The sequence below is a fragment of the Mesocricetus auratus genome, unplaced genomic scaffold (genome assembly GCF_017639785.1).
Source record: "Mesocricetus auratus isolate SY011 unplaced genomic scaffold, BCM_Maur_2.0 Super-Scaffold_6730, whole genome shotgun sequence".
Classification (NCBI taxonomy): Eukaryota; Metazoa; Chordata; class Mammalia; order Rodentia; family Cricetidae; genus Mesocricetus; species Mesocricetus auratus.
This window is the reverse complement of record NW_024429184.1, coordinates 5544750-5609937: the sequence shown is the minus strand read 5'-3', so window position 1 is coordinate 5609937 and position 65188 is coordinate 5544750. Positions and strand designations below refer to the sequence as shown.

General features: G+C 41.0%; 1 long non-coding RNA gene across 2 annotated transcripts; it reads right to left on the bottom strand.

Moving 5' to 3' along the window:
* Nucleotides 1-6911: 6911 nt before the first annotated feature.
* On the bottom strand, nt 6912-44794 carry LOC121136841. Of its 2 annotated transcripts, XR_005874000.1 has the most exons (5): nt 44505-44794; nt 16316-16415; nt 9909-10199; nt 9635-9745; nt 6912-8044 (listed from the first exon to the last, which is right to left on the bottom strand). It is a non-coding gene; the product is annotated as an uncharacterized LOC121136841 (long non-coding RNA). The 2 variants fall into 2 exon arrangements; XR_005873999.1 differs by lacking the exon at nt 9635-9745.
* Nucleotides 44795-65188: the final 20394 nt, after the last annotated feature.

The following is a 65188-nucleotide window of genomic DNA, read 5'->3' as shown; positions in this document are numbered from 1 at the left end:
AGATGGACAAGCGCCATAAAGTCTTACAGCACAGGACTCAGAATACAGCTGAGGCTCAACAAACATGAGCTGAAATAAAAACTGAAAGCAAGCCATTGTGGTACTCAGTCTCAACACATCAACTTGATTGACTCTGGGATCAACTAACAGATATTCCTCTGGAATGGTCTGAGACGGTATTTCCTGGAAAGGCTGGCAGAGTCCGTGGCCACGGGAGCATCAAGAGGGCACTCTTCACATCTGGGAAGACCAGGAAGCAGACAGCAGGGTACACTAGTGCTCTTTGGATTCTGTCCAGTACCTAAGCTCCCAGGATGGTGCCAGCAGCATTCAGTAGTACGCAGCATTAATCTCGGCACTGGGGAGGCAGAGACCAGAGGATCCCTGGGTACTGACAGTCAGAGAGTCTAACCCAATCAGTGAGATCCAAGTTCAGTGAGAAAACGTGTCTCCAAAAAGTAAGGCAGAGAGTATTGAGGGGAGATGCCCATGCTCAACCTCACCTGCATGTAGATGTGCCCACACATGAGTGTATGCATGTACACACACACATGCACACACACACATACACTAGAGAGAGAGAGAGAGAGAGAGAGAGAGAGAGAGAGAGAGCAATAATAAATAATTAAAAGAGAAAGAGTCAAAGTTGAGGTATCTGTTTGTATCACTGCTTCTCACAGTAGACCCTTGGGCCTTAAAGGCAGGGATCTCCTCCTACACTTCTAGATTAGAGCTACAGACGCTCCAAATATCACAAATGGACTGACTGCATGATTGTACAATTTAGGTGTAAAAGTTTAAATTTTATTATGACGTTCTGAATAATTTTAGATAAATCTCATGACCTTCAGAGCCTTGGTTTCCTAAGTGAGGAAACTGTTACACTTGTCAATTTGTAATGAAAGTTGGGAATCTATAACCACACACCACGTAGTTTGAACCCAGAGGGTCCCTGCAAGGATTAATTGCGTAGTTACACGTTGTACAGATAAAGGAAATGAAGCTAAGAAACTGCATAAGATATGTGTAAGACAGTCTGAACCATACTCAGGCCTCTGGACTGTCATTTCAGTATAACTATTTGTGTTGTTATTTGGTTTGTTAGTTACGACAGTGTCATGCTATCTTGTTCAAACTAGTCTCTAATTCATGGGGTCCTGAGTGGCTGGAGATGCACACATGAATCAATGTGTTAGGCTCTTTCCGTGTTCTTGATACCATATTTGAAATTCTCAAATAGACTTTACACAGTTACACAGGATGATTGTATAGTCTAGAGTGTGCTACTGTGTTCCAGATAATGGATCTCTTCCTGGAACTAAATAGATGCTGTGGTCAACAGAGAAGAAATTCTCACTCAAGAGTTGTGAATTGGGAACGAACTGTACAATATAGGTCTAAGTGGGCATTAGCTACTCTAAATGAATCCAGCCTGGAGATTAGAAAATGAATTTCTCTCAGCCTCCACCCCTCACTGGAATTAAATAACACTGCTCAGTGAGACCGATTCTTAGGAAAACTAACAAAATCAGGTGGTCTGTAAAAAAAAATACATGGGAATGAGAAGAGGTTGGGAAAGTGGAAGAAACACCCTGAGGGAGATTCCAATCCTAGAACCAACCATCCAGTCATCAGCTAAACTTAGTGCTCTTTCTTATGAATTGCACTCAATGTTACAGACTGTGAGAGATGAGGTAAGATCCCTGTCTCACCACCCTCACTGTAAACATCATCTGGATGAGAAGAAGAAATGTACACAAATGTCTGTTTTTAAATCAAAGAACATATAAATAAATGGAGGAACACACCATGTTTCTGAATAGATGTAAATAGATGCCAGGTTTTCCCAATCAGGAGCAACTCAGATCAAACTCCAAGTGAGTTATTTGGTAGATACAGAAAAGATTAGTCTCAAGTGTGTTTGGAGAGTCAAAGGAACTGAGAAAACTAAAATACTTTTGGACAGTAATAATAAAAGAGGAGGGAACCAATAAAACCATCTACCTGATTTCAAGATTTACTTTATATCTATTGTGACCAAGACTGTGTGGCATTTTAGGAGGGATGGGCAGACAGGTCAACAGAATGACAAAGAACTCAAAAACAGATGCATAATTGGTTTCTTTCCACAAAGGTATTAAAGCAAGTAAATGTAAAAAGAATAACTGTGTGTATGCATGTGTAGTGCAAGTGTGTATATGTGTGCATGTGTTGTATATATGTGTATATGTGCATGTAGTGTATATGTGTGTACATGTTCGTATATGTGCAAGCAGGTAGAATACAGAAGTCAGAACTAGATGTCTTCCTTCCTCTCCTTCCATCGTATTGTTTAAAGCAGAGTCTCTCATTGAATGTCAAGCTTACTGAGTTAGCTATCCTGGCTGGCCAGCAGCCCAGCTCTAGGATTGTAGGCATGGACTTTTCACACAGTTTTTTGCATGAAAGCTAAGGATCTGAACTCAAATACTTAATTTGTATGATAAGCATTTTACTATGGAGCCATCCTACCCAGCCCCTGGCTTTCTTACCAATATGATAGAATAATTTACTTCTAAATTTACTTCAAAAATTAATTAATAAAAATTGACAGATGAAGAATTTCAGCTTCAAAATTATATATTGTATTCTATAAGATGAATTCAACTTTAATAAATGGCTTCCATGTAAGACATTATAAAATTTTGTGGATAAAATATTTGGAACTTATGGTGAGGCAGAGTTCTCTGACATCGCAAGTATGAGCCACAAGAGGAAAAGCAGACTTCCAGAGTCATCATAATTACACTTTTGCTCTGCTCCAAGAAAGTATCTTGTCAAAGTGAGTTTTTAAAGCTGCAGAATGAGGGAAAATGTTTGCAAAGTGCATACCCATCAAAGGACTGCTACTCAGAGCACATAAAGAACTCTGGTGCAATGTCACAAGGCAAATAATGCAGTCACAAATGAGAAAAAGGTGTAGAAAGGGACTTTTCAAAAACAGAATGCTGATGGCTAATAAGTAAGTACATGAGAACATGTTCGGTGTTATCTTCCATTAAAAGGCAAATTAAAATTCTAATAGGTAGCATTATGCACTGATCATCATAGCCAAAATATAAAAAAAAAGAATCAACTGTTGTCAAAGATTCAGAGAGAGTGGCCCATCATACCCTTTTGATGTAAATGCAAAATGAATATCACAGCAACTCTGAGAAAGAACTTTGCAATGTTTTCAAAAATAAATATGCCCGCCAGGTATGATAGTGCACAACCCTAATGCGTGCACTTGGGAAGTAGAGGCTTGGGAATAGGAGTCCAGCGTCATCCTTAGTCAGGTGGTGAGTCCAAAGCAAACTTGGGCTACCTGAGACCGTGCCTTGGAGAAGGAAAACAAACAAGCATGAAAATAAATAAGCAAATGTGTGACTGTCTTACAACTGATGTTTCTGAACCTTATTTTAAAGAAAAGAAAACTCACATTCACACTGGAGCTTATTCAAGAATGTGTGTAGTAGTTTTATTTTGAAGAGTTCCAAACTCTAAACCAACTAGATAGCCTTCAATGGGTAAATGGATTAATTGCAGTACACCACACCATTGAATACTACTACCTCAGCTATAAAAAGGAAAAAGCTACCAGTACATGTATCAATTTAGATGGAACTCTAGAGATTTATATGCAGTGAATACAACCCATTATGAAAGGCTGTGTATTGCAATATTCTATTTGTATTACATTCTTGAAATAAGAAAAGAAATACGGAACAAATAGTTATTTCCAAGATGTAAGGATGAGAGGAAGCTTCTAAATAATGGGGACACGGCTATCAAAGAGAGATGTTGGACCTGTATGGTGAGTGCAACATTCCGTGTTCCAGCTGTAGGGTTTTGCAGTACATTTCCATGAGAAGAAAGTAAATAAAAGATTCACTGGATCTATTACTTATAATTGCATATGAAACTACAGTGATCTCAAAATAGTCTAACTAAAAAACTGTATTAATTTATCTTGGTCCTGAAATGTGTGTGTGTGTGTGTGTGTGTGTGTGTGTGTGTGTGTGTGTGCTGCTTTGAATTTGATATTTCCTAGAGGTCCAAGTGTTTAGGGCTTAAACTGATGGGTTTTGGGAAAGTGACGGGATCCTGAGGACTCTGACCCAATCAACAAACCAATCCTTTCATGAATTTTTAATGTAGTAGCATTATTGGGAGCCAATAGAAACTATGAGATGAGAATCTTTAGAAGATACCTGTCTGTCTGTCCATCCATGCGTCTGTGTGTCTGCCTGTCTGCCTTCCCTCTCTTTTTCTTCTTCTCTCTTTCCTCATTCCTCTCCCCTCTCCCATTCCTGGCTATCATGAGATGAGCATTTCTGCCCATCACACTGCCACCACATGGTATTCTGCCTTGCCTTAGGCCCAAAGCAGTAGAGCTAAATATGAATGGAGACATTTGAATTTGTGATCCAAGGTCTGTCTTTTCTTTCTCATGTTATTTCTCCCAAGAATTTAGTCACGATGAGGAAAAGCAGACTAATGCAGTGAATATGTATATGTTGTACAGACTTTGCAGGTTATTTGTCATAGAAAATAAAGCAACCCCATTGACACATGGAATGGAATAGCAGGGTTTCGAGATTACATTTTTAAAACTTCATTTCTTTTAATTTTGTGATTATCATATATAATTACATCATTTCCTTCTTCTCTTTCTTCTTCCAAATTCTCCCATATACTCCTCCTAGCTCTCTTTCAAATTAATAGCCTCCTTTGTCATTAGTCATTTTACGTACATATAAATTCCTAAATACATAAATGCAAACTTCTTGGTTTGTATAATTCTACTTGTATGTGTGTTTTCAGAGCTGACCATTGGTATTGGACAACAACTTGGTGTGCTGCTCCCTGGGGAAGATACTCCACCACCAGCCCCCACCCTAATGCAGCATTCCTTAGTTGCCTGTAGCTCTTTTATAGTTGTGAGGCCTAATGGGGTCCCCCACCATTCCATGTTAGCATGTACATTGTTGCTCTTTTCGAGCTCATGTTTAGGCAGTCACCTTGAGATTTTTTATGAGATCAAAATACAGAGCTATGGAGCCCAGGCCAAAAGGATACATCTGCAAAACAGTACCTGAATCTAAAGCCCAGAGAACATTGCAGAAGGGGGCATAGAAAGATTGCAAATTCCAGAAGGTCCTGGAGGTTAATGTGAGATGGAGCGTACTTTTAAAGGATTCCTTGTTTGCAATTGGGTCACCCTATCTGGGTATATGATATACTTCTGCATTTGCTTCATTTGAATGTAAGTTGTGAATGCAGAACGTGTTATATGATATTTAACATTGTGTTGATTCAATGATAAATATTGCATTGATTTATTGATTACTTTAACACCACACTATTTCTGGCAGATCAGAAAGATATCAATCTATTGAGGTTTTGCTTTCATCCAGTTCCATTTGCTAAAGTTATCAGTCCTCTTCATTTTTCTGTAGATTGTGTAGTTTTTAAAGAGATGAGAATGTGTTTTCCCATCTCCCCAGTGTCATGATCTCTGGTGTTTACCACAGCATTGAATAGATGAACACGGATAGGAAGTTCCCTTTTCTCAAGCCAGAATTTTCAAGGAGAGCCTGTAATTGCTTGACATTAACTCTGATGTTTGCTGTGGATGAGGAATAAAAGAGAAAATGGTCTTTTATTTATAAATAAGAAAAAAGAATTTTTTCTAAGATCAAATGAAGGAAGAGGAGTTGAAAAATGAGTGGCAAAACACCTTTTCTAAGAAGAAATTATTTAAAGAAAAGCATGACTAATTTTAAAAATTAAATAAAAGTAGTTGAAAACACATGTTCTTAAAGAATAAACACAATCTAAGAGGTTCGTCTTTGGGGCTGGAGATTGGCTCCGTTGGTAGAATGTTGCTTAGCCTCAATTGTGATCCCCAGATTTATATAAGACCAGGCAGCAGTGCCACGTATCTGTAATCCTATCATGTGGAAATTGAAAAGAGGAGAGCAAGGATTTCAGAATCATCTTATGTTAAATAGAGAGTTCCAAGCTAGCCTGGACACATGAGCTCCAGTTTCACAACAGAAGACTTAGATTTCCCGTGCACTGCTCATGGGCAGATTCATGGCACGGTCTGAAGACTTAGATTTCCCGTGTACTGCTGATGGGCAGATTCATGGCACGGTCTGGAGTCTTCTGAACTAGTGTAACAGAAAGCCTGCTTCTGAAGTCTCAAGTCCACAGAGTCTATGTGGTTGTACATAGTCTTCTGCAGAGTTCTTGGAGTTCTTCCACAGAAACAAAATAGGAGGCACATGCTATGGGGTTTGTTGTGTGGAATCAGCATTTACAGCTCTGGATACTGGCTGCGTGAGTTCAAAATCCATAGGGCAGGGAAGTAAGAAGAGCAACCTGGGACTCTTGACCTCAGACAGGAGCTCCACATCCATAGGTAGAGTTCCGTCTTCTGAAAAACCTCAATTTTGCTTCTACAGATTTTCATATGACTTCGTGAGCCCCCAACCCAGAATTTTCTAGGTGATTATTCTCTACATAAAGTCAGTTGACTGTGAATGACAACCACATCTATATGAAACCTTCAAGGTGACAACTAGACCAGCTTCAGGACAGCAGCCTTGTGAAGAGGACACAGAGCAGGCCCCTACAAAAGAGGAACCTACTGGTTGCCACGAAGAGTGCCTTATAGCTTGAAAGAAGAAACTGGAAACCATAACCCGGTACTAAAAATTCTCTTCTTAGGTACTGGCACTGGTTTGTAATTTGAAAGCTATGGACCCCTGGAAAGGAACTCAGAGTTTTGACAACGGCATGTTCAGTAAGAGCAAAAATTAGCTATTGTTGATGCAAAATTGGCAGCATGCAACATGATCCTGAATCAATAAGTAGCTATGGGAGATACTGAATCAATTTTATTTGGATATGATGAATACTCCACCTTCAGTGCTTACAAGACAAAGGGAAATATTATAGTCCCACTGGTGAGGGCAGCATAGTATCACGAGGGAACATAATTAAGCGACAGCATGCAAGGTTGTGAAGGGGTAGCCAGTGTCCACGCTCCTCATGGTTTTTAATGGTACTATAAAGAAATGAGGTTCAATATGATAAGTCACCAAAAAGTCACCCAGCCAGAGCCTTTTCAACATTAATATATCATTAGATCACTTTCCTCCCTCCACCTCCTCTCGCCCTCCCAGCTCCCTTTCAAGTTCATGGACTCTTAACTCTTTAATTATTATCGTTACATATACATACAAGTGAATAAGTATATAAATACATCCTGCTAAGTCTCTGAAGTGTTGCTTTTATATATGTAGTTTTAGGGCTGATCACTTGGCCTTGCATAATCATCCAGAGGGCTCAACCCTACGAAAGACCAATTCTCCCTCTCTCAGCCGTTGTCAGTTGAAGAGCCTGTAGCTCTTCATCCATGGCAGAGGCCCCACGAGATTTCCCCTTCCACTTGATTATGTCAGTTGATGCTGTCATCGTTTGGGTTTTATTCAGCTGAGCATATTGTTGAGATTTCATCACAACACATCCCCCTGCTGGGAACATCTCTGAAGAGGGAGCAGGATGACTGCAAGAGTCAGAGGATCAGGAAGTCTGACGTGAGATCGTATCTTCCAGATGTGACAGAACATCCACAACTAGAGCTCTTTGGGGACTAGAAGTAGCAGTAGCGGTGGTGGTGGTGGTGATGGTGATGGTGGTGATGGTGATGGTGGTGGTGGTGGTGATGGCGTCTGAATACACGTCGTGGGGAGCATGTGTGGAGAAGGGTCAGTACTCTCTTTATACCTCTATGGCAGTTCCGGGGATTGAACTCAGGTCAACAGGCAAGGACTCTTACCTGCAGAGCTACCTCAGTCAGGGTTTGAATTCAGAGGGAGACATCTTCAGACATGGAACAGAGGAAACCTTAGAACGTCTTGAACTGTGACAGTTTCAGTGGTCGTAAAATAATTACCCCTCTCATTTCTTCCTGCTTTCCTCCATCATCAAGGTGAACACAGGTCATTCATTTCTCCAAGGCAAAAAACAAAACACAACAAAAAACACCATTACTGATAAACAACAGAGAAATGCAAAACTAAAGTTGATTATGTTAAACATCTCTAATTCCACAGAAGCAGTGGGGCCCCTGGAGACAGACATGCCAGGTTCCTTTTCTGTGGTCACCCAGCAGTCTGGTGGCCAGAAAACTCAGCTGCTTATTTCTTCCTTGTCTGTGCTTTTATGAAGCAGAATGAGCACTGGGTTTTGACATTAGTAAATGGCTCCGATTCAGGGTTTCCCACTTATTTGCTAGGCAACTTTTGGAAAATATCTACACAACAGTGTCTTCCTCTATAAAATGAGACAAACTAGAGTGCACGCATCATAAGCTTGATCTGCACGTTAAATGCAATAATGAGTTAAAAACTCAGTGACTTGACGACCCGTGGGCAGAAAACACTCAAATGTCTCATCTAAGCAATGAAACTTGCTGGGAAAGTGCAGATGACTAATTGGCCTCCTACAACATGCGTTTCTTCCTTTACATTGAGCTTCTGATAACCAGCTGGTTCTATACATTACATGACTTTTCTTGAAGGTACATGAACAAACACCTATTTATGCCAGTGCAGGCAGTGTCAGCAGAACAAAGAAGTAATTCAACCAAGTCTATTTTGGTGAATCCCTATTTTTTTACTGGGGTCGTTTACAAGAGCATGGGTGAGGGGTTACTTATAGGAGCATGAGTGAATAAAAGGCAACTGAATCAAGCAAGAGCAACAACACAGCTCCCCACCTGAAGCATGGGTGGTGACTAGCAAAATTGCATCCCTGGAGATCCTGTCTAATGTCAGCTCTGTAGAAGAGCTGCTTCTTGTCCAGCAGTTACCTGTTTTTCATATGACCACAGGGAGGGACCTGTGACTCTTGATATTTCTGAGCCCCCTGAGTTTGTGAGTTCCATTCACTTCCCAGGTCATACTGCTCTTCCTCTCTTCTGGGGGGACTGCTTCAATTTGTAAGAAAGTTATGTAGCACCTTGTTACCTGGGGAATCAAGACTGCTTCCTAGAGTCACTTGGAGCTTTTTGTAGCCTTGTGACTAAATTCCCACCCATACTATGTGAACAGAAGTACCAATAATATATAGCAGTGTCCGGGAATCACTTTAGGAGGTATTTGGCCCAGTATGTGCATTTGTGGTCGCTTGGATAAAAATGGCCCCCATAGGATCATAGGGAGTGACACTGTTAGGGGTGTGGCCTTGTTGGAGGAAGTGTGTCACTAGGGGTGGGCTTTGAGGTCCCAGATACTCAAGCCAAGCCCAGTGTGTCCCATTTCCTTCCTGCTGTCTTCAGATCCAGATGTAGAATTCTTGACTACTGCTCCAGCACCATGTCTGCTTGTGTGCCACAATGCCTGCCATGACGACAATGAACTAAACCTCTGAACTGTAAGCCAGCCCAAATTCAATGTTTTCTTTTATAAGAGTGGCCTTGGTCATGGTGTCCCTTCACAGCAACAAAATCCTCATTAAAACACCATTCTTGCCCCAGAAGATAAGACCCACTCCTTGGGGAAGACAAATTTGTAGGCTGCAGGAAGCCTTGGTTCCTTACCATAATGGGACAGTCAAGTAATCCTCAACTGCTACTTCTATTCCTTTAAATGCATGCAAAATGAACTTCTGCTCTCCTTCGGCCATTGGTTAATGCTATTCATAGCTCAACCTAATGCCAAGAGAGCAAAAATCGATCCATGACCATTCAAGGTAATGGGGCTTTGCAGTATATGTGCAGTAGTAAGCAGAACCAGAGCTTATAACAGATTGGTTGACTGAGATAAACACCCTGGGTTGCAATTCAGGGACCTAGATCTGAATCTCTAACTTACCAATTTACTAGTGAGGCGGGTTCTCTTCAAGGCTATGAGCCTCATTCACTCGAAGCAAGAAGGTGGCTCATAGGATCTGCTTTCTTCCAGATCCAACGGCCCACGGTTTTCACACTGTTTGTTTACCATAAGCATCCTCCATTAGCAAGGTCTCCATTTCCCTGGGATCACCACATGACGCAGGTAGACGGATGGTTACATCTCCATGGCTCAGTGACAGCAGTCGGTTCACAGACATTAAAGAAGTCTTCCGGAGGTTCTGGGCTATGAGTTGTAAATTTTACTGAACCTCTTCAATGAGAACAAAAAGAAATTGAAGTTTAGAGAAACTAAAAAACATATAAGAGGAATATATTGAGGGACTGAAAGGCAGAGAAAGAGAGACAGAGAGACAGAGAGACAGAGAGTGAGAGAGGGAGAGACAGTGAGAGAGACAGAGACAGAGGGAGAGACAGAGACAGAGAGAGAGAGACAGAGACAGAGACAGAGACAGAGAGAGACAGAGAGAGACAGAGACAGAGACAGAGGCACCAACTACCAACTAGGAGACCCAGGAAAAAGAGAAACTTTCCCAGTGTGCCACCCATAATGTTAAGTCAATGCTTATAAGTCAGTTCCCTTCTACCACACTTTTTTTTTTGCAAAAGACGTGTTCTTGGTGCTTAGAGACCATCTTGACTGCAAGTAACCTGGTTCTTTCCTCCTTTTCAATAAAGATGGCAATTCATTAAACATGTAGTTAAATGAGATTCCGTTTTTAAAAGCTTGCTAAAGCTTTTTATGTAAAAAATAGTCACAGGGCGCAAGCCTTTAATCCCAGCACTAGGGAGGCGGAGGCAGGCGGATCTCCGTGAGTCTGAGACTTCAAGAGCTAATTCCAGGACAGCCTCCAAAGCCACAGAGAAACCCTGTCTCGAAAAACAGAACAGAACAAAACAAAATAAAAACGAAAGTCACAGACGAAGGGGGAAAAAAACCACCTGTCAGATCACGTGGATGAATTCTTAGTTTACAAACTATGGTCATCTGGGACAGGCTTACAGAGAGGCATTGAGGGCAGCAGAAACGGGGACAGAGACAGTTTCGGGAGCCTGGGCGGTCTCTGCTCTGACTTTGTTTTGTGAGCCTCTCAGGGATTAGATCCCACGTGCTATCAGAATGCAATTTCAAAATCAAAAGACACTTCTTCCTCCTGGAAGGGAAACTGAGGCCTGGATAATGGTGAGCAGTGCTCAGAGTGCAGAGCCACAGAGGCTGGCTGTGCCGTATCAGATGTCCCCACACGCCACCTGGCCTCTGCCACAGCTGACGTTTATTCTAACAAGCGCCTCGAGCTCCACCTGTGAGTGCGACTGTCTCCCAATCCTTCTGAGCAGCCTGCTCCAGGCAGCCACTAGCAATTGACTGGAGACAAATTTTGAGGTGAAAGCTGTTTGCTCTCCCTGGCCTAGAGCTCACTGTGAGTGATGGGGCAAGGTGCTCTGAACTCCACTGAAATAAACGTCAGAGAAATAGACTTAAGACATAGTGCTCTCTACTGAAAACCGAGGGGAAGGCTGGCTATAGGGGACGGCCCGTACCATGGTGGTACAGCAGAGGAGGCAACTGGTGGTGGGGGATGGGATGACACACAGCTGTGATTCAAGAGACTCGGCTAAGACAGGCTTGGGCCCTTGGAAGCACAGCTGAAACCCAGGGACTTCGGTTTAGCCATTATCGCTGGGACACGACCTGGAAGTCTGAGTTGATTTCTGTCGTATACAGGGAACTCGCCACATCTGTAGATTCTGTGTACATGGCTTCAATCAAACACAAACTGAAACTCAACAGAAACAAAGCATGGTCGTTGATCATATAAAGGTATTTTTTTCTTGCCACTATTCCCTAGGTAATGTATTGTAGGTAGTCTGGAGCTGATTTAAAGTCCATAGGAGAATATGCACAAGTTATAAATAATATGCAAATACTACTACGCTTTTTTCACGAGGATCCGAAGCATCTGAAGGTTTTGGTAGCAATCCGCTCTATACACCAATGGGCGGCTGTGCTAGCTTGGGAACTGAGCAAATTATTTAACTCTCTGAGAATCTATTTTCTTAACAGATTAGCAGTTATAATATATTCTCTTTGTTCGTGCAGACATGCAAATCTGGTACAGATAAGTCCTTAGCTTAGCATGCAGTGTTCTCACTGTGTTATGATACTGTAGCATAGCCATGACCAAAAACAAATTATTCCAGGAAAGGACTAGTTTGGCAGGTCCTACTTTGGAGCTACTCTGAAGAGTGCTGTCACAAAAACGTTTATCTGAGTACACACTACAAAACCAAGGTGCTACAGCAATACCATCATATGCTTGATTTCAGTAGATGTAGCCAAAGAGCTATCTCTAAGGTGATTCAAGTCACCTTATTGCCACCAACAGCCTATAAGACTTTCAGTTGTATCAACGTCACAGAAAACACCTGGCATTTTTCATTCCTTTCTTCTGTGTATTTCTGTTTTTCATTTTTCAGCTCTTATAGCCATACAGTCAGGAAAGTGAGATTCCACAAGTGGAATCTGAAATCTGCAGAACAAGCCTTCCCATATCACAAAAGCCTGGTTGCATCACATGTCCTGAAACACATTGCCTGGGTACTTATCCCACCTGCCTCGTCTCTAAGGGCGCCTGAGTGTGTTCTCTTGTTGACTTCTGAGACTAAATTATGCTGCTATTGACATTTTACTAAAGTAAGAGCCGAGTCTTCCGTGTCATATAACAGGAAAGGAGCGAAACCCCATGCCACGGAGGGCTGGACTTGCTTCTGCAAGCCTGACCACTATCTGGAGAGCACAGCAGGAGGAAGGAAGCATGTGTCACTGTCAAAAATGGGTTCTAACCTTGGGCCCCGCTCGTGATCAGTTATAAAAGCTTGAACACGTTAATATACTCTCGTGAGTCCTGTGTACTGAACTTTCAAACGGTGGTTATCAAATATTAAATATCATTAAATAGTTATTTGTTGAATTAAGTCATAGCTCACAAGTCAAAGCGGCTAGCACAGTGCCCAAAAGACAGTGTCAGAGACTGGCTGAAGAAGAGTACTTGAGCACAGTACTCCCAGATGTTCTCTTGGCTCCCATCAGAACAACCAAAGGAGCAGAAAAGTGGGAACGGGTCTTAGGTGGTCTAAAGGAACCGGGAAACTTGTCGGCAGCATTACTTGGGCTTGGAGCTTTTGAACCAGAGCAGTGGGAAACGGTAGCAGGAGGAGGAGAAGGAGGAGGAGAAGCAGGAGGAGGAGGAGGAGGAAGAGGAGGACGGGGCAGGGGGGGTGTGTGCAGGCAGACAACGGAGCGTACTGGTCTTAGTCTCATGTGGGTTTGCAGCAGTGTGCGCATGCACCAAAGGAAATGGTGAGACCTCTCCACGGCCTGCGGGGGACAGCTCAAGGCAAGAGGCGAGGAGGATCCCGGATGCCTGTGTGGCCTAGACACAGAAAGGTGTGGCCAGGCTATGCTGGGTATGCCATGAACGTCAGTGTGGGTAACGCTCCCTGGGCCAGGGTGTTGATGTGGCCGTCGCTGACACTCTTCCTCTTTATCCCCAGGCACAAACAACGCAGCACAGAGCAGTCAGAGGGCCAGCGATGAAGGCATCGGGGAGAAAGGTGACCCAGGGCCCACCTGTTCTTAAAAGGGAAGAGCAATCAGCAGCCTTGAATGAAATGTGTCCTGTTTCAACTTGACGAGACTGAATCAGTGAGCGATGCTATCAAAGAAAGCATCACTCAAGGCTCAAGAGGAGAGACAGATCCGTTTTAGAACTTAAGCAAGCAAGCAAGCAAGCAAGAAAGAAAGAAAGAAAGAAAGAAAGAAAGAAAGAAAGAAAGGAAGGAAGGAAGGAAGGAAGGAAGGAAGAAAGGGTGCCTGCTTGAAATGCTAAGTGTTGACTAGCAAAGCTTTATCGACATAATTTACAAAGAACGGAAAACAAGAAGTAATATGGTAACAAATGGAAAGTACTGAGGGGCTGAGGAAAATTTATCCAGGTTTCAGCACGTGGTACAGACCAGCACTGCTTGTTAAAGGAAAAGGGAGGGGAAAAAAGAGAGAGAGAGAGAGAGAGAGAGAGAGAGAGAGAGAGAGAGAGAGAGAGAGAGAGAGGAGAGGAAGAGGAGGAGAGGAAGAAGGGGGAGAGAAGAGGAAGGAGAGGGGAGAAGGAGAGGGAGAGGAGAAAGGAGGGAGAGAGAGGAGGGGGAGAAGGAGAGAAGGAGAGAGGAGAGGCGGAAGGAGAGGGAGGAGAAAGGAGAGAAATGAGGGAAACCTGTTCCTTCTCTAGGGTGCTGTCTGCAGTAAGAGACTCAGGACTTGGCAAACAGAAGATGGACAGAGCTTTTCCGAGGGACTGGGGAGTAGCTCAGTGGGGAAGAGTATGAAGACCTGAGTCCAAATCCCCAGAACTCATGTGAAAAGACAAGCTTGCTTGAGCGTGCATCCAAGCCTAGAGATCATAGGCAGGCGCAGGAAGATCCCTAGGGCCTGGCTCTGGGTTCAGCTAGAGACCGTGTGTCATGGAAATGAGGCAGAGTCAGAAGACCCTCCTCTGTCTTCTGTGTCCCAACCCAAAATACACACACGGACAGCACCACACGCGTGGACACAAACATAAACGATTGATTGTTTGATTCTTTTTAATTGAGCCACACTCCATTACTTCTGTGCCCACTCATCTCCCCGTCCTGTTCTTTTCTATCCACTCAGGGGATACTGCGCTGGACCAGCACAGAGAGATGGAGAATCAAGGGGGTGTGGTAAAAGTGTTGGACCTGGCAGGCTTGGTCCATACAGCCAAGCAATAAGAGCCTGGGCTGAGAAAGAGAAAAGCCCACAAAGGAAGTGTCACCAGCAGGTCCAGATGTGCCACGGAGAGGGCATTTAGTGTTTCTGTGGGGTAGGACTGCCATGGGGAACCCTGATCCTGCCTGCATCTGTTGAGCTGGGTGTCCTTGAAGGAGTCTCCGTGCCTTTGTTGTCCCACCTACAAAATGAGAATGACGGCAGTGTCCATCCAAGCAGCAGAGTTATTTTAAAAGCTAAAGTAGTAGCTTGTATGAATTCTATTGAGGCAAAGTCTGACATATAGGTCTATTCTTTTTAAAGCAGAAGGTGGTTGGGTGGAGGAAAAACCCATAATACTAGAAAATAAGAGTGCACAACACCTAAAGTCAGGATTCCCATGCATCAGGAGAATTTCAAATGAAATTTTGGGATGTGAGAATGGATGGTCATTTGTTCTCTTTTTATAAACAAAAACATTTAATAAATAAAGGGGAATTTACAACATGGAACATTTGTCTCAAACGAGTTTTCATTTGAACCCAAATTATTTTTTTACTACATTGCCTGTATATTATTCTCAACTTCGCGCATTGTGTGTTGATCTAAAGTCCAGCGTTTGTATACTCTTACAAATGCTAGTAAAACTAGCAACAGTGAAAAAGCAGCCTGAGAGTTACACTCTTCAATCAGCCCACCGATTGCAGATCTGAGCAAGGGTCGGTCACCATGAAGAGGTAGAAAGAGAATCAAGGTCAAGACATTTTCCCCAAGTCAACAAGGCCTGCCTGTGTCAAGAGCAACTGACAGCAGAGAGAAGTCAAGGTGCCTTTAAGGAAGAAATGGGCCCAACCAAAGCATGGGGATCACAAAGGGAAGAGCACATGAAGACGGAGAAGAGCAGCACGACGTACTGGGGACCGAGGGACGGGAAGAGGAAGGTATGACCCACACTTCTGCAAACACAGCTTCAGAAGCAGCCAGGAAGTATCTCTCTTATTAAACCACGTTTTACTTATTCTTTCAAATTTTCATACATGTGTACGATGTTTTTTATTTTATTCACCGTGCAATAAAAGGACTTAATTTAACTATGCTAGATACGCACAATCATGTATATACTATACATACATACATGTATGTCCATGTACATACGTACAGACACATAAGCACATATGTATATACACATGCGCAAATACACACATTTTAATATGTATTCATATGTACAATATACACACACATTTATAAGCTCACATAATATACACATACACACAAATATAAACACATATAAACATACACATACAAATATTTTATATATACGTTTATGGGTAGACACATGTATGTAGTATATATACATGCATACTATGCACGGTCACATATATATATGCACACACATATAAAACATACATAATACATGCACAAACACGTGTGTAAGTATACATATGTGTGTATCCTCATTATCCTTTAATTCTGATGTAGTGGCTGTACCATGAAGATCAGTCCTTGTTGGAACACCCACAGTTGTCTGCTGGTGCATGGCAAATCTTTAACTGACGGCCCACATCTTGTTGACTGAGGTCACATACCACGTTGTCCCTCGGTCTTCTTGGTCTACTTCTCAACTGCTCTTTTCAGAGTATGTTCTGTGCTGTTTTTCCCATTTTCTGTGCTCTTCTCTGTGAATTTCTGTTTAAGATGATATCAAACACAGGGTTAAAGTGCTGTTTATTGTTCCTAAGTGTGGGAGGCTGTGCCAAGTTTTATAAAGAAACTCACAGTTAAGAGAAGAACTACTGGCCTTGAATTCAAATACATAGAATCATGTGTATAGTTCACTGTCACGAAATACACAAAACATGTACTTACACATATATGGGTATATTGAGAGAGGTATTTACAGAGAAACACATGTAAAATAGGATTATTGCTCATTGATGAAGGTGCCAAGTGGATTTCAAGAAACTAACTAACCCTTTATTTCCTAATTCAGATTTCCTGATGGGTTTACAGAATACAAATACCTCAGTAATAAGAAGCTGCTGTCATTTTATGTGTGAATAGGAAAATAGCTACCTTTAGGGGCCTACAGTTCAGTGGTTAAAACTTTTCTACTCTTGCAGAGAACATAGTTTCAATTCTCAGCAGCTATGCCTCAGCTCACAACTATTTGAAACTCAAACTCCAGGGTATCTCAACACTCTTTTACCTCCATAGGTATTTCATGTCCATAGTGTACATAAACTGAAACAGGTACACACACACACACACACACACACACACACACACACACACACACACACACGATAATAATAAATAAGTAAGTATTTCAAAAGAAAGATAAATACATAAAGCATGTTGCTCTGGAAGAATCAATACACAACAAAATAAATAAATAAACCTAAGTATGGTCAACTTGGAATAGGCTGGTATTATTTGCTTTAATATAGGGGGTATAGTATAATATATCAGCTCATTATGTTATTAATATTCTATACTGCACAATACTATAATTTATGAACATTTAGGTACAGAAAATACATGTGAGAATAATACATAAAAAACATTGGGGGTTGGGGTGAATATGATTTGTGATAGTTTGAAGGTAAATGCCTCCCATAAGCTTACATGGAATGGCACTATTGGAAAGTGTAGATTTGTTGGAGTAGCTATGGCCTTTTTAGTTTAAGTGTGTCACTGTGGAGGCGGGCTTAAAGGTCTCATATATGCTCAAGCCACACCCAGTGTTTCAGTTCACTCCGTTACCTGCCAATCAAGATGTAGGACTCTCATCTCTAGCACCATGTCTGCCTCTGTGCCACCATGTCCCAACCGACTAAACCTCTGAAACTGCAAGCCATTCCATTAAGTGTTTTCCTTTATAAGAGTTGTCACGGTCATGGTGTCTCTAAGACATAATCTAAACTACAAGCATTATAGAAAATTCTCTGAGAACGCAGAACAATAAAAATTAAAAATAAGACTCTTGCTACTATTATTTGGGACACAAGGTTAATGAGAAACAAATCCTGACCTAGAAGACTCACCCATCTGTTGTTGAAGGGAGGCCTATGCAAGATAATTTAAAACTACACAGATGGCAGGCCATGGTAGCACATGCCTGTAATCCGGGAAACCTGAGATGAGGGTGTGGAGTTCAAAGTCATCCTTGGCTATACATTGCACTCAAGGCAAAGGCAATCTGTCAGAGGCCCTGCCTCAAAATATATAAACGGACAGAAAAAAATTTACAGAAGAATACTGAAAGAATAAAAATAAAACTTCATTGAGAAAAGCAAGATTGTGTAATCAATTTAAGCTAGACAAAGAGTCGGCTTTGGGTTATTAACTGTGGAATTGATGAATAGGATAGATAGAGAGAGCCTTGAGTATAATCTACAAGGCAGATAAGATCCCTGTTATAAGTGGACCCAAGAAAATAGCCAGATAAGCAAACACACTGCAATATAAGGAAAAGGTTCTGAAAAGTAGTCAAGAGCTGTATAACTAGGGAACGTTTATTAATACAATAATAAATGTATTTATTATCAAATGACATCAAAGTAAAGGAATGAAAAGATGTTGACATAAATCATTGGTTGATACAGAACACTTTAGTAATGGGATGAAGAGTAATGGGTTCTAAATTGTGCACAGACACACACACACGCACACACACACACACACACACACACACCGCATACAGAACATATTAGTTCTGCTTTTCCCTGATTACTTAGGGATACACTGTAAAAATTATGAATTACTGGAGATAAGTAAATTTAATATCTTCTACAGATGCACATAGAATAGCAAGATAAATTATTAAAATATGAAATATGAATCAAAATATCAAAACAAAAATAAAGAAATTATGTGTGGGATATATCACTTGTCAAGTGATAAAACTCTTTGACATGGACAACAAAACTATATCCATAAAGAAATACTTTTTTTACAAATCAAAATTTAAAGGCCAGAAATCCAATACCAGGAAGCATGAACAACATCACTAAGCATAGAGTTTTGAAGTCACGAATCAAAACTAAAAAGAGGAAAAATTTTAAATGAAGTATATAAATAAAATAAATTAAAAAATATAGATCTGATTAATTCAATATTAACATATTAGTATATGTGAAACACAGATACTTGTAAATTAAGAACAAATTAATATAAGTTTAGTAGTAGGAGAAGAAATATATAATTTAGAAGATTACAGTTTTCCTTATAGCTACATGCTGATGCCCAAATTCTACAAAAAAGCTTGTAATATATTATAGGCTTATGAAACATTTACTAAAACTCATTTTTCCCTCATGAAGAATTTATTAAATTTTAAGATTTTTCCAAGCCAATTCTATCTTGAGTGCCATAAAACAGAATCAAAGAAAGGAAATACCATTAAAAGCCCAATCACATGGCAAGGTAAAAAGACTCTTGTAAAAAAAAGTTTAATGGAAGAGGAAAAAAAACTTTTAAAGTTTAAATAAAACAAAACCCTGATTTTTAAACAACCAAAATAAAAGTGTTGCATATAAAAGTTCACAGGGTCTGGCCAAAGATCTACCAACAAAAACGTAGGACTTTCTTGATTTTTAACACCACATATGAAACAATAGAAATAAACTGACTATTTTGCTCAATAAGATAGAAAAAAACTCATAGTCATAAGGAAGTATAAAAGCATGATAATGATAGAGGCAAACTCAATAAAATGAAAAAGTATATGAACAAAAACATTTGAAAATTGTCTCAAGGAATAAAATATAAAAAATAAAATTCTTATAAAGAATAACAAAAAAATAAAATCAAAGTAGAGACAAGGAAGATCTCATAATCAAAAATATGAGAGAAGTTTATGCAGCAAATTAAAATGTCCTAATAACAAAATTGTGATTATTAACTAAAATATATTATTCAAACAGTCTATCTATCTATAGGGCAACTTACTCCAAATGACAAAGCCAAACTGTCTAATAAAATAGGAGAATGGGAAACAATTCTTACAGCTAAACAAAAACTGTGGGAACACCAGACCTTGAGCAGAGACCCACTTCCCCTTCTGCCTGGGAGTAGGCAGCTGTAAGACAATGTTTAGTAAAAACATGTTTACTAAAAACGATACAATAAGTTCCTGGCCACTTCCCCTTCTGCCTGGGAGTAGGCAGCTGTAAGACAATGTTTAGTAAAAACATGTTTACTAAAAATGATACAATAAGTTCCTGGGAAAGGCCTTCCCACGGGAACCGCCCTGACCTCGACCTTGTCCAGAGACTAACCGCACCTTCAAAAACCCACACACATCCACCTCTGGTGTCAGAGCAGAACCAGCGAGGGTAGAGGAGAGAGCAGAAGCTTCTCTGGTGGGAGCTTTTCTTAGGAGGTTTTCTTGAACCTTTTTGGAGCCTGTTTAAAGTTTTCTTTATATCATTGAACGAGTCTCTGTGTTGTCAATCCCTGACACCCTCCGCACGTTCTCGGACACAGGCCACGCAGCAGACGTGACAAAAAACAAAACATTTTGTTACTTTGTAAAAACCCAGGGTTTTGAAACAAATAATGAGGCTTTCCCACTTACTGTATAAGAGGAACATGTTTCTGACACTAAATGTAAAATGCACACACACACACACACACCATTTTAAAAATAGCACCTAAATTTGGTCAACTAATGTACACTAAACACCCTCAGATGAAACAAATGAAAATCACTTTTAGATTTTAGGAGTTCTAGCTTTGAGTTTGGGAAGCTATTTTTCAGAGACCAGATGTCTCAACAAGAGCGATCAGGTGAGGGTTAGACTGTGTAGATATCTGTTTGAAGACATCAGAAAGTTCATTAAATTCTATAGTCGGGACCTGAAAGGTCAAGGCCGTGGATAAAACAAGACTATCAAGAGTAGACTAGAATTCTGGTTTCCTTTCACCTTAACACAGCTCTCAATATCTGGCACGAGAAAAACTAAAATAGAATCCACTGAGAAAATTATCCAGTTTGGTGGAGTACAGGTTTTAAAAGTGTGTCTAGATTTCCTTGGTGTCAGTTGTTATGTCCCCCCTTTGTCTCTAATTTTGTTAATTTGGATATTATCTCTGACTTTTAGTTAATTTGGATAAGGGTTTGTTGATCTTAATGATTTTTCTCAAAGAACCAACTCGCTGTTTCATTGATTCTTTGTATTGTTCTATTTGTTTCTACTTTATTGATTTCAGTCCTGACTTTCATTATTTCTTGCCATCTACCTCTTTTAGATTAAATTTCCTCCTTTTGTTCTAGAATATATAGGTGTGATGTTAAATTGCTCACAATAGATCTCTCCATCACTTTTTTTTAATATAGGCACTTAGTTCTATGATCTTTCCTTTTAGAACTACTTTCATTGTGTCCCATACATTTTGGATATGACCTGCATTCATTTCATTCAAACTCTAGAGTCTTCAATTTCTTTCTTAATTTCTATCTTGACCTGTGATTCATTCAGTAGAGAGCTGTTCAGTTTCCAAGGGTTTGCAGTTTCTGTTGATATTCAGCTTCAATCTATGGTGTTCTGATAAAATGCAGGGGGCTAGTTCAATTCTCTTTTATCTGTTAAGGCTTACTTTGTGTATGAGTATGTGGTCAATGTTGGAGAAAGTTCCTGGAGGTACAGAGAAGAATCTACAGTCTTTGTGTTGGGTGAAATGTTCTATACATATCTGTTAAGTGCATTTGGCTCATAATGCCTGCCTGGCTCTAGCATTTCTCTGTCAACTTTTGCTTGGATCTATTGGTGAAGGTAGATATTAGCCACTAGTCATTAAATAAATGATAACCAAGTTTCAATCCATAGATCCAGAAAGGTTAGGCATAGAGGAATTGGGAACAGGAAGCACATGGATCTTTCTGGAAGGGGGAAATAGAATATATTTTATGGGTGGACTGGAGGGGAGATGAGAATGAAAGGGTCAGTGGGAAAGCAGGGAGGTGGGACTGAGGGAGGGGATGAAGGAATGAGGGGAGAGACATCTAGGACTGAAGGGCATTTGACAGTGGTATGAAATCCTAGAGCAGTGGAAACTTCCCATAATATATGAAGGCAGTCCTAATGAAGTCTCCAAATGATGAGAGAGATGGAGTCCCAACTGGCCATGTCTTGTAACCAAATGAAGCTTCTAGTACAGGGACGGTTTTCATCCAATTAAGTTGTTGGCCAAAAGGGTCCCATGGCAATCCCCAAACAACCCAGGCTTCTGTGAAGACAATAGGTTTCTGTCCACAAACTGACAGCAAGGCCCCATTGCTGAAGACAATGCCCACATATTTCATTGCACAAGGAACAGTAAAGCAATGGTACATAGAAATTTTATCCTTACATTCTAGTATCTTTGGTATGGGAATGTATTCTTCAAAATAACAAAGAGAAACATAATCACCAACTCAACCACCAAACCTTTGATCTACAACCTGCCCTGACTTCAAAATATGCGAAGGCTATGGTGGCACAAATTTTGTGGGGGTAACTAATGTTGATCTGACTTAAGACCCATTCCATGAGATGTAACCATACCTGACAGTGCTTGACTGACCAAGAACAAGAGACTAGCTAGCCCAGAGACACAGGGTGAAACCAAATACTGCTGGGGAAAGAAAACACTACAATAAAATGCTCATAGATTAATGCTTTATTGAGGCATCATTAGAGAGACTCCTCCTGCAGCACATGGAAATAGATACAGGGACCCACAGCCAGACATTACACAGAGAGACTTGGAACACACAACTCTATGTGACATTTCTTCATCAAATCCCTTGATAGATCAGGGAGCCCCATGGAAGATGAGTCAGGAGTTGGAAAGACAAAGGGAACAGAGAACACCACAAGAACAAGACCCTCTGAGTCAACTGAGCAAAGCGTGTGTGAACTCACAGACAAAGGGATTCGGTTCAGATGGGAGAGAAGGTGGTGAGGAACCGGGAGAAGTATAGAGAAAGGAAACTGTATTCAGATTATATTATATGAAAAATAATCTGTTTAATAAAAGGTAAAAAACCAAGAATACCAAAATAACAGTATCAGTAAAAATAAATTATTTTTTTTTAAAAAGTACATAGGCAACAGCTCAAGCAAGGAGTCTTAGCTGAAAGATAAATATAAAAATGTAGTTTGGGTCTTCCAATTTAATTACAGGAGACTCTACTGAATCGTGATGCCAATTTTTGCATCAAAATACCTGCTAATTCCTTAAGCTAAGTAGAAAATCTCCCTTTAAAAGAATTAAAGTTTTAAAAATAGTGAGAGAAAAAAAAGGAATGTGGGATAGATATGTCAAGATAGTTTAGACTTTGCACTGATAACCCTGGAAAACTACATACTGGGCTAGGGACAATCAAGAGATGGAATGGAATTTGCCAACTGGTGGTCCAGTTTCATGAAGCATCATTTTTGATGGAATTAGGGTGTCTTGCTCAAGAAGACTGCTGCTCAGTATAAAGTCATCCAGAGCCTGTACTGTTTTTCTGTAAAGTAAGTAAAATTCAGTTTTCAAGAATCTCTCTCTCTCTCTCTCTCTCTCTCTCTCTCTCTCTCTCTCTGTCTCTCTTTCTGCATATGTGTGTGGGCAGTGAGAGAGAGGGGGAGAGAGGGGGGAGAATGAGAGGGTGGAGAGAGGGGGGGGAGGGAGAGAGGGAGGGGAGAGAGGGTGGAGGGAGAGAGAGAGTGCATTTATATAAGTGTGGGCATGGGAATTGCCATGGGACATGTGTGGAACTCAGAGAACAACCTTGGCTGTCAATCAAATATCTTCCCCCCATGTTTGAAACCTGATCTCTTTGTTGCTCACTGCTGCATTTACAAGGATAGATGGTCCATTTTAGGGCATTCATTTGTCTCTGCTTCCCATCTTCCTATGGGAACACTGGCATCATTGCCAGTGTGTGCAACCTCGGTCAGCTTTACATATATGCCTGTAGGGGCTTAGCACGATTGCCTTAACTGAGATGGGAAGACCTGCCTACTGTGGGTGGTACCATTCCCTGAGCAGAGGATCCTGGACTGTGTAAGAGAGAAGAGAGAAAGCTGAGCAGCAGGATGCATGCAGTCACTGCTCTCTTTTTCTGACTGAGGACATAATGTGACTAGTGACTTCAACCTCCTGTTGTCTTGACTTCCCTGATGTGATCCGGTATGCACCAAACCATGAGCTGAAATAAACTCTTTCTCTCTCAAGTTGCCTCCATCAGAGGGTTTTATCACAGCAAGAGGAAAAGAAGCTAAGACATCCTGAATGTGTGAGACTGGAAATTGTATCTCCAGAGTCCACATAAAGCTGGATGCAGCAGAGAGTATCAGTAATCGCCATATGCCTAAAACATCATGGGAAACAGAAATTGGAGACTCTCTGAAAACTAACAAAGCAGACAGCCTGATGTATGCAACACTGAACTGCAAGAGATCCCACAACAAACAAACAAGAGGTCAAGAATGGGCACCTGAAGTCTCCATCTGACTGCTACATGTGAAGTATGGCATGTTTCATTCCCAGCCACACATACACACATATACACATATATACATATGCACATACACACACACACATAGAGACACAGACACACATATATACATTTACACATATATACATATACACATACATACATGGCCCTTTATTAATTTCCTGATATCTATGAGGATTCCAAATAAAATACACGTTGTGGTGGCTTGATAGAAAATGTCCCCCAAAGGGGGTGGTGATATTAGGAGGTGTGGCCTTGTCGGAGTGGGTGTGGTCTCATTGGAGGAAACGTGTCACTGTGGAGGCAGGCTTTGAAGTCTCATATATGCTCAAGATACTGCCCAGTGTCACAGTCTACTTCCTGTTGCCTGTGGGTCAACATGTAGCAGCTCCTTCTCCAGCACCATGTCTGTCTGCACACCGCCATGCTCCCCACCATGATGATAATGGACTAAACCTCTGAAACTGTCATCTGCCACCCCAATTAAATAAGAGTTGCTGTGTTCGGTGTCTCTTCACAGCAATAGAAACTCTAAGACACATATCATATCTGAAGATTCAAAGCTAACGTCCACAAACGAGAGGAAACATGTGACATTTATCTTTCTATATTTGTGTCACCTCACTGAGAATGGTTGTTTCCAGCTCTATCCATGAATTTCATAATTATATTTTTAACATCTGAATAACACTCCATGTACAAATAATACCATTTTTCATTATCTGTTCATCAGTTGATGAACATCTAGGTTGTTTTCATTTCCTGACTATTGTTAATATGGCATCAGTGAACACTTATGAGTCTATATCTCTACAGAGACCCTAACACAAATACATCAAGAGTGGTGCAGCTGGATCTCTGTGGTAGATATGTTTGTTCTAGATACCACAGACTAACGCATAAAAAAGTCTCAGAACCAGGAACTGTTTACTTCTTTTGGAGTTCTCAGCCCTTAAACATTGCAGGGTACTGCCACTCTTCTTGGCTACCACTCAGTACTTGAGAGTGAGATCCTATTCACACACTTGAGTCACAGAACATGGAGAATCCAGTCTGGTGCTGACCTGGAAGCTTCAGCCTTACTGACTAGCTTCCATGGTGCTAGAAGATGCCATTGTGACACGGAATGAGAAAAGCAACCATCCATCTTACTCAGCTGTGAATTTTCAAAGTTACAATGGCCGCTTTAGCATAACATTCCCAGGAGTGTAATAATGGTAAAAATGGAGTAACCATTTGCTTTCTAATTGGACTTAAGGTTTATTTCATAGAATGAAATCAACACCTGACACGATTACAAGAACTAAGGCTATATAGCTCTACAGATCACATGCTCTCTGGGCTTAGTATTAAACTGAATCTTAAATGATTTATGTTACATCATAGATTAATTTATCTCTCATCAATGAAACTGCTTTTTATAGTAGATGGCCATGAACACAGATACTCAAAAATGATCAATGTGTAGGAATGAGAGACCTTAGGAATGCTCAATCCTAAATGTGACATCTGCATCAAATGCTCTCCTACCAAGGGATCATTGCAGAAAAATTTTAAGAGTCACAAATGGCAAATGACCACATAAACACAGTGGTTTCTGGAAGTAGCAATGTAAATCTGCACATATAAACATATTGTTGTTATGAAAGAATGCACAAGATCCATACAAGATCAGGCCAGACTTAATCCCATCACAAAGAGGAGAGATGGGTGCCAATTCCCGCCACTAGCAGGAAAGCTATTGACATTTGATATCTCCCGGGAGAGAAGGAGACAATTTTCTTTATGGGTATGCCCCTGGGAGATCATCACATTCCATTGGAAGGCCACACATCCAGCAGTATATATATAAAACAAATGGGACTTGATGGATTAAAAGCAGACAAAAACCAGGGACTTAAATTAGACTGGGTTTAGGAGGGAGAATGGATCTGGGAGCAGTTGGGTGAGGGGGCAAATACAATTATAATACATTTATGAAATTCTCAAAGAACTAATAAAAAGGAGGGAAAACACAAAGTGAAAATCTTTCAAGGTATTAAAATGAAGAGGAATTTGTTAATTTAAAAGTCAACATACGATTTATGTTTTCTGCAAGCACCTACACCTATGCACACACACATACACACACACACTTAATGATACACAAATCCTAAAAAATGCAGTAGAATATCATCATGCATCATAAAATGATAAAATTTAAGAAGGAAAACCTGACTTCAAGGGGTGGAGAGTGAGTGACACGTTCATGTGTAGTATGTAGGAAAGCAAAATGACAGGATAGCTTGTAAAGGCCACTGAAACCATGCACGACAATATCTGAATTCATTTAAATAGTCATTACAACAGTTCCAAAATGTTCAGGAGCATGGCAGAATAGCTATAGCTGACAATAATTAATTAAATGTTTGAAAAGAGCCATTAGCATTTTGAGTGTCCCTTACACAAAGAAACAATAAACGTCTGAGGTGACAGATGTGCCAACTGATCTGACCTGGTCATTGCATACACTGAAATGTCACAGTATATTCCATAAGCATGTAAAAGTGCCATGTGGCAATTAAAAAGATGAAAGTGCATTTTCGAAAATCTGTAGGCAAAATTATACTTACATACACAGCTGCATTAAATGGAATTAGCTTAAATTCCAATGCACAGAAAGATGGACTGTATGGTACTTATTAATGTAAGAGCTCGAAATAGCTAAAGGTCAAAAGTAGAGAGCTGATACACAAACGCAAACCATGTAAATATTAACCTAACGATACTCGCTTTATTAGTGGTAACAAAGAAAAATTTTAAACCAACATCTTTAACAGAAATTCAGGATTTTACTTTAGAGTGTTCTAACATTGTTTTTTGTGACTAGTTAAGCAAATGGGGGAAATGTCAATAAGACTTCTAACGAATAATAAATGAAACAAGTTTAACTCATACACAGAAAAATATAGTGCCACTAACTTAGAGTGCACATTATTTTCAAAGACTGTGAAATATTTGGCCTAATTAACCATATAATGAACCAGAAGGAGAGTCTCAATAAGTGTCAAATAATTAAAATAATTTGGAAGATTATGTCTTTAGAATGGAAATATACTAGAAGTGTCAAGATGTAATCAGAAATTTCCCAATGCTTATACTTCAAATAATGCCTTTCTAACTAATGTAAATATGTGTAAAAATTGTTTTCAAGGTATATGGAAATGAAAACAATGAGAGTAGAAGTTAAGAGAGGTAGATGAAGGTGTAGGGAGGGAAGTTATTGTCTTAAATGTGTGTAATAGAAGAGAAGAAAGTGAAAATTATTACAGTGTCCCACTCGAGAAATCAGAGAATGAAAACAATTAAAACAAGATCAGAAATAAACAGACTAGATGCTAAACAAGCAACAGAGAAACGAGAACACATTTCTTTGTGAAATGTTACTAAGTCTGAGAAAGCCATGGCAAGACTGGAAAGACAAGCTGTGTATAGTAGCTCATGTCTGTATTCCCAGTACTTCAGAGACAGAGGCAGGAGAGTGGAATTTGAAACCCGGGCTACATGATAAGTTCTCAATCACCCCAAGATAGAGAGTAAGACCAATAACATACACAAAAAGCAAATATTAATAAAGATATTACCAACTAGAAATAAAGGAGGACAAGATTACATATTTATAGACATTAAAAGTATATTTATATGAAGGAGGTTTTAATACTTAATTATCTAGTAAGACTGACAAATACCAGTAACAATCCAAGTTGTCAAAATTGGCTGAAGGAAAATTATTAAAAACTTGAATAACCGATCCACCACCTGTTACCCTGCTCAGAGCCTCCTGAATCCTAGGGACTGCACACTCGGGGAACCCATTCTGGTGGTCTAGCCCACCCAGAGACTGTCAGCATCCTGGTCCCCCATCCACCCATGGGAGGAAGTAGGCATGGGGCTGTTTCTGGCCTGCCTTTCAGTGCCCTACTTGGAGCCTCCTGAGGCCTCAGGAATGTGCACAGGGGAACCTGACCCAGTGGAACAGCCCATCCAGGGTCTGCTAACATCCTGTTATGAGTCCCGCCTCTACCCACAGAAAGAGGAGGGCCATCAGAGTATAAGAACTGCTTGCACCCACCTACTGGAAGGGAATCTTGGACCCACACCAACCAGGAGAAGAAACTCCACCTGCAACTGCTGTAAGAATGGATGGAAAGTATAAAAACACATTCAACAACAGAAAAAACAGTATGAAATACCAGAGTCTAAGGACTCTACACCATCAAAGAACATTCCAACACAGATGAAGCAGAAGAGAATGACCTTAAAAGAAACTCCATGAAAATGATAGAGGCCATCAAAGAGGGTATGAGAAAATTCCTTAAAGAAAAGAAAGAGAAAAATATACAAGAAATCAGCAAATCTCTGAAAGAATGTCAAGAAAAAACAATCAAACAGATGAAGGAAACAATCCAAACAGTTCAAGACCTGAAAACTGAGAGAGAGACAATAAAGAAAATGCAAACTGAGGGAATTCTGGAAATAGAAAATCTGGGAAAATGATCAGGAACTACAGATGCAAGTATAACCAACAGAATATAGGAGATGGTAGAGAGAATCTCAGGTGTTGAAGATGCACTAGAAAAAAAAGATTCATCGACCAAAGAAAATCAAGTCCAACAAATCACTAACAGAAAATATCCAGGAAATATGAGACACTGTGAAAGGGTCAAACCTAAGAATAGGTTTAGAAAAAGATGAAAAAATTCACCTCAAAGGTTCAGAAAACATATTCAACAAAATCACAGAAGAAAACTTTCCCAACCTAAGGAAAGAAATACCAATGAAGTAAAAGAAGCCTACAGAACACCAAATAAAGTGGATCACAAAAATCCCCCTTACCACAAAATAATCAAAACAACAAACATGCAAAATGAAGAAAGAATATTAAGAGCATCTAGGTAAAAAGGCCAAGTAACATACAAAAGCAAACTTATCAGAATTACACTTGACTTCTCCATGGAAACTCTGAAAGTCAAAGGTACTGGATAAATATTCTACCACTGCTAAGAGACCATGGATGCAGTCAAGACTAAAATAACAACAAAGCTTTCAATCACTGTAGATGGATAAAACTAGATATTCTATGACAATATAAGATTTAACCAACCCTACAGAAAGTTCTGGAAGGAAAATTCCAACCCAGGGAAATTAACTACACCCACAAAAACACAGGCAATATATAATCCCACTTTACCAAACACCAAAAGAAAAAAAGGGGTGGAAATCCACACACAATACCAACAACAACAAATTCAAAACAAACAAGAATGAACAATCAATGTTCATTAATATCCCTCAATATTAATAGTCAACTCACCTATAAAAAGACACAGGCTAACAGAATGGATACGAAAACAGAGTCCATCCTTCTGCTGCATTCAAGAAACACATCTCAGCTTCAAAAACAGACAGTAACTCAGAGTTAAGGATTGGGAAAAGATTTTCCAATCAAATCCTAATATATAATAAATTAAAAACAATCAAAAGAGATGAAGGAGATCATTTCATACTCATCACAGGAGAAATCCATCAGGATGAAGTCTCAATTCTGAACATCTACGGCCCAAATACAAAGGCATTCACTTCATAAAAGAAACATTACTAAAACTCAAATCAAATATAAAACCTCACAAACTTTTAGTGGGAGACTTCAACACCCTACTCTCACTACTAGACAGGACCACTAGACAGAAATTTAAGAAGAAATAAAGGAAGTAATAAAAGTTATCATCCAAATGTTATTAACAGAAATCTATAGAACATTCCATCCAAAAGACTATAACTTCTTTTCTGTGTCACATGTAACCCTCTCCAAAATCTACTACATACTTGACAACATAGCAAACTTCAACAGGTACAAAAAAATTGGACGCTTTAAATTTGGAATTCAGCAACAACACAAATTGCAGAAAATCTGCAGACTCATGGAAATTGAACAATAAGCAACTGAACACTTTCTGGGTCAAAGAAGAAATAAAAAGAAGAAATTGAAGACTTCCTGGAATTTAACAAGAATGAAGACACAACATACCCAAAAACTTTGAGAGCAGTGCTAAGAGGAAAGTGCATAGCACTAAGTGCCCACATGAAGAAACTGGAGAATAGTCACACTAGAGAATTGGCAGCAAAACTGAAAGCTCTAGAAAAAAAGAAGCAAACTCCAGAGGAGTAGATGTCAGGAAATGATCAAACTGATGGCTGAAATCAGTAAAGTAGAAATTAGGAAAAAAATAAAAAGAATCAATGGAACAAAGAGTTTTCTTCACGAAATGAACAAGATAGACAAACCTTTATCTAAACTTACCAAAAGGCAGAAAGTGAACATGGAAATTAACAAAATAGGAAAGGAAAAGGGAGACATAACAACAACCACTAAGGAAATCCAGAGACTCATCAGGTCATATTTTGAAAACCTGTACTCCTCAAAATTCAAAAATCTAAAGGAAATGGATAATTTTCTGGATAGATAAACTTACCGAAATTAAATCAAGAACAGATACATTTACAACCCCTAATGAAATAGACGCAGTCATCTAAAGTTTCCCAACCAAAAAACCCCAAGACCAGCTGGTTTCAGTACAGAATTCTACCAAAAGTCAAAGAAGAGCTAATACCAATTCTCCTCAAAGTATTTCACACAATAGAAGCAGAAGGGTCACTGCCAAACTCTTTCTATGGAGCTTCAATAACATTGGTACCCAAACCACACAAAGACACAGCTAAGAAAGAAAACTAAAGAACAATATTGCTAGTGAACATTGATGCAAAAATACTCAATAAAATACTGGCAAATCGAATCCAAGAACACATCAGAAAAATCATCCATCATGATAAAGTAGGCTTCATCACAGGGATGCAGGAATGATTCGATCCTTCAATGTAATCCACCATACAAATAACTGAAAAAGAAAAATCACATGATTACCACACTAGATGCTAAAAAAGTCTTCAATACAATCCAACACTCCTTTATTATAAACATCTTTAAAAGATCAAGGATAACAGAACATACCTAAACATAATAAAAGTAATATACAGTAATCCAACAGCCAACATCAAACTAAATGGAGAGAAACTCAATGCAATTCCTCTAAAATCAGGAACAAGACAAGGATATCCACTATCACCATACCTTTTCAATATTGTACTTGAAGTTCTAGCTAGAGCAATATGACAACAAAAGAAGATCAAGGGGATACAAATTGGAAAAGAAGTCAAACTTTCACTATTTGCAGATGACATGATTGTTTATATAAGTGACCCAGAAAATTCTACCATGGAACTGTTACAGCTGATAAATACCTTCATCAAAGTGGCGGGATACAAGATTAACTAAAAAAAATCAGAAGCCCTACTATATACAAAAGATAATTGGTCTGGGAAAAAAACAGAGAAATGTCACCCTTATAATTGCTACCAATAGCATAAAATACCTTGGGAGTAATGCTAACCAAACAAGTGAAAGACCTGTATAACAAGAACTTTGAGACTTTAAAAAAATAAATTAAAGAAGATACCAGAAATTGGAAAGATCTCCCATGCTCTTGGATAGGCAGGATCAACATAGTAAAAATGGCAATCTTGCCAAAAGCAATCTACAATTTCAAATCAATCCCCATAAAAATTCCAGCGAAATTCTTCACATATCTTGAAAGAGAAATGCTCAACTTAATATGGAAAAATGAAGACACAGGAATACCAAAACAACCCTGTACAATAAAGGAACTTCTGGAGGCCTCACCATCCCTGATTTCAAGCTCTATTATAGAGCTGTAGTCCTGAAAACAGCTTGTTATTGGCACAAAAATAGACAGGTAAGCCAATGAAATCAAACTGAAAACACACCTATGCACACCTGAATTTTGACAAAGAAGCTAAAATTACACAATGGAAAAAAGAAAGCATCTTCGACAAATGGTGCTGGCATAAACTGGATGCTGGTGTGTAGAAAATTACAGATAGATCTATATCTATCGCAATCCACAAAACTTAAGTCCACATTGATCAAAGACTTCAACATAAATTCAGCCACACTGAACCTCTTAGAAGAGAAAGTAGGAGCTATTCTTGAACGAATTAGTACAGGAGACTGCTTCCTGAACATAACTCCAGTAGCACAGACACTAAGATTGACAATTAATAAATGGGACCTCTTGAAACTGAGAAGCTTCATCAACAAGACAAAATGGCAGCCCACAGAATGTGAAAAGATCTTCATCAACACCACATCTGACAGAGGGCTAATTTGCAAAATATACAAAGAACTCAAGAAGCTAGTCACTGAAACACCCAATAATCCCATTAAAAAGTGGGGTACAGAACTAAATAGAGAATTCTCAATAGAGGGATCAAAAATGGCTGAGAGACACTTAAGAACATGTTCAGCATCTTAATCATCAGGGAAATATAAATCAAAACAACTCTGAGATACCATCTTACTCCTATCAGAATGGCTAAAATCAAAAACACCAATAACAGTTTATGCTGGAGAGGTTGTGGAGAAAGGGGAACACTCCTCCACTGTTGGTGGGAGTGCCAACTCGTACAGCCACTTTGGAAATCAGTGTGGTGATTCCTCAGTTAAATGTGAATCAGTCAACCACAAGATTCAGCGATTCTACTCTTAGGTATATACCCAAAAGATGCACATTCACACAATAAGGACATGTGTTCAACTATGTTCATAGTAGCATTATTTGTAATAGCCAGAACCTGGAAGCAACCTAGATGCCCCTCAACTGAAGAATAGATAAGGAAAATGGAGTACTACTCAGGGGGAGGGATGGAATCTTGAAATTTGCAGGCAAATGGATGGAACTAGAAGAAACCATCCTGAGTGAGGTAACCCAGTCACAACAAGACAAACATGGTATATACTAACTCATATATGGTTTTTAGACATAGAGCAAAGATCAAAGGATTACTAGCCTAAACTCCACACCACCAGAGAATCTAGGAATTAAGTGGGACCCTAAGAGAGACATACATGTTTCCCTGGAAAAGGGGAAATTGAGAAGATCTCGTGAGCAAATTGGGAGCATGGGGGAAGGAGAGTGGGAGTTAGGAGAAAAAGGAGAGAAGAGGGGGGAAGAGGAGGACATGAGAAAGCAGGAAGATTGTGTCAGGGGAAGAATAGAGGCGAGCAAGAAAAGAGATACCATAATAAAGGGAGTCATTATAGGTTTGAATAGAAATCTGGCACTAGGGAAATGTCCAGAGATCTACAACGATGACACCAACTAAGAATCTAAGCAATAGTGGAGAGGCTACCTTAAATGCCCTTCTCTGATAATGAGATTGATGACTACCTTATATGCCATCCTAGGGCCTTCATCCAGTAGCTGATGGAAGCAGAAGCAGAGACCCACAGCTAAACACTGAGCTGAACTCTGGAATCCAGTTGCAGAGAGGGAGGAGTGATGAGCAAAGAGGTCAAGACCAGGCTGGAGAGACCCACAGAAACAGCTGATTTGAACAAATGGGAGCTCATGGACCCCAGACTGGTAGCTGGGAAACCAGCATAAGGCTGTTCCAGACCCTCTGGATGTGGATGTCAGTTTGGAGGTCTGAGCAATCTATGAGGACTCTAGTAGTGGATCAGTATTTATCCCTAGGATGTGAATGGACTTTGGTAGCCCACTCTCTCAGCCTAGATACATGGGGGAGGGCCTAGGCCCTGCTCCAAATGATATGACAGACTTTGAAGATCCCCTATGGAAAACCTCACCCTCCTTGTAGAGTAGAAAGGGGATGGGATAGGGGTTTGGTGAGGGCAGGGGTGGAGGGTAGGGAGAGGGAACTGGGATTGACATGTAAAACAACCTTCTTTCCAATTCAAATTTAAAAAGAAACCAAAAATCTTGAATAGCTTTTGTATGGAGTAAAGAAATACATCTGTGGGTGGAGACGATGTCTCAGGAACCAAAGGCTCCTGCTGGTAAGCCTGATGATTTGAATTGCACCTCTGGTGCCCACAAAGAGGAAGGAAAGACCTAACTCCAAATGACCCCAAACCTCCACATGGGCTCCATGGTACATGTGCACTGAAACACTCACACACATGCACAAAATAAATGAATGCATGAGAATAAGAGTCATTGATAGAATACCTCCAGGAATGTGATATGTGACATTCTTTGAAATTTTAAATATTACCAGCAATCTTATACTTAAATTTTTAAAAGTCAGAAGAATAGGAAAAAGGAAATATTTCCAAGTTGTATTACGAATCCAGCACAAAACATGAAGAAGCCCATCACAAAAAAAAAAATGAAGATCATAGCCGATTTCCTCATGAGCATAAATACAGAAATAGTGAAAAACTCAATAGCAAATCTAAGTCAGAAGAATGGTGTGTCAGGATTGAACTGGTGTGTTTTGAGAATGAGAGGTTGGCACAGCAAACACCATGAAATTCCACAACACAGCCATATCAAAACTGCCCATCATTCTCACAATCAAACAAACACACCATCAAAAGGCCAGTGTTCTCTCTGAAGGAAGCACACAAAATTTATCTAAAATTTCTTTGGGAATAAAATTTTAGTTTGGAATAGCAAAGATATTCATGAAGAAGGGAGCCTTCAGACCCACCTGCGCAGGCACTGGAACGGCTCTAGGAAGCTGGTATGAGAGCTGTTTTGCTGTGAGAATATGAGAAAATGCTGAGTAAAGAGTCTAGAACAATAGTACACAGATACAGATACATGCAACCTCAAAAGTACAACAAGGGAGCCACACTACATTCCTCTGTGAATGGTTATCACATGGAAAGCAAAGAGACACAGTATCTACCTGTCCCCTGAGAAGAAATGACTTCTAGATAGACCATAGACTAATAAGAAAGATATACCAATAACAATTTTAGAAGGAGTTTTTTTAACTGAAAAATCAATAGTATTAATTATAACAGGAAAAATGACAAATTGAGGTTTTTCAAAGTTTTAACACCTGTAAATTAAATAACATATTCCAGAATGAAAAAATATATGTAATGAATATTTTAAAATGTGAGAGTGTATGATAAATGACTCACATAAAAACTGTAAAGAACTTTTATTTTTAAATGACCAAAATAACCAATAATACCCAGCATTAAAAAAATCTTCCAAGCCTGGCAGTGATGGCACACACCTTTAATCCCAGCACAGAGAAGCAGAGGCAGGTAGATTTCTGTGAGTTCAAGTCCAGCCTGGTCTACAAAGTGAGTTTCAGGACAGCCATAACTGTTACACTGAAAACCCTGTTTCAAAAAACAAAGAAAATCTTCCAAAAAATAAAATAAGAGGGAGAGTTAGGGGGAAGAATGAATGTGGTTAAAATACACAATATACATATAGGAAAACTTCAAAGAAGAATAAATAAAAATTTTATATCACGAAACAAGTTAAAGAAGAAACAGTTGCCGATGCATTTATAAGGTTGACGGGAGATTTCATTCTGTAAATATGTCTCATAAAGCACTGTTGGCCAATAGGGAAGCAAGAAGGGTGGGATTAGGAGTCCAGAAGGATTCTGGGAAAGAGAGGCACAGTCAGTCACGATATAGGAAGCCAGAGGAGTAAGAGGTCCAGACCCTGTTCTCAAATAAGCAAAGACCACATGGAAATATTTAGGTTAGCAATTATAGGTTAAATACTTCAGTCAGAGCTAGCCAGTAAGAAACAAAGCAAACGGCCAACAGTTTATAATTAATACAGCGTCCTGTGTGTTATTTGGTGGCTGAGACAGCAGCGGGACCCAGGCAGCTAACGACAACAGGGCCCAAGCGACTGGCAGGAAGACTACACATTACATGAGATGATCCAGTTTACTCTCTGTTACTATGATCATCAACACAATCAAAAGCAATTTCACAGATTATTGTCCATCACTGGGAGAAGTCAGAGAAGGCACTCAAGACCAGCAGGAACTTGAGGCAGAGATCATGGAAGAATCCTTCTTTCTGGCTTGTCTTAGGTGCACTTTCACTTTCCTTTCTTATTCAACCCAGGCCCCCCTGGCCAAGGATGCCTTTGCACAAAATGGGCATGGCCGTCCTATGTCAATTATCACTCATGGAAATGCCCTACAGATGTATCTACAGGCCAATGTGATTTGGTAAATCCCCCATCTAAGGATCCCTCAGGTAGCTCTGGGTTGTGTCTAGTTGACAGTGGAACATAGCTAGGTTCTAAAGATAGCATCACCTTGAAGTCAAAGCCAAACAAAGTCACCACACACACACACACACACACACACACACACACACCACATAGATACAAAGTATTATCAAGGAGGAAAGGCTAGAAAGATGCACAATGAAAGTACCATCCAACTTGACCAATTAGAATTTGTCCCTGAAGTACAAAAATTGGTTCAATACACACAAATCACTGTGACACATGACATTAACAAAAAGAAAAAACTCATAGTCACTCAATGGAGAAAAAAATCCACTTGAAACAGCTCCGCATACTTTCAACAATATAGGTATTAAATAAATTTACTTCAGCACAGTAAAAGCTATGTATAATAAGCCCACTTGTAATTTAATTTACCAAGAAAAACTGGGAGTCTTCCAGCTAGGAACTGCTACAAAGTAAAGATGTCCATCACTGCCATAACTAGCCAACACTGTGATTGCCAACTTGATTGGGTTAGATTGAGAAGCGCCTGGGATGTTATTATAGCATAATTCCAGGTGTGTTATGGTATTTCCAGAAAAAAATAGAACAAGAGAGTTCTGCCTTCACCATGGCAAAACCCATTGATGATTCAAAATGTAAATAGACTGTTGATAGGTAGTCCAATTACAGAAGGAAGGGCCTGCTTGGAGAAAGTATGTCATTAGGGATCTGTCCTTGTGACATCTGTCTTATCTTGTCCCCTTTATGTCACTGATTCACTCTGCTTCCTATCTGTTATGGCATAAATTTCCCCACCACAAATTATGGAATCCACTGAAACCATAAGAAAAAACAATCTTCCCTCCAGGTATTTTATCATCCACTAAATGTAACCAATACCAAAATCTGTACCAGAACAGTGGGGGTCTAGAAGCTTAAAAGCTTCTAGAATGGGTTAGTCAGAGGAAATTGGAGATATAAGCTAGAGACAGCTTAGAATGCCATTAACAGACCTTACTGAGTCATTCTGGTGGGAACTCAGAATACTGAAGTACAGTATAGACCACACTAAGTTGGAGGTACCAAGGAAGTGGAGTATTGATAGGGCAAGTCCTTCTGTGTGTATGTTTGTCCTATCATTGATAAATAAGCACTGTTGGCCAATAGGGAAGTAAGATAGGTAGGACTAGGAGTCAAGGAGGATTCTGGGAAATGTAGTCAAGAGTAGAGAGTCCTCATGTGATCCCAGGAGGAGAAGGTGCAAGTCTGGCGTTCTCGGTAAGATAAGACCTTACAAAAATATGTATTAGTAATTATGGCATAACTATTAAGTCAGAGCCAGCCACTAAGAAGCCATAGCAAACAGCAAACAGCTTCTTAATTAATATAGTGTCTCGTGTGTTATTTGGGGGCAGAGACAGCAGCAGGACCCAGGTGGCTAGTGGGAAGGATACACTTTACAGAGTATCTGCTGAAGAAAAAGAACAAAGCCAACACAAGAGAGAAGCCAAGTAAGCCACATGGGCTGCAGACAATAAGGCCATAGAAGTAGAGTTGTGAAGGACTTGAGAGCTCGTGCCACCAGGTGACTCACATATGGGGCACTGAGCTACAGAAGTTAGTTTTTCGTCTTTGTTTTTATCTTGTTCTGGCCCAATCCATCTTTGATACCCCCCTTTTCCCATAGTGTTTATTTTCATCATTGTATATTGAATGTATGCAATTTACTTTCTGATCTTTAGAAGGTCTTGCACCTTACGTCTCAAAGAAGATGATGAATGTGAGCTTTTGAACAACATCATGACTGTTAAGATTATGTGAACTCAGCATGAACGAAATGCACTTTGATCAGAGTAGATGGTAGAATGCAGTGGTTTAAGGGGTTGTGTTTGGGTGTCAAAGTTACAAGGGGTGGATTTTGGTGATAAATATTAATTGATAGCTTGAAATTTTTGTTTTTCTGCTAGGTATTCAGTCACGGTGGTAATAAAACTGGCTGGCACAAACATAGTTGCGGTCATCCTGACCAGAACAATTCAATAAGAAAAATCAGTAAACTCTTCTAAATTTAGAAAGAAAGTTATGCAATTGAAGATTATTTAATAATATATGTATAAACCTGTAAATATACAGTATGTGTGTCTGTTAGAAGAAACAAATGAATTCAAAGAATGTGTAGATTGCAGTATCAACATATAGAACCAATTCCATTTCTATATACAAAAACAAATGACCAGACAAGAAACAAAAGAGTAACCCCAACCAAAATGGCAAGTTTGAAAATAAAGCAAATAAAATTCATATGAATAAGTTTAGCAAAAAAGGTGATAGACACACATTGGAAGTTATAAAAGATTGCTGAAGGAAATTAAAAATGAAACAGACAAAATGGAAAGTTATGTCATGTTTGTGAAGTGAAAGAGTTAATATTGTTAAACTACCCATACTCTCCTAAATGGTTGACAGATTCAATGAAGCTCTGAACAAACTTCCATTGGCATTATTCATATAAATAGGAAAAATTATTCTTAAAATTTACATTGAATACAAAAAGAACCAATGTTTATCAGTTTTCCATCACTATGAAAAGAAAATACATGAGGAAATCAATACAAAGGAAGAAGGATTGCTTTAATTCACAGTTTCAGAGATTTGAACCCTTGGCCAACTGGCTCTACTGCTTTAATCTGAGGTGACGCAAAATACAATGGCATCATAAGTGTTTGGCGGAGAAAACTGCTGACCTAATGACAGTCAGGAAGGCAACAGGACAGCAGGGAAAGGAAAGAAAGTGAGGTGGAGGGAGGATGGGGACAAGCTATACCGCTCAAAGCCATGACCCCAGGGACCTGCTTTTTCCAACTAGTCCCTGCCTCTCGATATCTCATTTAGCTATAAACTTATTAGTTGATCAGCCTACTGCTGGACTTGGTACTCTGATGATCCAGTCACTTCTCAAGATTCCCATCTGTGATCCAAGCCTTCAACACATGAGCCTTCAAAATCATAATAGATGCTGAGAAGTTAAAGCTATGTTACATAAGAAGAGCTTAGACGGAGGCATCAGACTTCCTAATGTCAAAAGCATGCTACAGAGCTATCATCAATGAAGCATCACACTGGCATAAAAGCAGAAAAAATAATAATGAAACAGAACAGATGCTCAGAACTAGGGTAGAGGACACATGGCTTATAAGGTCAATTGATCTTTGACAAGAGTACCAAGAACACGATGCACAAATGGAACAGAGCATACACTCATAATTAGAACAGAAGACACATGGCTTACATGGCCAATTGATTTTTGACAAGAGCACCAAGAACACGATGAACAAATGGAACAGAGAATACACTCAGAATTAGAACACAGGACACACAGCTTATATGGTCAATTGATCTTTGACAAGAGTACCAAGAATACACATTGGGTAAAAGTTTCTTTGAGAAATGTTTATAGGAAAACAATCCATAAACAGGTTAAAAACTAGACTCTTATCTCATACCATACCCAGCAATCAACTCAAATGGAACAAAGAATTAAAAACAAGACTTGAAGCTGCAAAGTTACAAGAAACACGAATGAGAGAGAAAGAAAAATGGGAGATTCTTAACAGAAATATTAGCAATGTTTTGAAATATATAACACTAAGCTGCCTCATGTTTGTTTTCTCAATTTGACAAAAGCTAGAGTCGCCTGGGAAGAAGAGAGGTTTTTTTTTTTGAGGAAGTATCTAGATCACATTTGACCTGCGGTCTGCAAGACACCATTTTGATTAGTGATGTGGGAAGTCCTAGTCCACTGTGGGAAGCACCATCTACTAAGAAGTAGGCATGGCCTGTGTAAGAAAGCTAGCTGACCCGGGTGGTGATGGAGCATGCCTTTAATCCCATCACTTGAGAGGCAGAGGCAGGTTGATCTGCGTGAGTTCAAGACCAGCCTGGTGTACAGAGCGAGTTCCAGGACAGCCAGGGCTACACAGAGAAACCTTGTCTCAGAAAACAAAACAAAACAAAAAAAGAAAGAAAAAGTAAGAGAAAAAGGGAAAAAGGGAAGGTAAGAAGGAAACAAGCTAGCTGAGCATGTGTCACTGGACAAAGCAAGTAAGCCATGTTCCTCCATGTTTTCTACTTCAGTTCCTGCTTGAATTTTCACACAAAAACTTAAAAACAGAACTATCCTATGGCCCTGGAATCTTGGATGCATGCATAAAGAAATGAAATCATTCTACCAGATAACTATACTATCATAGTCACAATATTGAAGATATGGAAACAACTAACATTTTTGTTACTGGATAAATGGATAAAGATGTGTATACACACATAGTTGCATATGCATAGTTGACAAATATTTAGGTGCCCCACAAAAGAAGGAAATATCGCCATTTGGTAGATGAATCTAGAAGGCATGCTAAGCAAAACAAGCCAGACACATGAAGAAAACTAAGGCATGAGCCATACACATTATTGGAAAACATCCCGATGACAAAAGCAGAGAATAAAATGTAGGAACTGGGAAAATGTCCGTCAATGAGTATGAATATTCAGTCATACTACTAGATGAGGAAGTCCTGAAGGGATAGTGTACAACATGGTGATAACAGTTAATAATGCTATTCCGTATACAAGAAATTAGCCAGGAGTATTGATTTTGAATATTCTTCACTTAATCTTAGCCAAAGACCGAGAAGCAATGATTTTGAATATTCTCAACTCACACACAAACCCCCATTTGAGGTGGTGAATATATTACTTATCTTCATTGTGATAATTTTTCACAATGTGCAAATGCATCAAAATACTGTGTGGTGTATTTTAAATATATACAATTTTATTTAGCAAGGGAAGCTTAATAAAGTTGACAAAACATACAAAAGATGACCAGGGACTTCGATCTTTCAAATGGTGATCAAATGCAAAAAAAAAAAACCAGAACAAAAAAACCCACATCATCATAACTTATAAAGGAAATGTCAATCAAAGAGCAGTTAAATGCCACTAAATAACACCCACCAGTATGGTGAAGTTAAATTAGGCTAGAACCGAGAGTTAGAGAGGCTGTGGAAAAACAGGAACAACGCAAGTGTAAGAGGACACAGAGACACAGCCACGCTGGGAACTCTGTGACAAGACATCTTCTGACTCAGAACATGGACTCGTGGCCTGGGTTCCTCTCCTGGTTCATTCTCAACACGGTGAAGACCAGATGTGTTCATGCCCTTGTGAGGTGCAGGCACGAACTCAAAAGACAAAGCCAAGAACATTCACAGTCACTTTGTTATAATATCAAAACCTTGCACAAACCCCATACCTAGTAATAGAACTGAGTAGTGGCATGCAGTACACTCACCCAATAGAACAGTAGCAAAATGATGGGCAGTGCCTCCAACAGCTAACGATATGGATTGACTATTTTCACAAAATATGAGGAAAGTAAATCTCAGAGGACAAATTGATTCTCTTTTGATAAAGCTAATAAAAAGGTCCAAACTGTTAATTATTTGATAGGACAGGGCAAGAAAAGTCTCCAGGGTCCCTGTAATATGGTATTTGGTGACATGAGGTGGTGGCACTTGGATGTATTAACTTTCTAAAGGCAATCCTGTGGGAGATGACTCAGTGTGAAAAGTTCTTGCTGCAAAAGCTTTGGGAGTGACGATCCCCCAACACACTTGTAAAAAGCCAGGCACTGCAACACAATCTTGTCACCCCAGAGTTGGGGAACTGGAGACGGGGAGAACAAGCCAGCATCCCAGAGTCAGTGACTTCTGTGTTCAGACTCAGTTGACAACATAAGGTAAGGCTTGATTGAGCATGATATCTAAGGTCAGCCTCTACCCTCCATATGCATGCGCACGTGCACACACACGCACACACACGCTTGTGCACACACAAATGCACACACACAAGTTCATGAACACATGCACACACATATACCACACACACACTCATCATCACATGCACACATACAGATTCATGAACACTTTCACAGACATATGTCACACACACACACTCTTGTGCACACACAAATGCACACACACAAGTTCATGAACACATGCACACACATATACCACACACACACTCATCATCACATGCACACATACAGATTCATGAACACTTGCACAGGCATATGTCACACACACACGCACAATTAAATGAAAAGTAACAGTAAAATTATTCCTTGCACAGTGGATGTGCTTTGATGAAATACACATTTGCTGGATTTACAACTGACATGCAATATAATGGGTGAGTTTTATCATCTTCACACCATGCTTTCATATGTTTCCAAAAGGAGTGTTTAGGCACTTGAGAGTTGCTCACATTTTCCAATCACTCTGATGAAATACCATCTTAATCTGCTCCCCTCTCTCCACACTTGTCCCACTAAAACCACCTTGTTCCCACTTATTTCTGTGGAGTCTTAATCAGTTCTCTTGCCTCTGGTTTTAGAAACTATTTGCCAAGTATCGATCAGTTTTGTGGGTCCCAAGAGAATTTTCTATAACTTTGGAGCAGTTGCTCTTGGTAGCTCTTTAGACTGGTTTTTTTTTATTGAAATTACGACATAAACAACTAATAAGATTCCCATGAGCTGCACACTCTCATGGAAATGAAGCCATTACTCAGTGAAAGAAACCAGGTACAAAAAGTTATGGATTACATGATTTCATTGTTACGAAGCAGCCAGAGCAGTGGGACTGTAGAGGCAGAACAAGGGGGACAGAGAGCAACTGTGATCCGAGTGTGGAATTCTTATGGGCTGAAATGCTACCAGACTCAGTAAAACAATCAGGTCAATCCCCATAATATAAAACGTGGAGACAGGGTCCTAAAAGAGGTGATCAAGTTAAAAGAATGTTCTCTGGTCCAGTATGATGAGGCTCAGGAGGAACTGTGCACACAGCAAAGACCACGGGAAGGAAGGCAGAAGACACCCAACTACACACAGGAACCTGGAAGATGTCTTCCTCATAGTCTTCCTCTGAAGAAACCAACCATTGATACATTGACCTTGCCTCCAAAACCACAGGAAAATAAATTTCTTCTGTTTCATCTATCTGGTCTCTGGTCTTTTGTTACAGTCTTGCCCTAGGAGACTGATATTGGGGTTTAATTTGGCATGACAGAAATGACTCGGAATGACACAGAGGTGGTGGCCGCATAGCACTGTGAATATATCAGACACCAGGGAAGATGAAACAAAGACATTCTTCATCCTCTCCACTAAAAACAACAAAAAAAGGAATCATTGTTAAACTAAACTAAATAAACTATTAAGTGTTAAATTACATAAACTTATAGTTTATGAAATTATATTGAAGGCTGGTTGGAAGGTCTGAAGTTGTTTCAGGCTGAACTGTAATCCAACTTAAGAAAACATTTCTCTGATGTCCTAACCCCCAGGGTCTCATAATGTAACTCTCCACAGTCCCCCTTTCCTGGTATTCCCGTCATCCTTGGCTATTCTCCATGCTCTCAAGGTTGTTCATCTCTGTGTCTGTCTGTAGTAGAAACAGTTCACCATGGTGGGTAAGGCTACATCTCCTCTCAACTTTGCTTCAGTGACTGTGTTTCTGCCTTGACATTTTCTGTGATGAATGATTCCTACATAATATTTTTCAGTTATTTGAATGCCTTATATAGCTACACAATGTTTATTGATCATATCCATCTACTATTATCTTCCTCTAACTCCTCCTAGGATCCTCACCCCTTCTCCCTCCCAACTTCATATCCCGGTGGCGTGTGTGTGTGTGTGTGTGTGTGTGTGTGTGTGTGTGTGTGTGTGTGTGTGTGATCATTGTAAGAGAGATATTGGACAAAGTATAATGACACATTTGTATGGAAATGCCATAATGAAGCCCATGACTTTGTATACTAACTTTAAAGGGATAAGAAAATCATCAAAACCAACAAATTAAAGGTTTCTCTCCCTCTCTTACCTTTTCTCTTTCACCTTTCCGTCTTCTCTACCTTCCTTCCAATTCCTGGTTGTTAAATCTGTACCGTCACCACAGCTAACAGATTCAAATGATCACAAAGGTACCTTTTCTCTCGGATCAACAAGAATCCACTCCCCCACCCCCACCCCCAGCATTCTGCCACTGGGAACCTCCCTGCCAGGATTCCTTAGTGTACCTGGTTTCCTTCTTCTTAGCTACATCACTCTGCTGCCTTTGAGGGCTGCGCCAACCAGGAAGAGCCGGGAATGGGTCACAACATGGCTCCCTCAGGTGGGAGGGAGAGCCTTGACTCCACCGGGGAGCCGCTGGGCAAGACTGCCGACAGCTCCAATGAGACCCTCTCTGGATCAGGGCCTTTTTGCAGCTCCCCACTGCCATGCTGGCAACATTGTCTTGGCTGCCACGGGCTGGCCAGGCTCTCAGCTTGTTGTGTGTCAGGGCAGGAGCGGCAGGCACCGAGCCACTGTAAATGTTTGCTGGAGATGGGGCAACCTGGCCTGGTCACAGCTGCAGCTCCGATTGCTGCCAGAGCCTCTTCCTGGCTCTGAGCTGGCGCGTTCATTGGTGGAATGGGAAAAGCAAAGCCTGGTAGAGCCTCCCAGCGCGAGACTGACTCTGCCAGCCAAGCCGGGAGTGTTTGCTCCCCTTACCTGGGAAACAGATCATGCACTTCAAAGGCCAGAATTAATCAAAGCCTCTATCATGATCCCCTGCCTGGGAGCCACTTCCATTACTGGAATGGAAGAAGCCTGTCCCCACCAGAGCTACAAAAATTACTACTCTTCCCTGAGCAGGATGTGGCAAATCAAAACCATAGCAGGTCTTTATCGCACATGGCAGTGCCAAAGGATGATGCCAACCACACACATTCCAACACATCACCTTCATTTTCTCGGCCACCCTTCAGAGTTAATGTTATGATCCCTGCCTAACGGAGGGAGAGAAGAAGCTACGGGAAGAAGAATTGGACAAGGTCCCTCGAAGGAAAGTTCTCAACGGTGTCTTGGTTCAAACTCAAGAAGTTTCTCAGTCTCTTTGTGCTACGCTGCACAGCCCTCTCCATTCCCAAGTAAGCCAAACATCATCTGAAGTAGCACAGCCCTCTAACGTTAGTGAGTGAATGTCTGACCTTTGCTCTCTGCCTGGTCTTACCATCCCTGCTTTGATACACACGGTATGCACTGCTATGGGAAAGCTCAATCCAAACGTAAATCTGAATTCGGATGCAGAGACAGAGATGCCGAGGGATGGATTCAGGTGTCTCTTTAGACTTGGATAAAGACTGACACAGACAGGCACTGACTCGTGTATAGATGGGCATTTAGTGAGTGAGTGAGTGTGTGTGTGTGTGTGTGTTATGTGTGGGATTGGTGGGTTGCATGTTCAGAGAACAGAAGAGGAAAATGGTGTGCCGCCTATCACTCTCTGCCTTACTCCTGTGAAACAGGGTGTCTCTCTGAATATGGAACCCCGCTAATGGCCAACAAGCTGGTAATCCCCTGTCTCCACTCCACTTCCCACAGAGCTGAGGTTGCAGACTGCAGACTCTTACAACACCATGGTTTTTAACGTAGGTGCTGGAGATCTAAAATCAGGTCCTGTGCTGTACAGCAGGCCCTCTTACTCACTGAGCCATGTTCCTTGCCCAGGCAATTGGGCTTTTACACAGAGACTCAAGGGTGCAATAAACATTTATTGTGTTTTCCATGTCCCTAGACCCTGTCTAGAGTACCTGACTCAGAGCAAGATCTCAGGGAATATTGGCAGAATTAAATTGAGTGGGCCTTTATCCCCCCAAAGTAAAACACCAGGGCCTCCTGCCCAAGGACGGAGCGGGTTCAGAGCTCTGAGCATTCAGCTCTCTCCACCATCTGACTCCACCTGACCTTCCAGGCCTACTGCAAGCAGCCTGCAGCTAAGCGCACTTGACTCCTCCACAGCCTCTAAAACCCTCTTGAACTTTCTTACCTCAAGGCCGTCACTCAGGCTGCATCTGCGCTCTAGCTCCAAGCTCCCCTGGGAAAACACCATGGTCCTGCTTTAAATGCCATGTCCTCCTTCACACGCCCCTTTTATCCTTTTGAGAAAGGTGATGCTTCTCTCCCCTGGATTCCACAGAGCTGGGTGTTTCTGTGACCTAACTTCCCTCCGCCTTAGCTCCTAGTCACTGAAGGAGTGACTTCCCCAGCCTGGCATGGTCTTTATCTTTTGTTTCTTGTGTTCAGGATGTGGTCTAATTTTTCCTCCTCAGGGAAGTCTCTATGGTTCCTCTAGGCTGATTCTGTCACCAAATTCTGGAGTCTCTGGCGCAGCTGAACCTCCTCCAGGAGAACCTCCATCCTTCTCCATATCCCACCACAGAGACACCTACCTGCACATCCATGTTTAAGGCTGCTGTATGCACACTACCAAGAAAATGGAACACCTTGGATGTCCATCAGTAGAAGAGTGGGTAATGTAAATATGGTACACAAACGCAACAGGATTTTATTTTTTCACGAAGAAAAATGAAACCTGCAGGAAAATAGATGGATCTGGGAGTCATTTTACTAAGCAAACCAATCTAGACACAAAAACACAAATGCTGTGTGTTCTTTCTTTCTATGAGGATCCTTGTTTCTAATTCTTCTATGTGTGGGATTACTGGGAATGAGTGTGGGTGTCAGTAATGACGTGAGAAAGGGAACCATGGGTGAGGAGCAGGAAGGTTTAAGGAACCTGTGCAGTGTGTGTGTATGTGTGTGTGTGTGTGTGTGAAAGTGTGTGTATGTGTATGTGAGTATGTATGTGTATGTGTGTGTATGTATGTGTGTATGTGTGAGTGAGTGTGTGTGTGTGAGTATGTATGTGTATGTGTGTGTGAGTGTGTATGAGTGAGTATGTGTATGTGCATGAGTGTGTATGTGTGTGTGAGTGAGTGTGTACGTGTGTGTGACTGTGTGTATGTATGTGTGTGAGTGAGTGTGTGTGTGTATGTGTGTGTTTTGGGGGGGTTATAGCACTGTGGTGGTTTGAAAGAAAATGACCCCCAAAGAGAGTGGAACTATTAGGAGGTGTGGCTGTTTTTGAAGAAGGCGTGGCCTTTTGGGGGAAGTGTATCACTGTGGTTACAGGCTTTGAGGTAGTCTCTTTTGCTCAAGCTCCACTCAGTGTGACACTCAGTGCACTTCCTGCTGCCCTCTGATCAAGATGTAGCCAGCACCATGTCTGCCTGCACACGGCCATGCTCCCAGCCCATGATGTGAATGGACTGAACCTCTGAACAGTAAGGGAGCTGCCCCAGTGAAATGTTTTCCTTTGTAAGAGTTGCTGTGGTCATGGTGTCCCTTCTCAGCAATAGAAACCCTACCTAAGACAAGCAGATACGCGACATCGCAATGGAAGGGACATACCTGGAGTGAAAGGGCGGAATCTGGGGTGGGGAAGGGAGATGAGTGACTAGAGTGACTGAGGGAGGATTCACCAAAACAGAGTGTATGTGAAGTGTAATAAGGAAACCTCTTCCTTTATATGCTAATTAAAGTAATGATGGTAACAATAATGACAATAAAAGCAAAGGCAACCCCAGGGTTCTACACTATCTCTCTCCTCATGGCTAAGCCACCCAGAGGCACAAATCGCCTTCCTGTTCCTTCCTTCAAGAATCCAGACACAGTGCCCATGGTCATTGCTAAATGACCAGGCAAGATGACTACAGAATGAATAACTGAAAGATTAGCAGGCACTGTCCTCTCTCTCAGCACCCCCATCTCCTTCCCTTACCACTCTACTTGCTGTGACTCCTGTCATCACTGTGTCACTCACAGGGTCCCTTATGCAGCACCTGGGAGCACAAACCAGCACTCAAGAACACAGAAAGACATAATGCATTGTTTCATGTGGGAACACAGACGTGAGATCCTCAGTCAGGACCAGAACAAATTATTTCCCTCAAATCGGTCACTGAAAATGCCTCGACTAACTCATTAATCTGAGAGCGCATTCTGACGTTGCTCTATGCAAGACCTCTTAGAACACTGTCCTGACTTGCAATATCATAATAAAAAGCAGCAAGGACATGTTGAGTCTGTTGTTCCTGACCAGAGGTGGGTTCTCTTAAAGGCACATCTCGGCTGATCTGAAAGGCAGTGTGTGTTTTCACCTGGAGGGCATCTCAGGGCAGGAAGCCTTCAATCAGGACCTACCATTTGGATGGAGAACACCTATCAGAAGAGGAACACAAAGGCCTGGCCTGCAGATGGCCTTTCTGTCACCTTGCCTCCCACCACTTGGGGCAGCATGTTTCCTTGACCCATTAGGGACAGGGCATTTAAAGCTCAAATAGTTAAGTCACAAATCCAAGGAGACAAAACAGACTAAGCAGACTGTGGCCGCTGCTCCCTGCAGCATCTCCACCCATCATCCTTCACCCCCTTGCCTCTGTGCCTGTAGCCTGAGCCAAAAAATCTTTTAACAGTTGGTGCTGCCCTCCCCATTTTACAGGAGAACATCCCGATGACATAGTCAGACAGCTGTTAAGTTAAGGTCAAAAGCCTTGGCCCATTTCCACAATGGGTATCTATATCACCTACCTCCCTGGGAAAAACTCAGCCCCCAAATAAAACTCCAGGGCTTCTGCAGGAGGAAGGAGACCCGCAAACCCCGCCCGAATCTCACACCATGGGATGTCTGTGCCCCATGCTACAGTATTTTAATACAAACAGTACTCACTGACGCCTTGCCCCAGAAGCCCATGCGACACATCAGCTTCCTGTGGACAGACCTTGTCAATTTTCTTTTACCCGCCCATTCCATATCTTCCCGGAGAGAGCACCATTGCAAGTGTTGAAGGGGGGGGGTCTTTTAGCACTTAAACCCCCAGGCTGTCATTTGATTACTTAAAACACTTGAAAGCAGAAGACACTGAGTGTGTTGCATATGTAAACGAAATAATCATTGCCCAAGGAAAAAAAATCAGTTGACGCCAACCTGATGAAAGAAATGTGACCCATTATGGCTAAACTACGCACATTGTGGCCCATACTGAAATGGTGGTCCAAGCCAGAAGGGTTTCACCGCCTAACTTAATTTAGCTCAGTTCCTGGGCCACAGTCACCCTTAAATGTTTTTTTGGTAGATGGATGGGTTGAGTTGAAAATGAAAGTATTGACATGTGACAGAGGAAGACGCAGGAACAGCACGCACAGTCTTACTGCTTCTTTCATTACTTACAACTTTTGAAAAACACTAATGATCATGTTTTAAGTCAAGCTAAATAATCTGAACAATGCCATCCTCGGCAGGCTGTCTACAAACAAAGTAAGGCTCTCATGATCTCTCTGATTCTGTTTTGACAGTGTGGCTGTTGCGTCAAAAACAACTACAATCTTTTGTTTACAACCCTACCTTAGCTATATGATTTAAATGAGTAAAGATTGCTTTTCGAATTTTCCTACAGTAATTTGAATGCATGTTCCAATTTTCCTGAATTGTACAAAAGTAATTTGGAAGATTAATTTCTGAAAATACCTGGAGAAATTTGCATACACGGAGCATAATTATTATTGATATTTACATAGTTCCCTCTGCCACGTGCATGCACTATTACCAACTGCTACACAGCCCATGAAATTACTGGAGAGGCTCCTGCCAGTACAATATGGATTTGTCAACAAATGTTCAGCCTCACAGGAAAAAAAATGTCACCACAAAAAACAAAAACAAAAAAAAAACAATCTTCATTGTTCAGCAGCAGCAGAGATGTGCCTCTCTGTTTTGTTTATTTTCTTACAGCCAAATCTGAAAACTCAGATCCGCATTGAAAGAGTGTGGCAGTCTTGCCATAAAGGTTAATATGACTGCAAAGAAACTGGGGTTTGTGGGGCTGGAGAGATGGCTCAGCAGTTAAGAGCCCTTGTTGCTCTTGCAGAGTAATGGGGTCCCAGTCCCAGCACCCACAGGAAGCTCACAGCCATCTGTAACTCCAGCCCCAGATGATCTGACACCCCTCTTCTGATCTCCGAGGGCATCAAACATGCATGGGACACTCATACATTTAAAATAATCAAATAAATAATAAATCTTTTTAAAAATTTTTAAAAGATTTATTTATTTATTATGCATACAGTGTTCTGCCTGCACGCATGGCTGCAGACCATAAGAGGGCACCAGGTCTCATTATGGATGTTTGTGAGACGCGATGTGGTTGCTGGGAATTGAACTCAGGATCTCTGGAAGAGCAGCCAGTGCTCTTAATCATTGAGCCATCTCTCCAGCCCCAATAAATCACTTTTTTTAAATTATAGGTTGACAAGACATTGAGAAGAGTAGAGAGGCAAGGATTGAGAACGCAGATGGGAAAAGAATTAGATAAATCTATAAACCACAAAGAGGTGGTTCACAGGGTAGTCAGCATTCTGCCACTCAAGAGTAAGCAGAAATTCTTGATCATAGCGTCCAAAATGCCTGGCAACTCTTTGATTAGGCTAAGTACTAATACTAAGTGCTAGAAGGAATAGGGACAACATAGGAGATGTTTCTGAGCCACAGTTGGTGGCATACTCATCTAATCCCAGCAGCTGGGAGGCAGAGGCAGGTTGATATCTGTGAGTTGGAGGCCAGCCTGCTCTACATTGAGAGTTTCAGGCCAACCATGTCTGAAAAAGTGAGACCATGTCTCAAAAAATAATCAAATTGAAAACAACAAGCAAACATACAAAATCTATTTCTCCTCTTTAATTCACCTGAAAGGCAAAACCAACTAGAAAAGTAGTTCTAGCTACTCAGCTAGATAATAGCCCAGATAGCTCAGTCAGTAGGACATGATACTCTTAATTTAAGGGTTGTGGGTTCATACCTCACATTGAGTGCCAAAATGTAAATGGAGTTCTTAATTGGTCTAGATAATAAAAAGCCGGAGTCAGATATAGAGGGAAATGCTGAGAGATCAGAGAGAAGGAGCAAGTTACAGCACACCTTACCTCCTTAGCGCCTCATCAGACAAAAGAGCGATTTCCCATTTATCCCTGCTTATAACCTGTTTCTGCCCAGCTACCTCACTTCCTGTCTGTCTGCACAGACCTCCAGACCTCTATGGCTAGATAGTGACAAGCTCCATTCTCTGACTCTCAGACAGGCTTTATTTGTACAAGCAAGAAATCACCACAAATACATAGTATCTGTGATAATTTGGACACATTATTAAAAGAGATGTTGGCTCACTTAATTTGCAAAATGAATGCACTCATTCATTTGGCTGTCTAACAAGTTTTGGAGCATTTCTTGTATCTGTTGTGTTCTAAGGGAATCTCAAGGAGCTACAAAGATGGCAGACCCTACCTCCAAGGACTCATACTATGTGACACAGGACAGACACAGGTGGCATATTTTTATAAATCTGCATATTATGAGCACAGAGAGCAGCAGTCCTCTTTGTTTGGGACTGGAGGGAGATTCTGAGACGATGAAACAATTTGGAAGAATAAATTAGTATTCTCAATAGGAAATGAAGAGCGCATTGGCATATTGGGCAACAAGCATAAAAACTACGGTGCTCAGGAATAACAGAGTTGGCTTTTAGCACTGTAAATGTGTCTCATAAGATTGTGAGAAGATGCCCAAGGTTTTCAGTGCTCAGTGTGCAGCACAGAGAAGTTGGAAGTGTTTAAATGGCTAAATGGCTCAAAGAGACTCTATCACTGATTGCTCTGTTTAGAGACTCCGTCCATAGGGGTTGGTTCAGATTGCTGATTATAGGGGAAGGTAAAAAAGAGGACCAAAAAATTGGGACAGGTCAAGAATATTGGGCAAACATAATTACTTAATGAAATAGACCTACTGACATGACCGAATGTGAACTGTATAAAAAATTACTAAGTAGTCAAGACTGTGTATATCAGGAAATACCTGCATGCTTTAGGAAACACTTTGTAACTAATGCACTTTTAATCTTGAGGTCTTTGTCTACATTGTATAACATTAGTTGTTTCAAAGCTTTTTAGCCATTCACTTATACTAGCCGTTCTCAAGTAGCGGGTTGTGACCCCTTTCAGGGACCAACAGCCCTTCCATAGGGGTAGCCTGAGACCATGGAAAACACAGATATTTACATTATGATTCATAACAGTAGCAAAATTACAGTTATGAAGTAATAACATAAATAAGTTTATGTGTAGGGGTGAGGCCACAATATTGTCCATGCCTCAAAACTCCTACATTTATAGTTGAGGGCAAATACAATATGAGGAACTTCATTAAGGGTCATAGTATTAGGAAGGTTGAAAACAACTGATTTATACCATTATAAAAGGGAATTTACCTCAAATACCTATGTTGTCTAATTTGTTTATACATTATATATATATATATATATATATATGTATATATATATAAACTATCATTGGCTGGTATTAATGAAAGTTTCATCATACGTGATAATGGATGAGAATTTATTTTTCAAAGTATTTCCTTGATCAATATATGAATTCTACACATCTTGCCCAGAACAGACCCCACAATCTTTCCCTCCATGTTCTGGTACTCCTCATCCTTTCAGGAGATGTCTGGGAACCTGAAAGTCTTCACGGGCACCTACTCTGCTCATTTCCTAAGTCTAGCACTCCCTATTGTTAGATCTCTTCACCTTCTAAAGATTTTGCTTATTGGTAACATTTTTTTTATTCTTTACCAGTTGTATAGTTTTAGTTGAATTATAGCCCTGGTTGAAATGTTAGTTCTACTCTGAAGGCAATGTGACTTCATACAAGATATTTTTTTCTGCACAATCTTACTTTTCTCATCTATAAAACAGGATAATCATTTTAAATAGGCATGTGGAAACCAAGTGAATAAAACATGCCATGTTTCATATAATTTTAGGCAAATAGCAAGCAAATAACCTTGTAAAGCACATGCTCATTTGATATCTTTGTGGCTAGTCTTGGTAACAATTCTCTATCTTGCTGCAGTATTAACTCATACATCATTGGCTATATTAAAAGAACAAAGATTTATTTCCCATCAATTGCAAGGCCAATCCATACACCCGGTAAGACAAAATAGGCTCTGAGTATGGATCACCCTGTATTTGTATGTCCAACCTTATTTTGACCACTCCTTATCATGTCTTCTGTCTAAGAGATGTAATATTTACATCACTTCACATACGCCCTGCTCCATCTCTCCTGTGTGACCTCATGTTTCTCCTTCAACACATGATACATTTCCCTTTCTTCTATCACCATTCATCTAGTAATAAAGATCATATTGTAGTTCTACTGAATTCCACTGCTCACTCTGTAAGGACGGAGTTTGTCACTTCCACTATTTATGAGCTCAAGGGTCCTACCCTTATTCCCTGGTTAGAATTCTTTGTATTGTGATCACCTTTTCCACTACAGTCCACGGTGTCTTGAACTATAATTACACAAAAAGCTATCTGTTCCACTAGATAGTGCACTCCCTGATGAAAGAGTCTGTGTCTTGCTTGACCTGTGGCCTCAGGATGCAGGGGACATGCATCATGTTGAATGGAGGATCTGGAAATGTTTTTCAGGTTACAGCATTTTCAGGGACTTCTATGTTTCTATGTCTATGCGAGTTTTTTCCAAGAAATTTCCCAAACTCCTAAGGTCCCACATCCATGGGATGCCTTCAGTTTTTGCATTTTAAGGGTTCTAGAGGTAGTGATGGACTAGTGGGAGCTGAGATGGGGAGGGGGGACTTCACATCTATGATACTACTAGGAGGCTCGAAAATAAATGAGTTACATGGTTAAAAGAACACAGACAAGGGACTTTGACAAGTCCTTGAATCTAACTTCTGCTAATTTGATTTCAATTTTTTTAGCAGCTATCCAGTATTTCTTACTCTTTATTCCCCTTTGTGTAACATAGAGGTAAAAACAAATCATTCACATTGTATTGTGTCAGAAAAACTGGCTCAGCAGTTAAGAACACTGGTGGCTCATTCCGAGGACCCAGGTTCAATTCCCTCTACCCACATGGCAGCTCAGAATCATCTACTGCTCCAGCCCCAGAGGGGTCTGAAGCCCTCTTCTGTCCTCCAGGGGCACTGCATGCCTGTGGTGCACATATATATATATATGTATGTATGTATGTATGTATGTATGTATATATATATATATGCAAGCAAAACATCCATGCACACAAAATTATGAGATATGAAATATTAAAAAATATTCAATGACAGAATACATTACTTAGTGCAGTGCATCAATTTAATAAATGACAAGCAACTGTAGTTCTTATTTTTAAATATGTGTTTATTTCATGTGTGTGTTCCTTAGTGTACATCTTTGTATGATAGGCATGTGGGAGCTAGCAGAGATTAGAAGAGGTGTCAGATCCCCTAGAACTAGAGTTACAGATAGGTGTGAACAACCGTGTGGGTGCGAGGAACCAAAAGAGTCTCCTTAAAAGTGGCCATTGCTGCTGTCTGCTGAGTCATCTCTCTAGCCCCAACCAGCTCTTATTTGTACCATCCTCAGATGGAAAGAACACACGATTTCACACCCATCATCATGACCATCTTAGAAGATACAGCAGGACACAAGTGTCCACGGAGGTGTGGAGAAATTGGAACTTTGATGTGTTGCTTATGGGAATGTAAAGGGGAACACCTACTATCGGAGATGTAACATCTATCAAACAAACAAAAACGGAATGACCATGTAGTCTTGTAATGACACCTTTGGATGTAACCCTGCGAAGCTCAAAGGAGGATCTAAAACGTGTCTGTATACAAATGTCCAAAGGTAGAATAGTCAAAAAGCAGAGCCCATCCACACGAGTGGAGAGGCGACTGGATATACAGAATGGAAGGGATCCATGTGACGGGACTACCACTCCACCTTGTGAAGGAAGGAAAATTCTGATCCATGTGGAAAATGGTGAACCTCAAAGTCGTGATGTTAAGTGCAGTAACTTAGACAGAATGGGACAAATCCTATACGAAGCCACTCATTCGGAGCACCTGTAATAGTCAACTTCATAGAGACAGAAAGCAGAAAGGCAGGCACCTTAGTGGGAAGACATAAGTGGGGGAATTATTGTTTAGAAAGCACAGGGTTTCAGTTGGGAAGACAGCAACCTTTTAAAAATATGGATGGAGAGACGTGCATGTGCTTAATGCCACTGAATGGTGCATTTAATTTTAAAATAATTAAAATGGTAAATCCCTTATTTTACCACAATAAAGCAAGTTTCCATCTGCTCCACCAAGAAAATCTAGCAGCTAGAGTAAAACCAACTAGAAAGGCTACCTACCCAGAGGGCCATCAGAACACGGATTCCATGTTCTCTCGGGTTCTTGTAACCCAGAATGGTGCTGAGATCCAGAGAGCTTTAATTTTCGTTGGCCAAGCAAGCAGACATGCACAAACATACAGAAGTCTCTGGGGCCCATGGAGACACAACCTGGAAACTGGGCTTGCCAGGATTAGACAGCCAGAGCCAGGCCATGCATCACTCACCCAGAAGACAGCCCTCCATGGAGAGAAAGAACCTCACAGTCCTCGAACAAAGAGGATAATAAATTCCGATTAGCCAAGGAAGCTCGGAGTCTAAATACCAGCTAGGCTCAGCCCCTGCGAGTGGGGACGAATTATCTGAAAGGTCATCCTGGAGACACTGAACAAAGAGTCTCGAGCAGCTGGGTCCCTTAATTTGAGGAAACACTGAAGCCTTTAAAGAAGCCAGAGCTGGAGAGATGGGAATGCAGAGAGGCCTTGCGAGCACAGGGAGGATTTAATAGGAAGGGAAACACAGAGACTCGGCAGGAAGCTCTGGGCCCAGGGCAGCCATGGTTCATCCAGACCTGGCAGAAGGCCTCTGGAAGGAGCTGCATCTCCTGCCCTAGACTAGGGTGGCCCTTTTTGGCACTATAATAAGACAGAATGGCTCTGATCTCAGCGATTAAAGCTTGAAAACCACAAGCCTCAGGGAGGGAGTAGGCTCAGAGTTACAGCCTGTAATCTGGCCGGTTCACTCTCCTCCAGGCTGCGGGCTGCTGACAGAGCCCAGTCTGTCTCCAGAAAATTCCAGGGGTCTCCCAGGAATGTATGGCCAGGTTCAGCCAGTAGCCTCTCTCCTGAGCCCTGTTGTCGCAGCCCCAGGGGTGGTAAGATGGAAAAGCTCCCTGGGAGGCCCGTGCAGCAGCCAGGAAGTGGTGTGCTGGCTTGGAGCCATTCCTCGCTTCCAATAACCTCTCTGTCTAGAAAACCCAATGAGAAGAGAAAGAAAGGGCCGTGTCACCTAGGTGGAAACCTGGGCAATTGGCCTTATCCGACGCCGAAGCCACACTGTCCTGAAAATGCCCTTCACCGTACAAGTGTCATTTGCAAGGTGGTGCCGCTCCAAGCCACTGCATCAAATTCCCGAGTCTAGCAAGGAGCAAGGCACTGCTGGTCCTACGCATTCATCCAAGCGCTGTGCTCATCCGGAGCCACCCTGGGCCCAGGGTTTCATGAAGACTCTTTCTCTCATGAGCTTGAATCCCAAAGCAGCTTTACAAGGTAGGCGGCAATGTTCACGGTTTCAGCAAAAGGGAAATGGCAGAGCAGAAAACGCGTCTTCATCTGAACATCTCTAAAGCCATCTCCACGGAATCATGCTAGTCCTGAAGCAGAAGCAGGCCTTTCACACCCCGGGAGGCCTCCCGTGACTCACAAAGTGATTCTAATTCCTGTATTTGAGGGGAGAAGTTTACCACCTTGCCAAGTGTCACACCGCTAGTGGGTTAGTTACACGACTGGGATTGAGGGTCATTTGTGACCCAGCCCAAAGCCAATGCTGCTTCCTTCATGGCTAATATATCTTTGGTTAACATGAGATAGTCCTGTGTCCTTTATGTCAATCAGGACACACTTTGCTCCTTGGATCTTGAAGCTTAAGCCTCTTAAAGAGTAGCACAGTAATTACGCTGCCCTAATGCCCCAGAAACCACAATTTACTGAAGAATGAGGTGACTTGAAACAAAACAGACACATCTCCCAGCCAAAGAGAGAAACTGTCTGGATGGCACCGGCCTGATGACTTTTATTGAGAAGATCTGAAGCTCATTAAAAACAACAACAACAAAAATATGGTAGAAAGAAGTGGCAGTCTGTTGGGTTCAGTTCCCAGCCAGCCTAATAATTCCAGTTTTTTCGTTACACCAAGTAGGCTTAAGCAATGGAAATGGCCAATCATTCATTGAAGAGGAATTCTCTGTCATTACCCAAAGCAATAAAAGCAGTGCTCTCTGCCACAATTCATACAATCCAGCAACTACAGGCATCTTTTTTTTCTTCTTCAGACAGAACAAAATTTCCCAAGTAATTCTCACATGAGCAAGAACATTAACTGATATAATCAAATCCATCTCTTTTTCTCTTGAGAGAAATGTTGCCAATTGCAGGAACACACAAATTGAGGGAAATGGAAACCATTTTTGATATTGCTTATAGCCTCGTAATTTCAGTTAAAATGACAGAGACCACTTTAAGGATTACTCGTGCCTAATAGGCAGGAAATAGTTAAACCACAATGGCTTGAAGGAGACCTCTGTGTTGTAAAAGAATAGACCTAGGGCCAGTCAGCCCCTTTGAATACCATCTTCACCGCAGAAACATGCTTATAAAAGGAAGCAGACTTGGGATGGTTTTCTTAAGCAAGCAATGGGACAAAACCTTCTCTTGTAAGACTCGGGCTCTCAGAATTATACACAGTAGATACCCTGAAAAAAAACCTTCCACAAATATGTCTAAGTGTGAGATCACACCAAACAAACATCCCTTCAGATGTATGGCTGAACTCACACATAAGCGAAATCTGGAGAAGTCGGAGGTCCAAAGCAAGGTTGCTCTCATGAAGGTTGATGATAAGAGGCAGGACTGGTCACTCTGGGTAATCTCAGAGCTTGGGTGATAATGCCCCTGCTTTGACGGGCTAATGAGTATTAAGGCACAACTAATTTATATACAATTTGCATAAAAGTGTAGCCATCAGAGTGATAATACTTTTATTATTCAAAAATATTTTTTAACTTTAATTATATTTAATCATATTCTTCTTCTCCCCCAAATCCTTCCAGATCCTGCACTTTTCCTATCCGTCCAACTCTAAATTCTTCCTTAAAGAAAACAAATGAAAAAAAAAACCAATGTAACAGCAAAAATGAGAAAACAAAACTGTGCTCAACAAAACAAACAAGCAAAAACCAAAAAACACTGGACTGTGGCAAATCATAAGAGCAGCACACACAGAAAACTGTGGAGTCCATTATGTACTGGTCAACTACTCCTGAGCATGAAGTCTGTTCTGGAGTGCTTGACCAATTTTCCCTCTCCCAGCAAGTATAAGAGACAGCTCAGTTGTTAACCTTTACTCTAGTGCTAGATTTTCATCCATTCATCCATTCAATCTTGTTTTTAAAGTAACATATAAGTTAAGACACAACAAAATCTGTCACTTTGGAATTGGACAAGACAAACCAAGAGAAGGAAAAGAACCCAAGAGAGGGCGTGAAAATCAGAGGTCCCCCTTATGGACACACTCAGGAATCCCACAAAAACACCACACTGGAAACCGTAACACATGCGCCGAGGACCTGGTGCAGACCGTGCATGCCCGTGACGCTGCTGCCGTCTCTGTGAGCGCCCTGGAACTAACACTTCCTTTTGCTCGTGTTGGTTCACAGCGTCCTGTTTTCTTGGTGTCCTCCCGCCGCTCTGGCTTTTACACTCTTCCCACCTCTGCTTCTATGGCGTTCCCTGAGCTCCCAGGGGAGGGATTTGATGGAGATGCAGTGATACATCATTTGTGATTTATTAAGGCTTGACTGAGGATTCAGAAAAACAAAGTCAGGCCGTGGTGTTACACACCTTTAATCCCAGCAGCCAGAAGCTTGGAGGTGTTGGCACACACTTTTAATCCTACCATTCAGGATTAAGAGATAGACAGACCTCTGTTAATCCAAGGCCACTCAGGGATACATTAGAGTGAATTATAGCTCACACCTTCAATCCCAGCACTAGAGGGGTATAAAAGGCAGGAGCAAGATTCAGTAAGAGGCATTCGTTCTCCAGCCACACTGAGGAGAGTTTACAGTTCTGAGGCTTGGTGAGAGCTCCTGGAGACAGAGCCAGCCCACACAGCCTGAGGTAGAGGTAAGAAGCTAGTAGCCAGCTGTTTTGCTTTTCTGATCTTCAGCTTGGAGTTTGAACACCAATATCAGTCCCTGGGTCTTTTATTTATTCGTGTTGCATGGAGATAACCCACTTAAGGCTGAGTGTTCCAAGGTCTCTTGCTCTCTGTATCATGTCTGGCTGTGGTCTCTATATCTGTCCCCTGCTGCAGGATGAAGCCTCTCTGATGGTGGCTGAACATGACACTGGTCTGTGATTATAGCAGAATATCAGTAGGAGTCATTTTGTCACAAAATTTCCCCTTGTTTTCAGTATTGCTTGATTTTCTGCGGAGTCCCTGGACTCTCTGGTCTCGGGTTCTTGGTCACCCAAGCAGTGTCAGGTATGGGTTCCATCTGGAGGAGTGGTCCTTAAGTCAAATCAGTTATTGTTTGATGCCTTCCACAAGCTTTGTGCCACCGTTCCTGTACCACATCCTGCAGGAAGTACAGCATTGCAAATAAAGGGTTTGTGGGTAGCGTGGTGCTTATAGTGTGCAGAGTACCTTCCTGTACCACGGATGCTGGAGTGTGTGGGTGAAGGCTCTGTGTAGGCACCAGCTCTACAAATCCATGTTCAGTATAGCTGCTATTTTCAGCAGCGGGGCCTTGCTATCAGTTTCTGGAGAACAGCCTATATGGTCTTGGCAACAGCCTGGGTTGTTTAGGGATTCCCATGGGACTTCTTTAACCAGCAACTCATTAGATGTAGTCCAGTCCTGGTGCTAGAATCTTTATTGGATGACAAGAAATGGCCACTTTTGATTCTTTCTCCCCATTATTTGGAAATTTCATTTAGACTATTTTCATATAAGTATACATTTTAGGGAGCATCTACCACGTTATATTTCCATACTACCTCTCAAATTTCCCTTAATTTCCTTCCCACAAAATCCTCTTCCCTCCCCTCCCCACTTGATACCATCATTCCATCCGTATCTATCCAGTTTATTCCCCTTTCCTAATGAGATCTGTGTGTCCCCTCCAGCCCCTTACTCTATATCTGTCTTCTGTGGTGTAGATTGTAGCTTGCTTATCATTGACTTAACATCTAATATCCACATATGAGTGAGTGTGTGCCGTGTTTGTCTTCTTGGGTCTGGGATTCCTCACTTAGGAATTTGTTTTGTGTCTTCCAGTTCCATCCATTTTCCTACAAATGTCATTTATTTTAGCTGCTGAGTAACACTCTAGTGTGTAAAGCACATCTCCTTTTTCTGTTGAGGCACAGCTAGATTGTTTCCGGTTTCTAGCTATTATGAAGAAAGGAGTAATGAGCATGGTTGAGTCTCTGGTAGGATGAAGCACCCTTTGGGTATATGCCCAATAGTGGTATAGCTGCATTTTGACCTAGATCCCATCTTCCTAAGGAACCACCACACTGATTTCCACAGAGGCTCTATGAGTTTGCATTCCCATGAGCTATGTGTGTTTCTCTTATTCCACATCCTCACCAGCATGAAGATCAACTCTCTTAATTGGGTTGCAGGTGAGATATTAATGCCCTGGAATGCATAGCCAATAATTTCTACTTGTATTGAATTTCGGCTCTAACCTACAATAACCTTATCTTCCTATAGGCTGGAAACTGGAACATTGTATAAAATAGATTTTAGGTTTCTAATATACCTGAAATGACTAAAAGAAGCAAATGCCATCACTCATGTGTGAAAATATTTTAAATCAAACATGAACTTGACTCTCACATTAAAAACTCATACAAGATGAACTATCAGCACGGGAAAAATGATTAAGCAATTCCACAGGAACCATGGAAGTATAATGAATTGTTTAGTAGTGTAAAAAGAGCTGTAAAAAAATAAGATACTGGCAAAAAGATAGAAACCTTGAAAAAGAATGAACTGGAACTTCTAGAGATGAAAAATATAGTCATTGAAGTAAAAAAATTCAACAGACAGTCTATAGCTGAAGAAACGCCTTGAGAAGTAGATGATGGATTAAAGGTCATAAGTTGGAACCACTTGACGTCGAGGAGAGAGTGGGGCTCTGGGCAGAGTGGACGGAGCTGTATGAAACAGATATCACAGACGGACATATCAAATAAAAAATAAGCGCTAACACTTAGAAACTGCTTCTTATATGCAATATACCATTATAACTGTAAATTATGTCATATAAACCTTATAATAACTCTGTAAGTAGAATCTAGTCTCTCCATTGATGGTAAAGAAACAGAAGGAGAAAGGCGACACCCTCCCCATCTCTCTCTCTCTCTCTCTCTCTCTCTCTCTCTCTCTCTCTCTCTCTCTCTCTCTCTATCACACACACACCAGCAATTAGAAGGTCTTAGAATGAAGTACTAACTTTCACTGTTTGACCCATTCAGCTAAAATCTAATTTTAACCGGTGCATAGACTTCCATGGACCCACCATTGACAGAATATTTTATTCCTTATGGAAGGTTGGATGGAGCCTTTCACAAATATATCTTACAGCTCTCTTTCATGGCAATATTTGATCTGCAGCTCAGACTGTAGGCCAGAGGATTGCGGAAGGCTTGAAGGATTAGACAGGTATCTGATGTCAAAATGTGCCCTTGGCAAGTCCAGCTGTTCTCTAAACCTAGGAGACTCGGGCAGATGTTAGTGATATGACATGTCATAGAAGATTCTGGAAATACAGAAGAATGCTGGTAGGGGGCTTGGATGACTGGCAGAGCACCAGAATCTAGTGGCTGGAGGGCTTGAGAGAGGTCAGCATCACCACGGTGCAATCTGAACGAACTCTGGCTCAGGAATTTAAAAAAATGTTCTCTTTTTTGCCCTCTTATTCTCTGGAAACTTCTGACTGAAGACCAGTAGCTGGAGTCCCAACAGCAAGTCTGGAAAGTAAAGATGAATTCGCCACTAACTGGAGCAACACAGAAGAGGCCTGGAAGCACCGGACTCCTCTTACACTGGGTCCAGCCCAGGTTACATCTCCAGAAGGTTATAATGGGCGAGAACATGTTATTAGCACTTTATGGAGGTCACACGGCTAGTAAAGTAGTTATACAAATGCTGAAGTTTACTAGAAACATTTCAAAGAATGAGTATTTCCTAGTCCATGGCTATGACCTCAAGAAAAAAAATCTTAACAGTCGCTGAGAATCTCTGGGAAACAAACATAAATCACTGTCACTTGCGGAAAATGACTGTGTTCGGTGACTTAAATGTAGTGTGTAATGCATATGAGCGAGAGCAAAAGTAAAAATTTTAAAAATTTGTGCAAGAACAGCTCAATGGTCATGCCACACACTTTTATTCCCAGCACTCAGGAGGCAGAGGCAATATGTCTGTGAGATCAAGGCCAGCCTGGTCTACAGAGTGAGTTTCAGGACAGTCAGAGCTACAGAGAGAAACCCTGTCTCACTAAAAATAAATAAACAGATAAATAAATAAATAAGTAAATGTAGTAATAGTAATTTACGCAAGAAACATCAATCAACAGTCGAGATTGGGTTGGGGACAGGGGCACACTAGCATCTATCCCTAGCTGGGTTGGGGACAGGGGCACACTAGCATCTATCCCTAGCTGGGTTGGGGACAGGGGCATACCAGCACCCATCCCTAGCTGAAGACCTATTGACAACTGATGGCTGCTACCAGAGGAATAATCAATGCTCCTCACATGTGCTCCCTAGGAGATTGACGATGTCCTGTAACCATGAGCTATGGGCAGTATTAATCAGACTTAGTGGGTTGTCTTTTAAAGAAAGGATGTGAAATTGTGAGGTAAACAGGGGGAAGGGGCAGATCTAGGAAGGGTTGAAAGGAAACGTTGGGGTGAATATAACTGAAATTCATTGTATGCATGTGAAATTCTCAAAGAATAAATAAAAAATCTTTTATTGTAATTTGATATTGGGGGCTGAAGAGACGGCTTAGAGGCTAAGAAAACTTGAGGCTCCTGTAGAGGACCCAGGTTCCATTCCTAGTGCCTATATGGTGGCCCACATCTTTCTGTAACACCAATTACAGGGGATCTGAGGCCATCCTGTGGCCTCTGTAGTCTCCAAATACAAGTGTTGCGTGCACATACAAAATGCAAAAACATACATAAAATAAATCAGTGTATATTAACACACCTCTTCCTGACTTGGATAATGGATCTTGGATGATCAGCAGTAACTAAAATATTTATAATTATCATGGTCACACACACACACACACACACACACACACACTTACTTTCAAAGTCTTTCAAAATGTAATTCTCCAGGTTGTCTGGAGTTGAGCTCATTAACCTTAAGGAGTGGGATTGCGGGAGGGAACACTGAGGCAGGAGGAGTGAACACTGATTGCTTAACCTCAAATGACTTCTTAGGTGACAGCCAGGTTCTAAATTCGGGGCTCTCTGAGATTCTAAGTTCCACTGAGCTCCCTAATGTCGGTTGGCACCAAGGGGGTGATTGTCCTGAGGAAAGCACCCGCCAAAGCTACGGTTTAGCTGAATCTAATGTGGAGAAACCAATAAAGAATACATTTAAGGTCCTGCCTGAATTCATGCCAACAACGCCACCATCAAATAAGCTCGGGAAAATTCCCGCTTAGTTCACCGAGAAAAGATCCAGGAGGAAAAACATACCAAACTGTGTGACACAAACCTCAAGAGAGCTGTCACTTCAGTGTCCTGAGGCTACGTGAAGACACTGGATGATTTCTGGAATATTGTACTTTGTTTGAGGGTTCATGGGATGGGAAGAATATAAAATGTGAGATGTCCTCCCAGGAAGAAACAGGCTGGCAAGGCGTCACACGGCCACCAGTTAGACAAGCGAGGGAAACTCAGGAACTTTAGAGCATCAGGACACTAATGCAAGGCAAATAGAGAAACGCCAGGGTTTTCAGGAAAAGGTGGCATCGAGGTCTGATGCAATGCGGTGATTAAAATATTGGATGGCGCATTAACACCTGCCTGGGTTTAGATCTGGGTTGAACTATTTAATAATCATAAGACCCCCAAACACATAACCTTATCTTTCTGGACCTCAGTGGTCTCATCAATAAAACTGGGCTAGTAACATACCTCCCCCACAGGACTATTTTGAGGGTCAAATGAATTTAATAAATTCACAGATTTAATACGAGTCATTGGCAAAGTAAATCAGATATCCCATTAATAATTTGGGGGGGGGTTGAGATGGTGTATCCCTGTGAAGCCTTGACCATCCTGGAACTGAAGCATAGACCAGGCTGGTTTTGAACTCAGAGATGGGCCTGACTCTGCCTCCCAAGTACTAGAAACAAAAGTGTGCATCACCATCACCCAGATCCCACTAATAATTTTTTAAGTTAACTACCACAGTTATCTCTCTAATGAAGAAATCCAAGAGCTGTCAAGGAGAAAGCATCAGTCTTGTAGATTTCTTCCTAGTTTTTAAGCCCTTGGAAATCCCACCTTACGCCCAGGTAGATCTTTCATTTCTATAAAGGACTGTCATGAGTGGAACATTTTGACTAAAATCGAAACTAGCCTAAAGGACTTGAAATGCCTTTAAACACAATTCCCTTGATCATCATCCTATATTTTCTTGCCGTGTCATACAGAGTAAATTAGTTAGCATCTTAGGCCTCGACTGCCTCCTTTCAGAATGCAGTGATGTACGAGTAAATATCTGTGGGTGTTCCCAGATTTGTGCCTGGTACAAGGACAAGTGTGCAGGAAATGTCATCCTCCCCTCCCCATAACTCAAGA